At 47.5% G+C, this 72,089-nt stretch overlaps 1 protein-coding gene and 1 pseudogene across 1 annotated transcript; one reads left to right on the forward strand and one right to left on the reverse strand.

Moving 5' to 3' along the window:
* Positions 1-32,544: 32,544 nt before the first annotated feature.
* Positions 32,545-34,284, forward strand: LOC119398662 (putative nuclease HARBI1). Its single transcript, XM_037665494.2, has 4 exons — positions 32,545-33,059; positions 33,129-33,268; positions 33,368-33,536; positions 33,601-34,284. Exons 1-4 carry the CDS (start codon positions 32,625-32,627, stop codon positions 34,282-34,284), a joined length of 1,428 nt encoding a protein of 475 aa, XP_037521422.1. The 5' UTR covers positions 32,545-32,624.
* Positions 34,285-37,174: 2,890 nt separating this feature from the next.
* Positions 37,175-38,290, reverse strand: LOC125759277 (uncharacterized; annotated as a pseudogene).
* Between the last annotated feature and the right edge of the window lie 33,799 nt (positions 38,291-72,089).

Here is a 72,089-nt window from a genome sequence, read left to right on the forward strand (position 1 = left end):
GATGACCCACGTCGATTACGGATGAGCACTTGAAGCCTTTTTTCACAGGTGCAACGAGCTGACGGTGCATCAGGGATGCGTCATGCTGGGCACAAGAGTAGTATTCCCTGCAAAGCTGCAAGGGTTGGTTTTGGACGAACTCCATGACGGCCATCCCGGCATCGTGCGCAGCAAAAAGCAAGCGCGCAGCTACGTGTGGTGGCCAACGCTTGAGGCGGACCTCGAACGTCGCATCAAAAGCTGCGCTAATTGTCAAGAGAAACGTAACGCGCCAATCAGCGCAACTCTTCACCCGTAGTCATGGTCGACTTCACCGTGGCAGCGTGTTCACGTAGACTTTGCAGGACCTTTTCAGAATACCATGCTTTTAGTAGTGGTCGACGTACATTCCAAATGGCCAGAGGTTTTCGATATGCGCTCGACAACTGCAGAAAGCACGACTCGCTGTTTGACCGAGCTCGTCGCACGTTTTGGTTTCCCTGAAACCATTGTTTCCAATAATGGACCTCAATTTGTTTCGCAGGAGTTCAAGCACTTCGTGCAGGCAGTGGGGGCACGGCACGTCCTCACGGCTCCCTACCATCCCAGCTCCAATGGGCTGGCTGAGCGTTTCACTCAGACCTTAAAGAACGCCCTCCGCAAAGACGGCACAGGAGAGACACTGCAGGTAAAGCAGCATAAATTTCTTCTGTCGTATCGCAACACGCCGCATGCGACGACACGTGAATCACCAGCCACATTGCTCCTGGGACGACGCTTACGCAGTCGGCTAGATGGCGTAAAGCCCTCCGTGGGGGAAAGAGTAGCCAACAGACAGTGCATTCAGGCACTAAGTCGTCCGTGTCGCGAAAGTCATTTCTTGGTAAGCGACAATGTGCCAGCACTTAATTATTCCGGAAAACCAAATTGGACTCCCGCTGTGATTGTTGCTCAAACAAGTCCTGTCTCTTTCCAAGTGCGTGCAACCACACAGAGGGGAACCTTCACCTAGCGTCGCGACCAGGATCAGCTGCTGCACAGACCTGCAGAGAACGTTACCTCTATGCATGGAACAGCTGGCGTAGCTACGACCAGTGAGTTGCTGGCTTTTCCTGAGACTGGCGACGCACCAGTTCCTCCCACTCCACAACCGTCAAGGGCAACTCCGGTTACGCCACAGGCAACACCAGCACCCGCCGAGGCAAGACGCTACCCCATGCGAAATCGTCGCCCACCAGGTAGATTCCAAGCTGGACTGTGACTGACTGTGTGTGTTATTAAAAAGAAGGGGAGGTGGTGTTGTGTCGGCTGGCGCTCCATTGATAAGAGTACTCTGCGAAGTGCGCATGCGCCACTAGGTGTTAAAAATAGAGTGCCCCTTGATAGCGAGCCCTTCTTCTTGCCCGAGCCACGAACCCACAAGCATGGGTCAATGAACGTCGTTCACCCGGAACTTGTCCTTTCGGCACGTCTGTTGCAAAGCGTAACGCTGGAGACCATCAACAGAAAGATAGAGCTGGCTGCGATGATCAAGCTAGCCAACGGAGCTGTTACCACCTCGTCCGCGCCCGAAGATTTCTTGTCGCTCAGGCCCCAAACCCTTCTACCGGAGGCACAGGATGAGCTGTCACAACACGCGCTTGTACAAGTTGTCTATCCGCTTCCGCAGATGACCTTCGAGAGATTGAACTAGCTTTTCAACACAGCAGTACCCTCAAGCGCGTCGGTGGAAAGGCTCTTGAACGGTGCCAACGAAGTGATCACGAAAAATCTAGCTCGCCTATCGGACACGAATGTCGAGTTGCAACTCTTGCTGAGTTCGAATAAAATGTTTTTCTAAGTTGTGAATATGTATTCTGGACATTTTCCTGCACCTCCCACTCTTTTTTCTTCTCTTCCCTCCTCTCGTTCTTTCTCTATAGTATATTTCTATTCCTCTTCTCGAATCCCCCATTGATGAAATGTGATGTTTGATGGAAGCCCGTCTGGTCGAGATGATACCTGGTGAAGGTAAAAGACCCCGAGGCATTGCGTCGACCAAAGCCAACCGGGCGCTTTTCTAGTTAACCTCCCTGCCTTCTATCTTTGTTTCTTTCCTTAGTACCTTTCTGCAAATCATACTCTTGATATCGAATCCGTATTCAATAAACGTCAATGCATTTCTTCTTTCATTGCGGTTTCTTGTGCAAGAGATATAATTATATTGATGCACGTCAGTAACTTCCTATTTGTACATCTGAAGCGCTGTATTCTAACTGCACATCTGAAGACCGAAGTTGAAAGGGCTTTGTGTGTTGCACTTGTGATAGACCAGCAGCAATGTTGCAAATAGACATCTCTGGAGTATATACGTCCGGTGCTCTCTGAAAGAAGAAAATGGCTAAAAGCATTTCCTTACGTTATTTTTATCTCCAGACCATGTGCTGCCAGCCACTTTAGAATTCGTGTAATGCACGTAGTTCGATATATCTGTTAAATTGCTCGCTTTATTTCGCCTCAGGATTGTCAGACGCTATATTCTAATTTAAAGAATGCAATGTAACGTTAAGTAACAACACGTTCCAATTTTCGAAAAGTAAGTGGAACGCGTTCCTTTCGCAATGAAGGATCTTGTAATGGAAACTCGTTCAAGATTGGGAAGGAACGTCTACAACACTGCCTACCACCAATGAATGTAATCCCACAACCTGCGTCCGTACTGGATGCGCATCCTTTCTTAGGGAACTTCTGCGAATTTGTCCGTATCTATCTATCTATCTATCTATCTATCTATCTATCTATCTATCTATCTATCTATCTATCTATCTATCTATCTATCTATCTATCTATCTATCTATCTATCTATCTGCCTACGACTTTGTGTTCTGGCCGGGTTGTATACCAAAATTGATATGGCGTAACATGACTGTATGACGAACATAAATGGCAGATCGTAAGTAGAAAATCATGGCAGCTACGATATGTCAGGAACGGTATGATTTACATGCCATGGTCTTGGTGCTCTTTCAGCCCTTTCGTTAACTTGATATAAACCAAAATTAGTATGGTGTGACAAGCGTGTCTGACAAACATAAGTGGCTGGTCCTAACGTACAAATCTGGACACGCGTGTCATGTACAGCATCATTTACATGACATGGTCTCGGGGTGCTCGTAGCCGTTTAGTTGAATGGATATATACCGAAATTAGTATAACGAGACGTTTCTGTATGACGAATATAAATGAGAGGTGGTAACATGAAATCGTCACATGCATGTCATGTACTACATGACTTACATGTGCCACGCTCATGGCGCGCTCGCGACCGTTTCGCTAGCTTGACATGTACCAAATTTGGTACTGCGTGCCGTGACTCTATGACGAACATGAATGACAGGTGGTAACATGAGAATTGTGATATGCATATTATGCACGGCATGGCTGCCATGCAACGCTTATGGTGCCCTCGTAGCCGTTTCGCTGTCTTAATACACACAACAATTTGTATTGCCTGACATGACTGTATTGTGAACCAAAAATGACAAGTGGTAACACGAAAATCATGACACACATGTTATGTACAGCATAATTTACATGACATGGTCTCGGGGCGCTCGCGGCCGTTTAATAAAATGGTTAGACCGGTTTTTTGAAGAAATGTGTCCTAAATGCTCAAAATTAAGGTGAATGCGATATTTGCTGGCTGCCTTCGGAGTTGCTTTTTCTGTAGCGGCAGGCATCTTAAGGTGGTTAACAAGGTTTCACGTTACTCATTCGGCGCGGCTAAAAGAAGCGGAGAACCTTATTGCGGAGAGTAGTGAGGAGAGCCTCATTAATTCGTCGGTGTGTGCGTGTGTGTGTTGGCTGATCCTCATACGCCAGCGAAATTGTGGTACACGGAAATGTTTCTGTTTGCCTGCTGTCACAGCAGTGTATCATAGATCTCTGAGCTCTGTGATGAGAGATCGGCCGGGTTATACTACGCACGCGTGCCAACAGGATAAGGAAATCGAACTCACAACACCTGAAGAGCACGACACAAAGATCATATGTGTCCTTATATAGCAAGCATCGCTTAACCCCAGTGCGCGTACGAGACGTTGGCGCTGCGCAGCAAGCACGTTGACATCAACACTGCGAAGATGTCAATGTTGTCCACCGCTGTGGCACATTCGTTACTGTACTTGGCAGCTTACCAGAGAGACACGGGTTCAACCTAGTTCCGGCGGTCGCATTTCGATAAAGGCGAAATGATAATCCAGCGCCTTCCATTAAGGCGTTTTGCATAGGTTTAGTCGCTTTAGGACTTTCCGAGAACCCCATTTCAATTCAATTCAGCTTTGTTATCCATATGATTCGTTGATGTCGTTCGAAGGGTGCAACTAATCTTCAGCACAGTGACGTATAACTTATTCCTGTAGTGCCGGAAACAAAAAATCATTCTCCGAGTAACATTTCGGGTGCGGAGCTTAGATACTTACGCCGTTCCTCGCCGTTCACTATGAAAACGAAAACCTGTGAAAATATGATACTCCATCTTTCCGCCTCGGCGACGCACATAGCGCAACGAAGAAAAAATCACCGCCATATCCACAGAGTGAATGATGTTAGAGGAGCTTGCTCGGAGATGATCGGGTAACCCGCGAATCCTCCGTACACATTCCTCTACCATCATATATAAAGTGACAACGTTGTTATGTATACATTGATTGATTGATTAGTGGGGTTTTTTGGCGCAAGGGCCATGGGTGGCCAAAGAGCGCCATGTCTTTTATGCGGTGTTAGCGATGACCAGTGATACGATGATAGGGTGTATTGTGGCTGTATAGAGGCCTAAAATCACGCGCTATAAAGAAGCGTAAAAAATGTGTATACAGTCTAAAATTATGGCAGTGACAAGTGGTGTGATCTATGGTTGTGGGATAAATGACGAGTGATCATGGTATTTACAAGTGAAAAACGGGATAAGAGCACGAGTGCCTCCTCAAGGCCTTTGATCCCAAAGGCCGGGAGGCAGGTGCTTCCTTTGATGGAAACCGTAGCAGCAGCCTCAATCATGAGGCCGCGCTACGGAGCGCCTGGAAAAATAACGTTGAAATTATGTACACTTTTTAAAAATTCAAAGAGGGACTGATATTTAAAAAGGGGTTCTCTGCCAATGAACATAGCAGGATGAAGAGGGTACTGCAGGTATACAGATGAAAAATGCTTTTTTCTGAGAGCGTCTAGTTCCCTGCATTGCAGTAAGGTGTGGAGTACAGTGAGGCTGTCTCATCGGAGGACGGTTGTGAAAAAGTTCAGAAGCAGACAACTCATTGATTGTAGTGTGTGAGGGGTGTTCGTTGTTTGCGTTCACCTTCAGGAAATATACAAAAGATAGGTAAGATCTCTGGAGGTGTAGCGACCACTCGTTCGATTCGACGTAGAGGCTTTCCACGGGGCTGGTGCGAAAGGCGCCCGTAGATAGCCGAATGCCTAGATGGTGGACAGGGTCAAGCATTTTTAGGGCGCTTGGTGTTGCGGACTGGTAGATGATTGCCCCGTAGTCTAGGCGAGTGCGTATAAGGCTTTTATACAAATTTATCAGACATTTCTTGTCACTGCCCCACGCAGTGCGTGACAATACTTTTAGAACATTCATTGTTTTTATGCACTTGTGTTTTATGTATTTGATGTGTGTTATAAAGGAGAGTTTCGTGTCTAGGATAAGCCCTAGGAACTTGTGCTCCGTTTTTACCGACAGACGCTGTCCATGTAGGCCAATGTCTGGATCGGGATGGAGGCCTCTCTTTCGGGAGGATAAGACGCAAGTACTTTTTTGTGCATTCAGTGTAAAGCCATTTTCGTCTGCCCATCTAGAGATCTTGTTTAAACCTAGCTGGACCTGCCGCTCACACATCGAGAGGTTGCACGATCTAAAGCCGACCTGTACATCATCGACATATGTGCAATAAAACATATTCCGTGGGATGCAAAGACGCAAGGAATTTATTTTGATTATAAAGAGTGTACAGCTAAGTACACCGCCCTGTGGCACTCCGGTTTCTTGAAGGAATGGTCTTGATAGAACATTTCCTACTCGGACACGGAACGTACGATCCGACAAGTAGCTCTCTATTATATCTAGCATTCTACCACGTACACCAAGGTGGGAGAGGTGTCTTAGTATTCCGAAGCGCCATGTTGTGTCGTAAGCCTTTTCCATATCGAGGAACACAGAAAGAAAGAACTGCTTGTGGGCGAATGCGTCACGGATTTGTGCCTTGATACGTAACAGGTGGTCGGCGGTGGATCTACCCTCGCGAAATCCGCACTGGTACGGGTCAAGTAGATTGTTTGTTTCCAGGAAATGCATAAGTCGGCGGTTTATCATCTTTTCGAAAAGTTTCCACAGGCAGCTTGTAAGTGCGATGGGCCTGTAACTCGCAACGGAGGATGGATCCTTGCCCTGTTTAAGGATTGGAACGACGATCGCCTCTTTCCAAGACGAGGGGATCTCGCCGGAAAACCAGATGGCATTGTACAAGGAAAGTAAGGTTTTTTGCGTTTCGGCAGGTAGGTTTTTTAGCATGTCATATACAACACGGTCGGAGCCTGGGGTGGAACTACGGCAGCAGGTTAGCGATGCCTGCAGCTCAGCTAAGGAGAAAGCTCTGTTGTACGCATCGTGTTTTGTGGATTTGCGCTCTAATTTCTGTTTTTCTATTGTTGTCTTGTAGCGTTGGAAAGCCTCGGAATAGTGCGACGAGCTGGACACTTGTTCGAAATGTGCGCCTAGAAAGTTTGCTTGGTCTTCTAAGCTGTCGCCTTGTATGTTACTAGAGGCAGTGAATGTGTTTGTCGTCCTTCTACCCTACTAATCATGTTCCAGAGTTTGCCTTCTTGTGTGTATGAATTGATGCCTGATAGAAATTTTTGCCAACTCTCTCTTCTAGCCTGTCGGCGCGTTCTCCTGCCTTGAGACTTGATAATCTTAAAATTTGTAAGGTTCTCCGCTGTCGGGGAGTCGCGAAGCAAATTCCATGCTTTGTTTTGTTTCTTACGCGCATTTCTGCAATCACTGTTCCACCATGGAACTCGTCGTTTTCCAGAGTATCCACTTGATTGTGGAATACATTTGCTTGCGGCGTCAATCAGAAATGATGTAAAGTATTCTAGAGCTGCGTCTATGCTTAAGGAAGACATGTCCGTCCAACTTAACAGTGTAACTTTCCGAAACTGTTCCCAATCGGCCTTCTTAATCTGCCATTTTGGAACCTGATGGGGACATTCATTTGTAATTGGTGTGTTCAGAAGTATTGGAAAGTGGTCACTTCCATAAGGTTTATTGATAACTTTCCATTTAATTAGGGGCTGAAGTGATGGAGACGCTATGCTGAGATCTATGGACGAGTATGTTCTGTTTGCAAGGCAATAATATGTTGGTTGTTTTTTATTCAGGAGACATGCGCCAGAAGAGAAAAGGAACTGTTCAATCACACGACCTCGCGCATCGCAGCGAGAGTCACCCCATAGACTGTTGTGTGCATTCAAGTCTCCAAGGACCAGAAATGGTTCTGGAAGTTGGTCTATTAAGGACTCGAATTCATATCCTTGGAGCTGGCACTGCGGGGGTATGTAAAGTGAGCAGATCGTGATCAGTTTGTTGAATAGGACGGCTCGAACAGCCACTGCCTCAAGGGATGTCTGGAGTGGTAAGTGGGTACATGCAATTCCTTGGTTAACTATAACGGCTACGCCACCAGATGACGCCACAGCATCATCCTGGTCCTTGCGGAATATGACATATTGGCGTAGAAAATTCGTGTTTTTGGATTTTAAATGTGTTTCTTGCACACACAGCACTTTTGGTGAGTGTTCATGTAGCAGCTCTTGGATATCGTCGAGGTTTCTTGGTAGACCTCTGACGTTCCATTGTATAATTTGTGTATCCATTTTGACTGTAAGTTAGTGCTGTGTGCACTGAAAGAACTATTACCTTAGGTCACAGAGCCCTTTCCAGGCCCTATGATGCGGGCTTTTTCTTTTTTGGCGCGCTCCAACGAGCCACGCCGCTCCTTCGGCGCCTGAGACGCCGTTGGGCTTGCCGTTGTGTCCATCACCTCGGCAGAGGCGCTGGATGCCCGGTCGCGGCTCACGCGGACGGGTGTCAGTGTTTTGGGGCTTTCTGCCTGAACAGAAGGCCCTGGGCCTGCAGATCCGGAGGCCTGCATGCCCTTTGGTTGCGGAGCAGTACGGGCTGCTTCCGCTGAGGGGGCAGTTGGCGCTACCGCCCGTCCACTGTGCGTGGTACGTGCGGCCGCCGCGAAACTTTGTGACACTGCCCCCTTGCGTGCCACGTCCGCGAATGAAGTTCCCTGTGGAAAAGAAAGGCGTTTTCGCGCCTCCCTAAAGGAGATGTTTTCCGTTACCTTGAGCGTTATTATTTCTTTTTCTTTTTTCCATGCGGGACAACTACGAGAGTAGGCTGCGTGCCCACCTTCGCAGTTTGCACAACGGGGAACTTCTACACAGTCGTCTGGAGGGTGATCGTGCGAACTACATTTGGCACAGGTTTGACGGCCGCGGCAGCTCTGAGAGCCGTAACCGAAACGCTGGCACTTAAAGCAACGCCGCGGGTTTGGGATGTAAGGTGTGACCTTAAGCTTCAGGTAGCCTGTTTCGAGATATTCTGGAAGGGTGCTTGTGGAAAATGTTATAATCAGGTGTTTTGTCGGGATTTCTTTGTCGTCACGTCTGATTTTAATTCGCTGTACGTGCGTTACATGATGTTCATTCCAGCCCTCAAGGAGCTCACTCTCAGTCAAGTCCAACAGGTCTTGGTCAGATACTACACCTCGGGAACTGTTGAGGGATCGGTGTGGTGTAATAGAGACAGGGGTGCTTCCAAAAGAGGCAAGTTTTGAAAGTTTTTCATACTGGGTCTTACTTTGAACTTCTAGCAAAAGGTCCCCACTAGCCATTCTTGTAGCCTTATAGCCTTGACCGATTGTGTCGGTGAGGCATTTCGATACAAGAAAAGGAGAGATCGATCTTGCGTTCTTTTCCAGTGTTTCGCAGTGGATTACGTGGAACCGTGGAAAATTTTCTGTGGGTTTGAACAAGGCATGGAAAGTCTCTTCGGTGCGCCCTCTCTTTGTGAGACGGCGATCATTCAGTGGAGGAAATGAGGTTGAGGCCATAGATTATGTATAGTTTCGGCAGTCATGCCAGCCGCCCACCATGGAGCCCAACATGGGGACGCGACAACACTTATATTGCTATAAAGTATGTCTACGCCAGCTGTACACAGCTACTATAACCAAATATAATGTGCCCAAGAGAGGGCACATACACAAGGTTAACCCTCGCCGCCAAGAAAAACGGAAGTAAATTGAAGAGAGGAGAAGACAGGAAAGATTAAAAAGTAATAGAGAAAGACGAAGATGTGGGGAGAGAAAGAGATAGGAAAAGGCGACTGCCGATTTCCCCTGGGTGGGTCAGCCCAGGGGTGCCGTCTACGTGAAGCCGGGGCCAAAGGGGTGTGTTGTCTCTGCTGGGGGGCCTTAAAGGTCCAATCACCCAGCGTCGGCTCAACCCCCAGGATCCCCTTTTCCGCGGACATGGCAAAGCCACGCACGGCTAGGCGTGGGAGGGGGTCGAAACCCCCCCGTTAGCTCGGGTCCGTGGTGTCGCTACACACCAAACGCCTGCTTGCGCAGACGCCCCTGCGGGGTTGTTATGTATACATTAGCCCTCATCGCTCCGAGCTGCTGCTGCGTTGCGAGCCCGCCGCGCTGCTGCCTCGGCTGGTGGTCATGCTGCGGAGCGGCAACGAAGAGTGTTCACTGAGCGAGCTCCCGGCGAAGAGAAAGGAAGCGCGCCAAACGAGAGGCGCGGCCCTCTAGCTGTCACCTATCTAACCAGCGCATGCGCCGAGAGTGATGTGCGCCGCCTTGAGCGGCGGCGCGCCATCTAGTGAGCATTCTTGAAATCACCAGAGAGTGTACACGCCACCGACGTATAAGGCACGAGCATAAGAAGCAAGCTCCTAAAAACTGCTTCGCAATAAAGTTTTGTTTCTTCGCCGACGACAAATCCATCCGCCAAAACCGCTAACGCTCGCGCAAAAGTGAATATTGTCTGCTACATGGACCGTGATAGCCTCTTTCATGCGCTTTCCGCTAGGTGGCATATAGACCTTATGCAAAATTGCTGCCATCTGTCGGAGCTTTCACGAAGCTACCGATTCGGCGCCACGTTAGAGGCTTGGGTCCGAATCGTATTGCTGTTGCTGCTATACCTTCTTGCTCGTATCTGCTGTGGTAGTCGGCAATCGGGGTTTAAAAACGTCAGACGATCCTGTACACGTTACCGGCATTTCCTAGTTTTACGTTGACATTTATTACGTGTGAAGAACTGCCTGGCAACGAGAAGGTGCAAGTTTGTCACCGAGTTTACATGTAAACCTGCCGTCGTTGAGAGAAAAGCTTTGCGTTTCGTTATAAATTTTGTCTGTTTTCAGTTTATCGAATGAATAGATGTTAGCTATCGGAACATCATGCGTGTAGTGTAGGATAGTTGGGAGGAGGCAATAGCGCGCGACCTGGCTGGACACAGCGGTGACGGTTAGAAAGCGTTGTTGAACCATTTCAAAGCGTATTTCATAAGGTACAGCCTACGTCGACCTAATGTATTGTGCATCTTATTTTAAATAAAACGTCATCTTGATTGTTATTTTTGAAACAAGATATATTTCGCTGCTATAGTACACCGACTATGTGTTGCATAGAATTATCGCGCGGTTAAGATGAAAGAAAGGTCCGTTTTTCACGCACGTGAAAAGTGAACGTAAAAGCGTCAATAAGGGTGGATACATGCAGGGCCGTAGCCAGAAATTTTTTTCGGGGGGGGTTCAACCATACTTTATGTATGTTCGTGCGTGCGTTTGTATGTGCGCGTGTATATATACGCAAGCAAAACTGAAAAAATTCGGGGGGGGTTTGAACCCCCCAACCCCCCCCCTGGCTACGTCCCTGGATACATGGACTTCTTGCTAGTGGGTCAGTTTCTTAAACTTCGTTGTAGCGCGACAAAGGGCACGGACACCAGAAACATTTGCTGCAAGTTAGCGCTGTGTGTGGTCGTACGTTTCTTTCTGGTGTCCGTGTCCTTTGCCGCGCTACAACGTTGTTTAAGAAAATAAAAATAGTTAGTTGCTCTAAGAAGTAGACGCCGATTAGCTGGTATTTATCGAATATCTTTCCGACATGTACTCGTAAATAATACGATCCGCCAAGAATATTCGCGTTCACATCGTCACTTTCGTGGCCTAGTGGCTCCTTATAATTTAAACCCATTGCAGCAAGCAGTTTTGCGTCGCCAAATTACCTCTTGCGATTTAACCACCTCAGGGCGTAGCCAGTGGTAGCGCACCCACGGTCGAATATAACACATTTCCCGCAACAGCATTTTTTTCCAGTTTCATACGAAAAGTTTCATACCACACACAAGCATCGGTTAACATGTCATAGCACGCAGGGGTAGATTCAGGATTTTTCCGAGGAGGGATCAGCGTCAGCTGGGAGAACCTGATATGTGCTCTTCTTGGGGGAGAAATAAAAAAGAAAGTGGGGGCAGGGGAGGGACCAGGCCATTTGGCCCCTCTGAATTTTGCAGCAGTAAGCACATGAAATGCTTGAAAAATACGCATTGGGAAGCAGTAGACGCGCAAATCGTCCCACCAAATGCTACATTGTTAAACTTCACAATCGAAAACAACTACGAACAACACTCCAACACAGTCGGTCCGTTCTCTGACAATCGATGACGCGCACGAACTATCTAACATCTAACTGTTATCGCAATGTGATAAACAAAGTAATGGTGTCAACAACTGAGCAGGCATGCGCGAGTAGCCACGATGCAGCTTTGGAGCTCGTACACGAAGCCGGTGTGTATGTGCGTGCAAGTACACAACATGCCACATCTATTAAGAACGGCGAACGTAAACGCGCCATTCGTCGTAAGCCGTAGCCGAAGCAACGGAATGATCTGCCGCTTCTCGTCGGCCGCAAGGAAATCTAGTAATATGGAGGCTAGTTTCCTGCAAACCTTTTTTTCAGCATCCCAATTTCCCCAATCTCAGCAACACGACACACGAAAATATGTCGGCACTGCTTTTCCTACCAGCCGCCACACGTCGATACGTACGCTCCGTGTGTGCATATGGGGAGCGCGCTTTGCCTTCAACATGGCGGAGATGCGCACGGCGGCCACTAGATGGCAGCAGATTTTGCATAAGGTCTATTGACTCAAATTATTCGCGCATTCCGGCATACGCCTATATGTTCGCGGAGTACCAGGTTACCGGAGGATGGTATCGATATCATGTGACGCTTCACGCGACAACAGTTATAGGCGTGTTTACTTGTTTACCTGCGTTACCGTGGCGAAAATATTTTAAAGGTCAACGCATTCGTAAATACGCCTCTGCCGAGAATTTACGGCAACTTAGAAGTAGAATACATAGCGTTTCTGAACCACCAATTGTGTCCATGCTTGGTTGATCTTAGCGCCACCAAGTAGGCAATAAGTGACATCAAATCGCTAAAAACACTTAGGAAACGTACGGCTGACACACGCGCCGCTCAAGCGAGGGCGCCACCACCCCGCCAAGCACGCGATTGCTCCTGCCACCGCCGCTTCTCCGGCGCCTTCTTCGCTACAATTGAGAGAGGAAACAACGCGACGGACCTTCCTGGAAGTGACACGTATATCGATTGCCGTGACAAGCAGAAAACCGATAAAGCGCAGTAAGAAGTAGCGCGCATGTCGCACACCGAGTTTGCGAATATCCCTAAAAAAATTCTACTCCTGCTCGAGAAACCCAACATGCTTACCTCAGACATACCTCATAGATGGTTTGGTAAACGGAGCAGTGAGAGTTCTCGAACGGGAATCACTGAGTGCCCGTGCTACACACTTCTACAGGTTTCATGGTAGCGGAGCTGCATTTAGCGCAGGATTTATCACTACATGAATCGCTCAACAAGCTTTTCACCGGTGGCTATCATTCGAGAAACATTCGATATTTCTAACACGCTCTTTTAGATTCTGGTACCGAAACACTGTTCGATTCGTTATTCTAAATTTTCCAATATTCGCACCCCCCTAATTGCTAGCTTTGTTTTAGGCGTGCACTTAGCACTTGATTGTGAGAGTGATCACGCCGCATCAGATCCATGGACGACAAGCCGGGACACTAAAGTGCTACGCACTTGAACGGAGTGTGTCCGGCAGGGTCCCACTGCAAGGCGCCACTTGCATGCAAGGTCCCACTGCAAGGCCCCACTGGCATGGGCCATTCATGCAGCAGAACAAATAAAACGTTTTGACAACGTGAAAATTTCCAATACAGCGTGAACAATGAGTAAGCGCCCGCATAATTATGCTTTAGGGTGACAGGCTCAAGACAGTATGCACGTGTAAAAACTAAATTATTCGAGCTCCTAATTCTGTAAGAGTGCTGTTATGGACATGGTAAAGATAACTCAATAAACCACTAGCATGAAGGTTTCTTAATTATAAGCATTTTAAGAGGACGTGACATGACTTCTTGCGAATTCTGAAAGAGGAGCTTGTGTTTTTATTAGCGCGACCAGTGTTTATTTATGTAGTTTATGACAATTCGCTCAGCTTGCGTGCTGCATTGCAGTGCAAATTAAATGTACACGACTTGCAGTAGAGTGTTTTGCCTTGCGAGCTAGAGATAAGCTGCCATTAAAGCAATCATTGTTATATGATACCACTCTTCTAATTTACAGTCGTGAGAAAACGAAGACGACTTAGTGCATGCTGTTCTACGTCGGTGTATCTAAAGGGGGGGGGGGCATGGGGGCGTTAGCCCCCATTAAGATAGGCTAGAGAGAGTAAAGCCTCCCCCCCCCCCGCCACTTTCGACCGAAGTCACTGCCGAGACTGACCGAGACAACAGCATGTTGTCTGGTGTCGTCTTCTTTTTGTCTGCTTTTCCTGCGCTCTGCGAAGTGTTTAAGATGATCAACCAACAGGCCCAGTTCGCCACATATCTGAACGTCACTGCCGGCTTGACGCGGGGAAGCCAACAACTCAGGCGAAGTTTGCTTTCCACACAGCAATCACGTGATTATATAATCCAATTTCCCTACAATTATGTGTGAAAGGTGTCCTCCGTTTCTCAGACAACGCACTGTGGGCTGTCGGTGGTGCAGGCCGCCTGTGCGAGGCTTTTGCGCCTTGCGCTCCAGCATTGCAGAGCAGGCTACCGCTGAGCAGGTGCTCGATAACGTTAGATCACTCTGTCTCTGTCTGTCCTTCTTTAATACAGCTCCACCTGTCCTGAAATTTAATTCATAGGCGACGCAAATACGGGACGAACCAGTAAACGTGTTATGCACCGATCAAATCTCTTCCTTTTTAAGGGAATTCATTTTCTTTAATCGAAAAGGAATAGCATCACCGCTGCTCTATATCCGAACTGCTGTGAGCCGATTAGCTTGCAGAACTTTTGAATGCTTTATTTTTGCCGAAGTGCAAGTGCTAGAAAATGTCTCCGCTTTAGTCTCCAATCGACCCGCTTAGCCTTGCTTGCCATATGGTAGCTTGGAGCGATCGCGGCTGCTTGCAACAAGGCGACGAATTAGGCAGTGGACTCGAGCGCATTGGGATGTCTAGCTTTCAAGCTCGCCCCACGTCTTTATCTACCGGACCAGGTAGATACTGAAGGTCACGGTTTTCTGGACTGAGGAGGCTGAATTAACAGCCGGACAAGTTGGTCTTGATTAATCTCGAATTGACCTTTACAGCGCATAACACAACTCGGACGCCAAAAAACCGCACACGTGCAGCGCTGCTTATTTCTCTCTCTTCATCTGTCTCAGAAAGGATGAGTTCACAAAGTTGTATACGCGCACAAAGAGCTCAACATCGTTATACTACAATGTGAAAAGAAGTGTGTCCAAGTCACTTGCTTCATGAAAGCACCGCTTTACAACGCTGTATCCTTGTGCGTCCACAGATATAATTTTCAACGGAAGCCGAGCGTTTACCACAATACTTTGCGGCTGTGGGCTAACAGCTGGGAAAAAATTACACCATTTCTCGCTAAAGGGGACCATGAGGCGATGCGAAGCCGGGGCGCTTGCACGATCGCGTTCCGTTGGCGTTCTTTGGGCATGCTACCGACCTCGCGTCGTGGAACGCGAAGAGGAACGCTGCGCGCGTCTTGTCTTTCCTCTAGCCCGGCTGTTAAGTCTCACAGGGCGAGCGGGCAACGCGGTCGGCAGGCGTGCGAGAGGGGGGCAGCATAGGAGTAGAGAGAGAGGGGGAGGGAAAGCGCATGCGCTGGTGCTCATCGCGGCGTTGCGCAGGAGAGAATTTCGGCATGTCTAGCCCGCGTTTCAGCGGAAGAGTGGAAAGGGGGAGGGGAGAGGGGAAGTGGAGAGGGAATGTGGAGATGGGTAAAGGGGCGAGGGGAAATGGAGAGGGTGAGTGGAGAGGGTATGCGGATACGCAGTAAGGGTGGTCACGCCGCACACCACCACCACCACTGGATTGAACTCCGTCATAAGATACTTCGCATCTAAAAATACATGTGTGCTGCATTGAAGGTGCTCACTGCGAAATTGCAGGCAGAGTTTTCATGGCATAATATGGCTTTTCTTGGCACTTCACAGCCTTTGACTTTCACAGTGATGCATTCCTTCTCTTGCTAGTCCTCTGAGCGTAGTTTGGCGCGCAAGCGGAGCTCATCCGCAGTCGAAACGGCACTCATCTAATGTGAGCGCCCGCAGCGTCGAGCGGCAGCTGCTGCAGGTTTGTCAAGCGCCTCATCGCGAGACACAGCATGCTGCACTATGACACCTGGCTGCGCAGTTGTTGTTGTGGAGCTGCTGCTTTGTGATAATGCCGCGTACAAATATTTTGAACAACTTATATCCATTTTTCAGCACATAACGAACGCAGCGGTCGCTAGGCTGACTTGGTCACATTTGACGCATTATAACATGTTAGCAACCATAATAACGCAATGTTTTTCTATGTACAATGGCAGATCACGTCCTTCACATCAATCATAAGGATTCAAAAATTACTAATGGTCTTTGGGGAAAACTATTTTCAAACTTCGGCGCTTTCGGTAAATCACTTACGTTTCAGCCCAATTATCGAGTAAGACGGAGCGCGATAAAGCCACAGAAATATTTTTAAAAGAGAGCGAAAGTATCAAAGTTACTATGTACTGATTTTTATTATCCTCACTTAAACTTGTAAGCAGCAATAAATTCCTGAAATACAGGTAATTTGCGCGATTTGCAATGATAGTGACATTTTTCCTTCAAAAGTACTTCAACAAGCAAAGATAATAATAGACTCATAAGACTGTATTTTGCTTGTTCTTTGAGGGGAACAAATATTGTGACCGAGAAGTGCACCGTTTGTTCCCCTAGGTGCGCTCAAAATTCAGAAATCGCGAAATCGGCGGAAAAGTTTTTTTTGCAGCCAAAATATAAATATTTTATTCAGGCGAACAACTTTTTTTCGCAAAAATAACCTTAAAAACATTGTTATAGGCCTAATGCCTAGGCCTACAGTAAATTTCATCAAAATCGGGATGGTGACCGGGACCTCGTGTTCGATCTTCTCTGGACAGACGCCGACATAGTTATTCTGTTAGGCGCCGCGCAGAGGAGATTCCCAGTGGATCGCAGAACACACATCCTAGCGGATAAAAAAAATATTGAGACGCGCCCGGACAAAAATTTTGCATCATCTCCCGCCTAAGGGGACCATGAGGCGATGCGAAGCCGGAGCACGATCGCCTTCCGTTGGCGTTTGTTGGGCATGCTACCGACCTCGCGTCGTGGAACGCGAAGAGGAACACTACGCGCGTCGTGTCTTCCCTCTAGCCTGGCCAACAATTCTCACAGGGCGAGCGGGGAACGCGGTCTACAGGCTTGTGAGAGGGGGGGGGGGACGCGCATGCGCTGGAGCTCATCGCGGCGTTGCGCAGGAGAGAATTTCGGCATGTCGAGCCCGCATTTCAGAGGAGTCAACCGAAGCAAGCGCTGGACAACGCGCGCAGCGCTCTACCAGCGCGAAGGAGAGGGGACTAGAGGAGGAGAGTAGCGCATGCGTCGCGAGAGCAGAAGCGAGAACGCAGGAGAAGCGCAAGCAGGTGATGGGAGACAAGTGGAGAGAGTAACGCGCAGCTGTTGGAGAGAGGCAAGGAGGAAAGTTGTGCACCCGTAGTGTGAGTGTGGACGCCGATGCCTATGCCGCGGGACATACCCCCGAGCAAGAGATGCTTTCGCATCTAAAAAGTACACGACGCGCACGATTCACCCCCCCCCCCCTGCTAGGTTGTACTAGAATAGTACGCTCTAGCAGAGTAGCGGTGGTGGCGCGGTGAGCGCCAGCGCACGTGCAGCCGTGACGTTGGCTTTCCCTCAAAAAGTTGCTTCTTGCGAACGTTAGCGCGCTTGGCGATTGCGGACGCCAGCGGCGAGTTCTACATAACGCGCGACTCTGACCCCCGAGGAGAACATATACAGTTAACTCCCGGATGGATCGGGAGATGCATACGAATTGTTTCTAGCCTAACTTGGTCCCACCTTTGGTTTGTTTCAACGATCTCTGTTATGATCTCCCAACATAGTAGATAGCAGTATTTGGCGCTAATTAGTCGGTTATATTTGCCTAAAAGATGTAAATCATTTACAACTTATCTTAAAAATACTTGTCTGACATTGCTTGAAACTAAAGTCCTTAACACCTATTGACAAGGAAATCGGCACAATACGCAGAGAAATAACGGTGGTCATGAAGGTAACTTAGCTCTCAGCGTGTAAGGTTAATCGGCTCCGTGAGCAGTGGAATGTCGTTGCACGCTTTGCCTGCTATGGCATGGCGACATATCTTGCAATCGGACAAACGATGCCTGCGTGTTAATATATGTATACGTGTCCGAGGTACAGTGTTTGTTATCTCATACGGTAATGGTTGCAGTTATGTGAACCATCGCTATCAGTACCCGATAAAATTTGCTGTGCGCCTGAGCACAGTCGGACTGGAGAGGCGCGACTCGCGCCTCTTTTCAGTCCGGCTGTCGCCTGAGGTACTTCACATTGGGCAAAGTTTACCGCTTTCTCAAAGTAGAGTTCAATATGTGCATCTAGAACACCCGTAAGTTTTTCTGAGATTTCATTTCACGTACAGATCTTACGTAGAGCACGCAGTTCTCTGAGTCGTCTACTTTTTAAGTTTCGATGCACTGATATGCTGGCTAAACTAGAAACTGGCCGTCCGTCTGTCCATCCCTCTGTGACGTAAGACGATTGTCGCCATAAAGAAATAAATGAATTGAAGAAAACAAATATTCCTGGTGAGGCGGGAACCAGGAACACGGGCCGCCACTCTCTGAATGACAGTGTCTTAATTACTGGGCAACACACTCATTCTTGGTGATCGTGAATATGTCTAGCACATATGAATGCGCTGCACCGGCGGGGCAGCACATGTAAACGAATATATATTTCCGAGAAGTCTTCGTTACATTGAGGGCTCTGGAATAAAAAAGGCCCATGGGAGGACAAAATAGGGAAGCCGATGTGAAGAATCGTACACATCAGGAAAATTCCTTCTCTAAGGAAATTTTCATGTCAAAGACATATTTCCGTGCTCGCGGGATGCGCCGACCACGACGCCATTCCAGACGCTCACAAACCCAAGTAAGCAGACGAAAAAGGCCATGCCGATGCCGTCCGCAAAACAACGTTCTGCGGAAGGCTGCAACCATAAATGAAATTAAATGTTTACGCGTCACTTAGACAACCGCAAAAAAAAAACAAAAAAAACCCGCGCAAGTTTGTTTTTCAATGCAGAACAAAGTCACTGGACATAACTCGGCAGATTGAATACGTGCCCGCTGCTCATATACTTAAATGGTTTCGTTATCGAAAGGAAGTCTCCTTAGAGGACGTGGTATGTCGAACATGATAAGACGCATCTGTGTCTTGCCCATTATTCGAAATCCCAGAATGTTAGCAGATTCACTACGAATGTGGGTGGCAAGATATTCATCAGTGTTCTCAACTGGTATCAACAGGACAGCCTCACTAGTGACTCCAACAGCCTTGGTAGCCTTCACTATCCCAAACGGAATCCTGCGCAACTAAAATGCCAATCATAGTATCAACGTGAATTATCGTTTTGTTAGGAAATTGTGCAAATGTTGCTTATTCGAAATGCACCAACCTAACTGTGTGGGCTTTAACTATGACTTAAACGGAACGCTCGGTACAACGCAGGTGGAAGGAGTTTGTCCTATGAGACGAGTAATGGCGGACATTTCGATGTCCTGCATAAAAATCTGGCTAAGCAGCCTCACGAACACTAAATAGTGAGGCCTGCTCAGTCACTGTGACCGAGTTCGCCCTTGAGTCTTCGCGTCTTGTGCCTGCGGAAGTTGACAGGATCCCTGTGCGATGGGTCGTTGAGTGCCTGCTCTCCTGAGGACGGCGTACCTGCCGACATCACCACTGTGTCCTCTTAAGTGGGCACGATCCCAGCCTCGCTGGGCGGTTGGCAGAACCATGGAAGAATTTGCATATTTTAATGACAACAAAATTATCATAGCTAGCAAGTTTTGGTGAAGAAGACGGCGGAGGCATTGACTCGGGCATGATTGCTCTATGGAAAAAGGCCAAAATGTAGCTGACAGAAAAGTACAAGACCAATGGCAAAAGGTACACGACTCTCTGTCGCATTAGAGACCTTTTCAAAATTATTAGAAAACACGCTGAGCAACTCCGTCAAGCGCAGAGGAACTCCACTTGTAGGCGACACGGGAAAAAGTCGCAGCTTCGCCGCAACAGCGAAGCAGTGAGTGCGATAGCAAGAAATTGGAACGCACCGCGAAGAACGGCAAGCAGCTCGAAACTTTCAACGCGCTGCTCAAGTACAAAGGACGCGTGAAAAGAACACAAGCAAGACGAGCGCTAAGAATTGTCACAGCTCGACAAAGCGCGCTGCTCAAACACGAAGAAGGGCGCACGAAACGTACGCACAGGTATAAAAAGGACGAGCGCGAACTAGCAACTGTCACAGTTACTTCCTCCCGTTTGAGCAACGAGCTCCCCTCGCAAACGCGGCCGCTGCAGCGAGCGAAGTAACCTTCGTGCGCTCTGTAACTTCAACATTGCGGTGAAAGCACAAGACGTACAAACCACCCCCATCGCGAGATAAGCCCGCACACGGGGGAACACGCCCTGTACATTGAAGTACAGCTGGAAGATGGTAGCAGGCGCATCGCGACGAGCGGGGCGATGACCTTTAAACGGCGCCCTTCGCGCTATCCCACTGATATTGAAGAGAACACGCTGAAGCGCTTCCGAGCTACACGTACCACCAGCGGTAAATGGTGTATATAAAGAACTTGCGTTTACTATACTGACGAACGTACTCTCCGTGGCCGATTCGCCAAGCGCATAGCACCCTCAGCACTAGAAACGAAGGCTTCGTCAAGCCTTAATGTCTTATGCTTTTGCTCCACAGCATCAGTGCTGTCACTATTGTAATTCCTCCTTTGATGTCGAAACATGGCAGCGGCGAGCGCGAAGCGGAAATCATAAAACCATTCTTTCCTCGTGCCAGCATTGCAGCACCCTCTTCTTTCAAAACACCTACGCTTGAGTTCACAGTCCTAAATTTAGATGCCGCGTTCACGATGGGAGAGCTTCATGCAACCTTGAAACAGGGCCGGTGTGATCCTTCGCCGGGATATGGCAGCATCACTTGATGTATGTTACGCAGTCTGTCCAAGAAGCCGCAGCTGGCCTCTTAGAAAAAGGAAAGAAGCAGTGAGTATCTTCGAAACACCTGCATCTGTCGATATTGAATCCCCTACCAAAACCACGAAAGGATCCTACGAATACCGATAACATTCGTTTCATGTCGCTTACGCTAATCATATGTAAACTCACTAGAGGATGATTCTTAGCAGGATAATCAACAACATCCTACATCGCACCTCAGGTTTCCAATTGTCTCAACCGGGATGCAGGCGCTAGTAGGAACGCACAAGAATCTGTCGTTACTTCAGGGTTGTTCGGAGTTGGATATGATGACGTACACCTCCGCAATATATTTCGAGCAGTCGAGCTGCGGAAAGCTTTTGATAAGGTCAAGCCAGACCACATCATCTGCACTCTGGCGAGCATAACATCGCAGTGAACGAATGCTTGAGTATATCACAAGATTTCTAGAAGCGAGACCCGTACAACACCGCAGCGATAGAGATGCCTTACGCGCCACTAACGATCTTCTTCGAAATGCTCCTCAGGGCTCTATAGCGGTTCTTGTGCTCGTTGATGCCGCCATGATAACTTTAGCCTAAGAAATTGAATCGAGCACTGGCGCCCGCTTTACCATATGTGCGGACGACATATTAGTTTTAACCACAGCACAGGACAATGGCGGAAATAATTAGTATAAGGGCAGCAACCATGAACCTTCTGTAAATGAGAATGGCCTTGAAGCCAGAGCGAATTCAACGTCTTTGCGTCAATGTAAGACGAAGTGCACTTTCAACATAGGAGGGAATAAGATTGACATTAGGACCTCAACAATTCAAGGAACACTCAGACATATCAAGATATGCGAAATTGTCTTCCACAACTGCAACACGGCGCATATTGAGACCACTGAGCTCAAAAAAGCAGCTGCCGAAGCGTATGAACACTATAAAACACAAGTCCAACAAGTTTGCCGGAGCACGAGGATCAACCGGTAGCTGCATACTCAGTCTGTCTCAATAGGGAAAATCACTACGGACGCACCGCCATATTAGCGTCGAACGCAGCCAAATTTCTGCGAGTCTTCCACTGACACAGTCTTCGGACTATCACGGCCTCCGAAAGTTTGCCAAGGTACGAAAACTGCAGTATCTAAAGGCCATTCCGCCCATTGAAAATATCTCCTGAAATACCCAGACTTCACTCTATGAAAGAAGAGGAAGTGGAGCAGGTTTGTGAGTATTGATCACGAAAGAGGGTGGGCGTGCAAATACGGACGCAGAGGAAGAGATTCGCGTTGTCTCGTTCTCTTCGCCGTGTCCGTGTTGAACACTCGCCCTATATCATGATGTTCATTATATAACCCTTTGCACCTCACCATAGCGCGGCACGACAACTTGATTTGGTACACAAGACGTGTCGTATGGAACCTCGGAACACTGCTAGTGCAGTCACCGCTCTTGTGTTTTTCTTATCTATATCTGTGCAAGACACCCGCCTCAGTGCCAACCGGTGCAAATATGGCATACAACCCATGGCATATTTGCACACGCCACTCTCGATGGACAAAGAAAGCATGGCGTTACCATGGTACAAACCCTCGACCGGTGATGCCATGTGCTATTAATACACAACATACCATGCGGCTCCTGCACAGGAATTTCTGGCCAGTGGTACCGCCTTACGAGATCTCAATAGAGAGCATGCCACGGCTTTACACGTCCGGCAGATACTCTTGCGCAAACAGAAGAATGACATTGAGACTAGGATCGCCTGGATGCCAGATCACGTGGGGTCCCAGGGGGAGGTAAGGATGTGGCCTATTTTATCGCCACCGCAAGTGCTATAGTTCTACATTATCATCTCCAACCCGCACTGCATGGATCTTCCGATCGCGGTGGCCACCCTTGTGCTAATTTGCAACGATACTCTAACATTGAAATGGCATGATTGCGACATTTCCTCAAGTGCAATAATGAGAAAAGACTGAGACGCCCCATTTCGTCCGATACGTAAGCACCTAGCTTTCCGCCATTCCCAGGTAATATTTATTAATCAGGTACCGGCAAACACAGGCACTACACCTCAGACTATTCATAAATAGCAGACTTTTCGGCAAGAAGAGGGACATTTGGACCTCAGTCCTTTACCTATGTACCTTTTATCACTCTTGATGAATCGCCGCCACCATGCACCTCATTCTACAATGACCTGCTTTGTATGTTCATCAAACCAACATCCCTATTTTTCACATCCTGGATCGAAAGAATATAAAAGGACATACTTCAACACTCTGATGACCTTGTTAAATTAGTCTACTTCGGAAGTTACTAGAGATTTATCGCATGCGTATGCACTTTTCCTATCTCCTCATCAGCAACCTTCGGTGCTCCGTTTCCTGAATAAAAGTCTCAGTTTCGGGGCAGCGGCGAACCACTTGATGCCGTAGCAACAAGTTGAAATGTCGTACGAACAAAGGTTAGCAGCTCACTTCTTTAGCAAACACGGCCGCTGCCGCCAGCGAAGTCATCTTCGTGCCGGGCTTGGCATCCACGCAAACATTGCGATGAAAAATATAAGCGCGCTGGCACAGGTGACCACACCCCGGTGACCACACAGAGACCACACCCTGAGCACCACGAGCAGAAAGAAGCACAAGACGTGTAAGTCTAGGACGCTTTTTTCTTGTGCTTCTTATTTGTGGCGGTAGCGTTGTGTCCCTATAATTGCTATCGGAAGTCACCGGTACCTTATGCGTTCCCCTAAAACGACTACAAGGCGAAAGGCATTTTCCTCTTCTTTTCTAAGTCAATTATGGTAACCCTTGGAGGCGCTATGTACATAATTGTGTACACCACCCGTTTTTGCTGGTTGTGTAGAATAGCGGTTAAGGAGGAGCAAGATACATTGAGCTTTGGATGAAATGAACCTCCTGCATAATAAATGTATCTTCATTTAATTTCATTTCGCAGTGTACTGCTGCATACGGTCACTTTGCTGAAGGCAATACCATGTTCGACGAATAGTTAGACGTGCAGCTGATGGCGGGCCATGACGAAAGTATAATTTTTCTTTGCTCAAAAAGTACACAATCGAAAACAATTTTGCACTATATATTTCTGGCCTGAGATTTCATTCTCTTTATGCACAAACGGAGCATGAATTTCTTGAGAATAAATGTATATTTAATTAGAATTTAATTGGGCCCAATTGCTATAGCCCACATAAATCAACTTATTAACGGCATTATTTTTGTTGAAATGAAATATCGAGTGCCTTGAAATAATGCTGTGTCTACGCAATTTGCAGACAGTTCCTTATAGGTGGCGTCTGAAAGGGTCAAGCCCGCCAGGAAGCTTTCCGCAACCAACGTGATTTCGCACTGCCTCCGGGTTCGGAGGTATTGGAAGCTTTCTGCAGCTCACATGCTATCGCAGCGCGTCCGTGATCGGCCGACCTTCGAAAAGCCATGATGCCCTATGATGATGTCATCATGTGACGTCACCATTACGTCACACATTTTTACAACCTCTGAGGTAATGCTGACGTCATAGACTGACGTCATCACATGATAAGGATTGTTAGCATCACTTCTGCTGACGCCGCCGATGGCGACGGTCACTTTTCGTCTTCGCTGATGCATCTAAGGCTTTGGCCTTCATAAAGGAATTTATCTATCTACAGATAAGAGAGAGAGAGAAGAATAGAAGAAAGGCACGGAGGTTAAGAAGGGCTGAGCTATGTAGGCTACCCTGCACTGGGGAAGGGGGTAAGGGGAATAAAAGTTGCAGAGGATGAGAGAAAATTGTCACTCTTTCAGCCGACGTAAAAGTTCCGCGTATGACATCCCAAACCGCGAATCAGTCCGGTATCCTTGAGAAAACGCAACAGCGCTTTCGTTGCCTTTCGGAACTGTGATAGGCAGCCGTATGGTCCCAGTATCTTCTCGTCAGTGAAAGCGCTTCCGTCCAGTTGATTTAGAGAAGTGAGGCAGTGAAGCCTCTCGTTTGCGTAAGTCGGGCAGTAACACAAAAGCTGCTCATTAGTTTCATCGACGGCACAGTCGCTGACGTCGGCCATCTCAATCTTAAATAGAGAGTTTGAGAATTGGGCGCCCAAGGAGCTTGGGGACCCTAGAAATATGCGAGCCGCCAGGGCGCATGCGCAAAGCCCAAGCCACTCTTGGGCGCTTGCGCTCGCGTTTACCCAAGACCGAAAAATCGAAAGCTAACGTGGGTCCCCAAGGCGTCTCGGGTCGCCAGCGAAACGGCGCAGACGCAGCGCGTGCCACGACGCACTATCGCCCACGCCTCGATTAATTTTAATTTTGCCACGTGTGGCGCCCCCTGCGTTTGACCCAAAGCAGCCTGCCTTTTACCCAATTCTCAAACTCTGCTAATCCTCCGAATGCAGGAGCAGCCTGCTGTTATGACGGACCGTAGGTGGTGACGCGGTGTCTGTGAGAATGAACAGGCGATGCGTTCTCACACTAGTGGGGCATATGCATCTTTCCCAGAAACGGCCTACCCGCTACGGGAAGCACCCCACAAAGAGAAGAGCATAGACGTCAGACTCTGGAGTGGATGGAAGATGGATGGATGCTATGAGCGTCCCCTTTAAAACGGGGCGGTGACATGTCTGCCACCAGGCTCGGAAAAAAAAAAAAAAAAAAACCCTTCCTTGTTTCATGTTGGCCAAATACCTTATCTACATTGATTAAATCTATGTTATTATACCAAAAAATATAAATTCACGGTCCATCTCTCTGCCTCTTAAGGCAGAATGACCTTATTTTTCCCCCATTATTTATTTTTGTTCTTTATCTCTACTTTTCTGCCACCAATACTCTAACCGTCTCTTACTTATTTCTATCGCGGACGTGTTCAGCTTTCCATTGTTGTCCCTAAAACCCAAGGCTTCATGTAGACTCGTGCCCACACGTATACCTGGGTGAATATCGCCACATTCAATCAGTACAAGTTCCATCGTTTCCTTAGTTCCCCCGCAGCATGTACATTGTTCTTCTTCGTTACTAAATCTCGCTTTATAACTACGCGTTCTAAGGCAGCCCGACCTTGCTTCAAACAGTAAAGCGCTTCCCCTTGAATTATCATAAAACCTTTCCTTCCTTATTTCGTTTTTTTCCTTTTCGGTAGTTACTCAGAGCCGGCTTCTTTTCCATCGCTGTCATCCAATAAGTCCTCTCCGCCTCTCTGACCTTCCGCTTAATGCTCCTTGTTGCCATATCGCCCGCACTGCCAGCCGTATATTTACTGGTGAGCCTCCTAGTTCTTTTTCTCCACTGCGTGTCAACGCTTTTTCTATACAAATACCTGAAAACCTTCTCTGCCCATCTACTCTCCTTCATTTTCCTCAGCCTCTCTTCGAATCTCATTTTGCTCTGCGCTTCCCTCACTTCAAAGCCTGTCCATCCCATATCACCCTTTACCGCCTCATTTGTCGTCTTCCCGTGAGTGCCCAACGCGAGGCGGCCCACCGTCCTTTGATTTACATCCATTCCTGATTGCACCTCTGACTTCATGCACACCACTGAGTTCCCAAATGTAAGCCCCGGAACCATCACACCCTTCCACAGCCCTCGAAGCACCTCGTACCTATTGTATCCCCATAAAGCTCTGTGCTTCATAATTGCAGCATTCCTCTTTCCCTTTGCTACCGATGCTTTCTCTTGTACCTCCATATATCTATCCCCCTCATTTACCCATACTCCGAGGTACTTGTACTCGCTTACCCTCGGTATTTTTTGGCCCTGTATTAATACCGTATGGTCTCCGTGATCATTGAATACCATCAATCCACATTTTGTTGCACTAAATCCTAGTCCTAGAGCCTCACACTCCCTTCCGCATATATCTGCCAGTCGCTGTATATCATCTTGACTGTCCGCAAATAAGACAATATCATCAGCATAAAATAGACCTGGAAGCTTCTGCTCAACCATCGCTCCGACCTGTTTGTGTGACAAATTAAATCCAATGTTGCTACCTTCTAGCGCTTTTTCCATCCTCGCCATGTACAGCATGAATAACAGCGGGGACAAAGGGCATCCCTGTCTCAGCCCCTTGCTAATTTCAACGCTGTCCTTGCTACTTATTCCTTCCCATTCTATACAAACTGTATTTCCTCGGTATATTTCCCTCAAAAGCTGTACACAGTCGTCACCTATGCCCACTTCCTTCAATATATCCCACAAAATTTCCTGATTAACGTTGTCATACGCCCCGGTGATATCTAGATAAGCTACGTATAAGGGCCTGTTTTCTATTTTAGATATTTCTATACACTGGGTAAGAACAAACAGATTATCGTCTAACCGCCTGTCGATTCGAAATCCATTCTGAAGTTCTCCCAAAATATCATTTTGTTCTACCCACGCTTCTATTTTTAATTTTACTGCCTGCATCGCCAACCTGTATAGCACCGATGTAATTGTTAGCGGTCTATACGAGCGAATGTTATCCTTTTCTCCCTTGCCTTTATAGATTAAGTTCATTCTACTTTTTCTCCAACTGTCTGGTATTTCCCTCTCCTGTAAGCACTTTTCTACGGCTTTCAGCAGTGCTTCTTTAGTGTTATGTCCGAGTTCGTTAATGAGGCTGACGGGAACCCCATCTAAGCCCGGAGTAGTGCGCTTAGGAATTTTTCCTTCGGCCTTCTTCCAATTGAAATTCTCTAGTACTACATCTTCTTCGGTTGCACTCCTTTGCGTACTTTTACTCACCGGGGGAATCCCCTGGGGGACCTTTTTAAACGAATCGGCTGTTATCTTTCGGATGTAACCTAGCGCTTCATATCCTTCCAATTTATTTCCTCCTTCATCTACCATATGTTGTTGCATTGTGACAGACTTCCTACCCAGCGCTTTTAGGTGGCTCCAAAAAATCCTAGGCGCGGCCTTCTTCTTTTCGCGAATCTCTGTCATCCAGCGTTCACTTTCACCTTTAATTTTTGCCTCGACTAATTTCTGCACAATGGATTTTTGCTCTAAATATATTTCCCATATTTGGTTGACTTCGTCCTGTGGCCGCTTCTCCTTTTTTGCCTGTCTGTGCTCCCGTGATGCCTGACGTCGCATCTCGATCGCTTCCCGGATTTCTTTGTTCCACCAACTTTTTGGCTTTTTCTTTCCTTTCCAACAAATGGTTTTCTTCTCTATTTCCATTTCTTTCGTGATTACATGTAGCAGCTCACTATACTTCCAGTCTTTGCCTGGTAGTTCGTCTACTTTTTCCTCGACTCTTGCGGCTATATTTGTTATTTGTTTGTCATTTAGATACGAGCTGCCAAACTTTGATTCTATGTTCTTATTTTCAGTTTTATATCCCATTTGTAATATTATGCGTTTATGATCACTACCCAAGCTGTTAATGCCTTCTTCGTCTATTCTCATCTCTCTAAGTTTGTCATATATTCCTTCTGTCATGAGACAGTAATCAATGCTCGATTGCCTGTTTCTGACTTCCCACGTGATCTGCCCCTCACACTTAGGCCCCACGTTAACTATCTCAAGACTATGTTGCTCGCAGAGATCTAGCAATAACTTGCCATTGGTGTCTGAATATCCGTCAAGGTCATGAATGTGAGCGTTCATGTCCCCTAGAAGGATTATCTCGGCATCATGACCAAATTCTTTAATATCGGTGCTTATGCATTTCACTATCTCCAGATTCTTTTCTCTGCAGTTATTGCCTGTCCACAAGTAAGCTACACCTAGCCACGTTTTCTTTCCACCTACTGTGCCCGAAACCCACATGTGCTCTGAACACGTTTGTTTCACTCTCTCCCATTTTGTTCTGCTATGAATTAGCATTCCAACCCCCCCACCTCTCCTTTCTGATGTGATCCTGTTACATCCTTCCCAAACATAATTTTCAATATGTGGTGGCTCTTCCAAGTCTCTAAGGTGTGTTTCTGTAACCGCATAAACACCTATCTGTTTCCAAGACGTGTATCTGTTTCCAAGACGTGTGGCGCCACCTGTCGGAGAAGTATTGAGTAGTGCATAGACCGACTCCCTCGCACAGTTTGCTATGGGACCAGGTGCAACTAGCGAGTGCGAAACAACGATTGAGCTTAATATCGCGTGTGTTTGCGCATTTAACACTCAGAACGAAAGCTGTGAATTGCTCTCCGCTAGTCGGACGCGCCACCGTACCGTCGTGAAGTGCTTGCTGCATCACTCGCCAGAACGACGGCGAAAACAGCAGCAGACGAGACCCCTCCGCACGCGACGAAGAAACGCCGCAAAAGACGCACTGTTGCGTTGTGAATTGCCACGGACGTAAAAGACTGAATAACAACGTTCAGTTTTACCGATTTCCATAGTTGTCGTACGAAGAAGAAAGGCGAGAGCGCTGGATACGGGATGTTGCGAGCGTGTTGGGTAAGCGAAGTACCCGCATTCTCCACAGCCGGTTGCATGAGAAAGTGTGATAATGTTGCTCTGCTGTTGTTTTGCGTAGCCCTGATGGAGAACCGTAGTAACCTTGACTATGAAGCTCAGAAGAGGCTCTGACCGGGGTGCTTGTCGTGTCACACGAAGTGAGCAGCTAGAGGCAGACTGGAGACACGTGATACGCACACCGCGACGAGTTGGTCGTCACAACACAGCATCGCGGACGTACGTTTTGAACGATCAGAGTTCTGGTTCTAACTAGCTAACACGTGCGCCATACAAGTAAATCGCAGAATGTTGGTCGTGACCACCTTCAGGTTTGTTTCGCCCGTGTCCTCCGCGGTTGCCGTAGTTATCTCGGAGGCCACGGTTTTGCCTTTGGTTGTACCCCGCGAAAGTGGACACGCACGTATCCCAATTTGCAGTACGCACAAACGGAAGACGACCATCAAGAGACCATTTGAGGATGCGTAATAAAACAGTCCAATGCACAGGAAGCGATGATGAATTAATGAAGAATGAATGATGAATTAACGGAGAATGCAACTGCAAAGGCGAAAATCGCCGGGGCTATTCGTCCCTGATGAACGGAGTTTTATACCACTGATCGGAAGATGCATAGTTAAGTAAATTGATCGTGTATGTACTTCATCGCTGTGGCATTACGTATATACCCGATTTTAACGCATTTAGGCGCTAGAGAACGGATGTCGGAGGGTTTGCCTCGAACTCGATGTCGTACGATGCTCGCTTGTACTTGCGAGTTGCAGCGCGCCGGAATAACTAAAACTTATTTTGCACTGTACTCGTAGATCGCTTTGATCAGCCTCCTTTTTTCTGAAGCGTGGATTGGCGGAAGAAGCTTTCCAGGTCCTTGGTTTTCAGGAAACGGCGCCTCGACACCAACGACACCAACGAAAGAGGAGGGATATATTGTGGCCTATGCACATTCGCTTGCGGACGGCTCTCTTTGCACTACCCAGTTAGTGCCAGGGCTGCGATGAGGGCGCTGGTGGCGGTGTTTTTCGCAGCGCCGCCTGGGCAGAGTCTGACGTCTATCGTGCGAGCTCCGATGGGCAGCAGAGATAGAGTGAACTAGCAGAGAGACGTCAAACATTGCGCCGTCTGCACAATTGGCGACTTTGACTTGGTTTAGTATGCTGCGGTGCTGACCCGTCCTGTATATTTTAACAGGAGCCATTAGGTCACCGTAAACCCTTCGGTGCCATTCTGGGGAGAAGCGGATGAACTTGCCCGAGTACCCTGTTCTCCCGGCGGACCCCACAAGTGCGCCATTGGCCACAGGAAGTTTGCTGCATGAACGAGTGCAACGACCCTTCGGCGACAGTGTTATTGGCTGGTCCCATGGTGGGTGGTGTCGTGTGTGTGATTGGTTACAGTCAGAAAGGAGGAGCCAGTCTGCGAGGTTATGACGACAGTGCTGAGTGAGGCAAGACGCTTGAGCCTTGGGTTAAAGGCTCATCCAGTTGGCTCGTTGCTGAACTCTTTTTTTTTACTATGTAAACGAGTGTACGAAAAGTGCCAGTAAACTGGGTTCTTTTCGTTTTCCCAACTTGCGAGCATCAGTTCCTGAACCCGGAGACTAAGTCACGCTGCCAGATGGAGTCCGGGTACGACGCAACCCTAACGTCCCAACAACTGGTTGCAGCGGAGGGTTGGAGCAAAACTAAGGCGCAACACTACTCGACGCTGCTTGGGGCCCCAGTGCCTTGGGTCCTCAATTCTCAAACTCTCTAATGAGTAGCCGTTGGTCAACGGTACATCCAGACGCAGGCGGCACAGCACTGTATCGTGCTCTCGTGAAATGCCAGGTAGTAGCCGCAGCCGTAGAGATGGGTATAGAGAATACATTCGATGGTGTGGGAACTGTGATGTTTGCAACTTTTGCAGTGTCATGTGCCGCGGCAGCTTTACTAAGTATCAAACCGCGTAAATCGTGGATGAAGCTATAGCACCAAGGTTTGTTTCTACGTGTGCTTTTCTGGCAGCTTCATTGGCGAGGTCGATGCCTTATCTACAACCGCACCTTATCTACAGATAAGGAGGGGTTGTAGCTACTAAAGCCTCTGAATAAACTAAATGTAAGGGCAACTCCTCTCTCCTCCTCAAGGAGGAGAGACCATGGCTGCCACTGCGCGGGGCCGATCGACCGGACGCGCTCCGCATTAATCACTGATCCGGCAAATTGCTTGCAGAGGCGTAGGCAGAAATTTTTTTCAGGGGGGGGGGCACCTCCTTGATCTGAATGGGGGCCGGGCAGGGAAGTGTGGTCTAGTGTCATTTTGTGCTCTGTATCCCATGGAAGAAAAAAATTTCGGGGGAGGAGGGGCACGGGCCCGGTGTGCCCCCCCTCCCCCGGCTACGCCACTGATTGCTTGCGATCGTGAGCTGCTGGTGTTTCTACCAGATTTTTTCTTGTCATGCTATTGCTGGCTGCCGAAACATTACGAGAGGACATCGAAACGATGTCGCGCTATTAGGGCTTTGTTATTGGAGCCGAGAGACTAAAATAGGCCGCGTGCGATCTCGTCATTGGATGATTGACCGAAATTCGGCCCTTCACTTCTTTGTGGGCCAACGGGCGCAGCGATTATTTACATTTATAGCTTTAGGCAAGGGCTAATAACTGGCCTGTAGGTTTATATGAAGTGTAACAGGTTTCGCTGATTGATGTGCTACCGATCGATCGGTGGAAGCATTTCGCCGACAAGGAGGCTACCACGGCATTGCTCGCAGACACCTTGCGCGACTCCGTACACTGTATTTGCGTGAACTTCATAAGTGGAGCAAGTCTTCTCGCAGGTCTACTCAAGGCTGCTACTGCCCTTGATATTACCGCTTCCATGTATTGGCCGTGGGTGCGCGCGAAATTGTTTGAAAGCAGAGTTAAAAGGAGGAGTTTATTGTTGAAGGGTTACAGGTGGCGAAATCACGAAAGGATTATAAAGCACACCGTAGCGGTAGGCTTGGAGTTTTTTAGAGCACGCCTGTTGTACACGGGCCTCAATCATTCTGCCTCCATCGAAATGAGGTCGCCGCGACCAGGATCGAGCGCGCGCCTTTCTGGTCAGCAGTTTAGCACCATGAGGTTTTTCGAAACGCCGGCAACTACGTTGGAAACGCATGCCGCCTTTGTCGCGAGCGAAAAACACGGCAACCGGCGGACGCCTGCGTTTCCGCCGATCACGTGCAGAACGCACGTTCTGCCGATAGATATCCGCGTTCGCCATGGAACCAACGGACGCGTGGAGTTTTATCTGGTCGAACGCGCCTCGCATGGAAGCCGAGAAGCCTCCACACCTAAATAGAGCATAACTTATGGTGAATTCCATTGGCAGATTCGGAGCACTTCCGGTAGCAGTTTTTCTGCTCCATTCGGAGCAAGCCTGTTCCATTGGCAGATTGAGAGTGCTCCCTGTATGTTTCATTGGCAGATCCGGAGCGGCCCCGCCGCGAAATCCACTCCACGGAGCAACTCTCTCTACTCCGTGAAAAGCGGCGGATTCAACCGGAAGTCGCAAGCGCCCCGCGCGTGCGCAGTGCGTGGCGTACCACGTGATCAACCAACGCGCTGTCCAAGCGCGCCCGTTCACTCCGCGCGCCGAGAAGGCAAGTCGCGTCTCGGAAGAAAAATGAGTGGTGCGTCGCAGCGTCAACTTGCGCTTTTGCTGCTCGCCGAGAGCGATGATTCGAGCTCTAGTTCCGGATCGACCAGTGAGGACTCAAGCGATGAAGAAGCTTTGGAAGCTGGCGTATACGAACACGTTTTTGACGTCATGTTTCGGCCGCCGGACAAGAAACCGAAAGTTGAGCATTTCGTCGACGACGTCGTCCGCCAGTACTCGGATGAAGAGGTAAGAATTAACGCATCCCTTTCGGAAGTTCGCATTTTAACACTCTTTACTTTTGCTGGCAAAATGCAGTTCCGAAGGCACTTCAGGTTGTCTCGGCGTGTTGCCACCGAACTGATAGCAGGCTTCGCGTCTTCTCCGATGTGCCCGACAGACAATAACGGTGGCAAGGCTGCGAAGTCTGCGGAGACGCACCTTTTGTCCTTCATTTGGTAAGTAATTTGGTGAGTAATTGTTATTGCTGCCTCTTCTTAAATTCGTCCCGCGAAATTGGGCACTAAAGTGTGCCGCCTGATCTCCTTACTGCGCAGGTATGCAGCCAACAAAACATGCATGCGGGATGTGGCCGACAGATTCAACCTAGCTGAAAGTACTGTACACAGGGTACTGCAAAGAGTGGCAGACTACCTGTGTACGCGAGGTCCAACTGTCCTCACATTTCCCCGTCACCTGGAGAAGCTGTCCAGAGATTTCGAGAAAGTATGTTCACCTAACTCTTAACGCTTGATAATAGACTGACGAACTGTTGGTTTTTTTTCTGCAGGTCTCGGGTGTGCCTGGTGTCGTTGGGTGCATAGACGGTTGCTACATTCGCATCCAGTGCCCCGAAAACAAGATAGCTTCGACCTACGTCAACAGACACCACTTCCTCTCAATGACATTGCAGGCTGTGTGCGACAACAAGAGGCGATTCAGTGACGTGCTCGTTGGAAGCTCGAGCAAGATACACGACTCCCGTGTCTTTCGCCTGTCCTCGCTTGCCAAAAAAATCCCAGGGATATGCCAAGGTGGCAGGTATCACATCCTAGGTGACGCAGCATACCCTGTAAGGTCGTTCTTGCTTACCCCTTACAGGGATTATGGAGCACTAACAAAACAGAAGAAAAAATTCAATGCAAAATTTTCGGCAACCCGCGTGCTGATTGAAAACTCGTTTGGGATCCTGAAGAAACGCTTCCGCCAGCTTATGTATCTGGAGCTGCGGACTGTCAAGTGGCTAAATGCGTTTATGCTTGCTTGTTGCATCTTGCATAATCTGTGCATCGACACAGGCGACGAACTGCTCGATGACAGTGATGAAGAGGAGGCTAACGATGATGTACCATGGTCCAAGTGCACAGACAGCGATGAATGTGAAGAAGAGGATACTAAAGAAGACGCAGCACTACGTAAGCTCGGCGAGTTGAAGCGAGAGAAAGTGTTCCAAAAAATGTTTGGGGGAAAATGAAAAATCTGCAAATGACTTCCTGCTTCGATATCGTGAAAGTCCACCATTAGTAGCTGCTCCGTTGATATAGCTACTTGTTCTATGGGAGAAAATAAACAAAAGCTTTACAGATATAATTCGCTTGTACATTCTGGTCGCTTCTTTTGTTCTTGTTTTTCATTCCACCGTCATTATATTCATTTTTTTGCATAATAATATGCCTGTGCAAATACTGTGTGTGAATGTACACAGCGTGATGTTAATATATATATGTAAATGAAAAAGATCCTCTTGGAAAGCAGCAACAAGGTGCGCGTTAAGGACCACCAGGTGGTCAAAATTTTCGGAGCCCACCTCTATACGGCGTCTCATTACAAAATCGTGGTTTCGGGACAATAACCACCCCCTCCCCAAAAAAAAAAAACGGCAAGAAGAGAAGCTTTTATTTTCGACGTTTCAGCAGGTCGTTAAAAGTGCCCCAAAAGCTTAAGGCTGTAAATGGTCGTCTAAAAGCGCCTCGCTTACGGCTTGTGTGCAGGTGCCCTGTCACTCGCACGTGTGCGTAGAAATTACACACCTGTTTGTACGTGCACGTGCGAACTGCAAGTGAGACCTACAGGCCATGTGTTCTTAGAACTTGCACACCTATTTCTACGTACACGTGCGAACTGCACATGCGACCCGCAGGCCATGTGTTCTTAGAACTTGCACATCTATTTCTTCGCACACGTGAGGCCCGCAGGCCATGTGTACTCAGAAATTGCACACCCTTCACATATATATTTTCTTACAATTCCTATCGTTGTCTCTGGCGCTTCCCGTTATAATCGTTCAGCGGATCGCTATATGTGTAAATGAATAAATAAATGCAACATACGTATTTTTCGAATATCTACCACCACTAAACCAAGCTCGTAAAGAGACTGTTATCTGTCCGTAGCAAACTTTTTTGTTGCGGGTCCCCACCCCAGGCTCTGAAACAATTGTTTAATAAAATCAGTTCTTCTCTTATGCATAAAATCAGTTTATTTACTTTCACTCATCCTTGTAATCCGCACTTATGCCAAGGGCACGGCTCAGTAATGCCATTTTCTCATTGTGCTGCCTCGCCCTCTCTTGCCGGCTTTCTTCTTTCTGTTTTTTTCTTTCTTCGTGTCGTGCTACTCTCTGCGCTTCCTTCTGCGCTTGCAGCTGCTTCATTTCGTCAAGGAAAAAGTTCATGTCTTGCAGTCTAGATGTGGAAGGACGCGGTGGCCTTGTTTTTTGTTTTTCAGCAGTGTTTGATTGCCCACTCGATGAGGTACTCTGACAGCTCTGCGAGCTTTGCGTTTCTTCATCAGGCGTCTCCACCTCTCCTGACGAACGTCCTTTTCTGCTGGACATTCTCCCGGTATCTTTTCTCGAAACGACGCCGTGGCCATCTCGCAACTCCTCTGGTTCGAGGCTGTCGTCCTGAGCGGCTATCTTGGCCAGCTCCTCGTCGTATGGCACGTCGCTGGGTGAATTTCCAGACTTCTTGTTATGAGTAGTTGCCGATGTCTTGCGCCTAATTACAGTCTTAAATCGGCTGCAGCATTGCTCACCGGTCCTCGTTATCCCCATCGTTTTGTTAAGATTTTCAGCGATGCGGGCAAACATTTCTTTTTTATTTCTAAATTTTTTCATAGGTCCCACCTGTGCGAAATATTGCTCTTAATAGTCGAGCATCAACTTCGTTTCGCCCGCCGTCCATTCGCAGGCTGCACCTGAAAATTTTGAAACGACAATTAGGTATGCCATATCAAAAATAGCGGCAAATGGGCTTACTGCGGCGGCTGGTCCTCTGGCTTGCTCCACTGGCTTCATGCTGCTGTGGAACATTCACACTGCTTCCAGGATCTGAGACTCAAAACAGAGATCAAATTTTATTCCTCAACAACGAAAGATTACGACAAGGACAGGTAAAAGCTGTAAAAACAGATTCCCTGGTACACAAGGTCGCATAAAGCGAGAACAGTGTGAGTTACAGAACGTCACCACGAAAAATTATAACGTCACTACGAAAGGATTATAAAGCAGGTATAAAGAGAGAAAAGCGGATATAAGGAGACTACGCAGCACGTGCGGTTAGACCCATCTTATTTTTACTGCTAATAATTAAACAGTTCATTAGTAACCCGAAAAACCGCACCTGTGTTTATTTCAACGAACGTGAAAGACAAATAATGCAACATCTTTTTTGACGAACTATGTGTATTTTTCACTGGGATATCAAACGAAGTAACTGACTCATGAATAATCATTAATGGCTCGTTTTTTTTTTTTTGCAGGCACTTGCAAATCACAAAAGAACAAATCAGCTTCAGTAAATATAATGTTACCATTGAATTATGGAGTAAACATGTCAGGAAGGAAAATCAAGCTTAGATTATGGGGTTCAGTTATGTTGCTAGCGGTTAATCAACAAACGACGTAAAAGAGGCTTCGAATTAGGACAATATGCATCCATGCTACTGTTCCATGAACTTCACACACGGCGGCACCATGCAATGCGAAATACTGCGTGAGCACGCACAGAGCAGGACACATGCGAGAAAGGTTTTTTGTTTTTTTACGATGATTAAATCCACTCACCTGCCGTGTTGGCACATGTCGGGTTCGTGATCGATGAGAGGAGGACGCTTACACCCGCTGTCACTTCCATCTGAGCACAGGAGGCAAATATTTAGAACCAAACTTCCAAGTACAGCTGACGCGCGAGTTCAAACCGAACAGGTTGAGAATCGAAAACGGCGCTTCCGCGAAGAATGCTGGGTGCTTCCGGAATGGATGGATGGATGGATGTATACGGCTGTGCCCTTTAGATCGGGCGGCGGCTCACGCCACCTAGCCATAAAGTTAAGTACTATCACTATGTATTGAAGGATTGCAATTCACTCGTGCCTTGATTGTAGCCACCAATCGGTTAGCCTCCTCCTGGTTATTTCTACTCGTTTAAAGTCTATTTTGCCCTCCCTGTCCCTAAACCCCAGTGCTTTGAAAAACTCTGCGCCATCATCCTGAACTATAGGGTGAAGCCCTTTACAGAACATTATCAAGTGTTCGGCAGTTTCTTCTTCCTCTCCACACGCACTGCATAACGTGTCTGTCCCTTCGTATTTGGCCCGATATGTCTTGGTCCGCAATACTCCCGTCCTGGCCTCAAACAGTAGAGAACTACCCCGAGTATTATCATAGATCCTTTCCTTGGCAATTTCCTGCTTAAAAGTTCGGTAGGTCTCCAGTGATGATTTCGTAAGCATCCCCATTTTCCACATGTCCCTCTCTGTTTCCTTCACCTTCTTCTTAACCGATGTTTCCTTTTGGCTTGGTATTCTGCTGTTGTGTAAATACTTGCTTGACAATTTTCGAGTTCGCTTCCTCCATTTAGTATCAACATTCTTCATGTACAAGTAGCTGAAAACTTTCCTAGCCCAACGCTCCTCTCCCATTTTTCTCAATCGCTCCTCAAATTCTGCCTTGCTGCTAGCCTCCCTGCCCTCGAACGATGTCCATCCCATGTCACCCTGTACCCCCTGATTTGGGGTATTCCCGCGTGCTCCCAAAGCAAGCCTACCTATGCCACGTTGTTTAATTTCCAATCTTGCTTGAACCTCTGATCTCATGCACAAGACCGCATTGCCGAACGTCAAACCTGGGACCATTACCCCTTTCCAAATCCCTCTCACAACGTCATACCTATTGTAGTTCCACAGTGCCCTATTTTTCATCACAGCTGCATTCCTGTTGCCCTTAGTCATTACGTATCTTTGTGCTCCCTTAGGTACTCATCCCCGTTGTTTATCCATACGCCCAGATATTTGTATTTATCCACTATCTCCAGCGTGACTTCCTGTATCTTATGCTCACTGCCTTCATTATCATTAAGAACCATGATTGCCGATTTTTCCCTACTGAACTTCAAATTTAACCTATCTCCTTCATTACCGCAGATGTCTATCAATCCCTGCAGATCTTCCTTGTTGTCGGCCATTAATACTATATCATCTGCATACATCAATGCCGGTAATGACTGTTCAACGTGTTTTCCTTGCTTGGCAAAAGAGAGGCTGAAGCCGAGTCCACTCCCCTCTAATTTAGCTTCTAATCCTTGTAGATACAGCATAAATAACAGAGGTGACAAGGGACACCCCTGTCGAAGCCCGCGTTGTATCTCTATAGGTTCGGATACCTGTTGTTCCCATTTTATAACTACCCTGTTACTTTTATAGATGTCCTTTAAAAGATTAATTATTCCATCTTCCACATCAAGTGTGTCCAGTATTCTCCACAAGTCTTCCCGAATCACACTATCGTAAGCTCCCTTGATATCTAGAAATGCCAGCCACAGGGGCCTGTGTTCTTTTTCCGCTATTTCAATACACTACGTCAATGAGAACAGATTATCCTCCAACCTCCTTCGTTTACGGAACCCATTTTGTAGTTCCCCCAGCACCCCCTCATTCTCCACCCATGTCTGTAGTCTTTCCTTTACGATCTGCATCACCAGCCTGTAAACTACTGATGTCACTGTTATAGGACGGTAGTTGTTTATATCAGCCTTGTCTCCCTTTCCTTTATAGATCATGCTCATCCGGCTTAGTTTCCACCCATGGGGGGCTTCACCATCCATTATTGCTTTGCTCGTTGCTTCTCTTAATGTTTGCTTAGAGTTTGGACCTAATTTCTTTATTAGCATAATTGGGATGCCGTCAGGGCCTGTTGATGTGCTATTAGGAACCCTCTTCTCTGCCCTTTCCCACTCTCGTTGTCCCAGTGGAGCCACTTAGCTAATTGGTCTATCCTCATCCGTTAGGGTGCATGCATCGCTTCCTTGTTTAAATTTTTCTGTCATCATTGTTCTTATAAATTCCATTGCCTCATCCCCTTCTAGCCTAACCCCTTGAACTGTAGTTATAAACCTTTGTTCCATGCTTGTCTTATTACTCAGAGAATTGAGATGGTTCCAAAACTTTGCAGCTGCCTTTCTATCCTTTTTGTTTACTTCCGCCATCCATTGGGCCCCCTTTCTTCTAATCTTTTCATTGATCAGATTGGAAGCTTCCCTTCTGCAGCTCAAAAAGTTGCCCCATTTTCTTTCGACATCATCTTCCGGTTCACCCCTCTGTTTAGCATGCCTGTGTTCTCTGGAGGCTTCCTGACGTCTTACTATGGTTCTCTTAACTTCCTCATCCCACCAGCTCTTGGGTTTGTGTCTCCTTTTCCCGGTTGATTTGGCTCGTACCTTAGCAAGCTCCAACTCAAACAGTCTAGTTAGATTTGTGTACGTCCACACTGTTTTAGTATCCTCGGTGATTACTTTCTCAATCTCTTTAGTTGCTATTTCTATTTGCCTTTCTGAATAAATATTACCCTGTGGTTGCTCATATTGCCTCCTTCCTATTTTCATTTCTCTTCCAAAACTCAGCTTGATACGTTTGTGATCACTACCCAAGCTTCTGGAACCATATTCATCTATGTTCATCACCCTTAGCCTATCATACATCCTATGTGACACAGTGCGTAATCTATCGTCGACTGCAGCCTTCCCACCTCCCATGTTATCTGCCCTTCGCACTTCTTGGTACTGTTGCAAATGATTAAATCATGCCTTTCACACATATCCAGCAGCATTCTGCCGGTTGGGTCAGTATATCCATCCATATCTTCTATGTGCGCATTCATATCTCCTAATATAATTATCTCGCACTCTTCTCCTAGTTCATCAATGTCCTTTTCTATGCACTGCACCATTTCTTGGTTTTCCTCTCTGGCTTTTGCTCCTGTCCACAAGTATACAAAACCCAGGAGTGTCATCTGCCCTGCCACTTTCCCTTTTAGCCATAAATGTTCCCTGCACTCCTGCTTGACCCTTTGCCAGTCTGTACTTTTATGAATAAATGCCCCGATACCACCCCCCTTCCTGCTGCCTTCTGTTCTATTGCAATATTCCCATGCGTAGTCCGGATTGCTAGGTGGTTGTTCCATGTCCCTAAGATGTGTTTCTACAAACCCATATACCATCAGCTTCTCCTCCCTTAGTTGCTCTTCTATCTCTCCCCACTTCAACCTATTCCTGCCACCCTGCATGTTAATATAACCTACATCTGAATTTGCTCGGCCCCGCCTACGTCGATTTCTTCTCCCCCGGACTCTACGTGTCTTGGATATTGGTGCCACTTTGAAATCGTATCTGTCTACACTGGTGGCCTCAGGGCACTGGGTCCCCCTAAAAAAGCTGTGGCTTGGCGACCCATCCTATTACCTACCCTCCTGCCCGTGGCACCACTGTAATGAATGCAAGCGGATGTGCGCTAGCGCCCCCTGCCATTTGCTCCAGCGAGAGCGCCTGTGTTCCATTGGTAGATTCCCGCCGGAGTGGATTGCGCTACTCCGCCGGAGTGGCGTGCTCCGGCGCACTCCACTCCGGCCACTCCGAATCCGCCAATGGAATTCACCATTACACTGTGGTCGACAGAAAATAAACGCGTATTGAGACGACTTGACGGAAGTCGGGGACGAACGTTACAAATGAACGGAAATCAAATATGCGCTCCTTAGAAGAACGAAAAGCCAGCGAAGTTAGCTATGTGCGTAGAATCACTCGCTTCCTTCAGAGAGTCGAGACCATTGCGCAAGTCAGCCCGGCTGATTCTATGAAGCCATAAATTCATCAGTTTCGCATCTCGCTTCGCAGACATAATCTCAAAAAGTCGCTTGACATCAGTTTCACGCGTGCTGCACATGAAAGCCGCGCATCGCTAGTACAAAACAACTAAAACCACTCCGTGAAAGTGCGAAAGAGAAGCGCGACACGTGGTGCCAACGTGTGCAGCTCACCCTGTTTGACACCGCAGTGTTACTCGAGAAAACAAGAGAAAATGCGCGCGAGGGGCACGTGACAGCGTTCGGCCAATGGGAGCACCGAGTATAGGAAAAGCAACACAGAATAGCACAGGGACAGTTCACAATAAAAAAAATCACACCATCTCCCGCTAAAGGGGACCATGAGGCGATGCGAAGCAGTGTTGCGACATGTAGAGCCCGCGTTTCAGAGGTGGATTGGTGAGGGGGGAAAAGGAGAGGGGAGGGGAAAGGGGAAGCGAATGGGTAGGGGGAAGGGGAGAGGTGATGTGGAGAGGGGAGGGGAAAGGGGAAGTGGAGAGGGGGACAGGAGAGTGGGAAAGGGAAGGGGGAAACGGAAGGTGAGAGGTGATGTGGAGGGGGAGGGGGAAAGGTGGAGGGGGAGAGGGGAAGTGTAGAAGGTTTGCGCATGCGCAGTAAGGGTGGTCACGCCGCACACCACCACCACCACCGGATTTAACTCCGCTATAAGATGCTTCACATCTAAAAAGCACAGGGAGAGTTAATAGACAGGTTCAGTTGGGCGTCCGCAACAACGTACAGACGCAGCCTGCCAGCAATTTGCTATGGCAGGCTGCGTCCGTACGTTGTTGCGGACGCCCAACTAAATCTGTCTAGTAAATGGCGTCACGTTTACTTCATTCAGGGCCTTTATTGGGCACGCTGTTAACATACCGCGCCTTGGTGCCACCTTCGTTGCATCTCTACAAATGACCTCTCTGAAAGCTGCAGGCGTCGGCATTTCCTAGTCACTGTTTCGTTTTAATCGCCTAAAGGAGGTGAAGCACGTGCGACATGTCCTAAAACTGTTTTTTTTTTTTTTTTGGGGGGGGGGGGATAGCGTGCAACCACAATCCTCAATAACTGTTTCGAAGAATATGTGCAGGATACCCTGAGAAATAACGATGGCTGCATGGGTAGCTTCTGTTGGTAGCACGTACATTTTATCGGCTCCATGCGCACACGTGCCTGAGTATCGGACGTCTCACAGTGCAGAACCAAATCGCCGCTGTGTATTTCTACACACAAATGCACGCAGTGCATATGAGCATTGAATTTCCCTAATTCCGTTCGTCATGACACCTCTCGCGTAGTGCTCTAAATCGTGCACGTCTCTTTTATGGCGCTAGCACAAAGCGGCACTCAGTTTCTTGCGGAGCACCACAGATTCACCACCATGTATCGCGTTGCCCATAAAATCTGAAATATCTTCTACAAGTACAAACGAGCTTTAAAAAATGGCGAACGTTTCCCTAAGCAGCGCAAGCCTTGAAGCAGCAAAACTAGACTGTTCTGAAGTCTAATCTGGTTGCACCATGTTGTTGCTTGGCTTTATCGAGGTTGTGTTTTCGTTGCTTCTTAGCTCAGAGGTTTGAGTTAAATCACACACAGCCACAGACAAAACAAGGATGTCAAACCTCCAAAAACAGAAACTGAAACCGAGCGTTGGCACCACTCATGAAACTACGGGCACGTCGTCGTTGGCGCAGGGCTTCCATCGCATCGGGGTGTCCTCGTTGCCGCCGTTGCCTTTCTCCTTCCCTAGTATTCTCTCGTTGTACGTGCTCGGGGCCTCCGGCTCGCCGCGGTCGCTTCGCAGTCATTTCGTGGGCCTTCTTCATCTTTAGTGGACCAGTGGGAAGTAGTGGGTTTGCCCAATTTCTGTGGCACATGCCCGTTCACGATGACGACAGTTTCCTGGTGACCAAGGACATTTTACGGCTTACTATAAAACTTCGCTGTTAATGAAAACTTCAGGCTTGTGTGGCACACTAAGCGCAGTCCCAGCGAAAGCTGGAAGAGCGGCCTTTGTCGAGCCCGTTGTAAACTCTCTTGGGCAACTACGACAAATACACATGCAAGGTACCCACTACGCCATAAATCATAATTTTTGCGTAGTTAGGAAGCGGCAGCTACGCCATTATTTGTCATATTGCAGGGATGCGTGGTATCTACTACACATGTGTTAAACGTCACGTGCGCTTTGTTGATGACGTGGCTGATTATGTTGACGGATTAAGGATGAACCCTTTGTAATGGGTGGGAATCTTTAAACCACCCATTCATTACAAAATTCGCATTGTGTGACGCCTGACTGTTACGCTTGAGGGGCCCGGCTTGTCGTATACACTGTAAAAATATTAAATGCGAAGCATTTCTTAGCGAACCTCTGGCAATTTGAGCGTTTCTATCCACGTATCTATCTATCTATCTATCTATCTAGCCGCCTACGTCTGGGTGCTCTCATGATCGCCTCCTTACATAGTGTAGACCAAAATTTGCATGGGAGGGTAAGGGGATTTGACGAATATGATTGGCAGGTCACTACATGAATAACGTTAAACTCCTGTCGCGTACGTCGTCAAACCCTTTCCACTAGACACGTGTGGCACATCCCGTTTACTACGGGCCGCGGTGTACGAGTATGCGCCACAGGTGATTGACAGTTTATATCTACCTAGAAACGGCGAGGACAGACATTGGTAATTTAAATGCTCGAGCATTAAGGAAAACCAACATCGGCAGCGTTGACTCAACGAATGGAAAGAATGAAAATTAGGATCTCGGCAGGAATCGAACCCAGGCATTCTGCGTGGCAGTCACGTATTATACCACTGAGCCACGCCAGGTCTATAAACTGGTTCGGAAAAACAGCCTACGCAGGCGTAATATCGGTGCAACGTCCATTGTGGTTGTGGTGCTGGCTATCTAATTTTACAAGAAAGCAATAAACACTACACAATAGTCCTACGTTGTGTACTTCTACAATACAGGCGTCATATCAGATTAACGTCTGTAGTTCCAGTGTTGGCTCCGCTTTTATAGCAGTCTAATAAACACGTTTGTATTCCTATGATTCGGCAAGCTATATTGAAGCATTGCTCGATCCCGGATGAATACATTAACGAAAGTTACATATAATATCCACATCACCGCACCGTAAAGTGCACTTCGTCCACCGGAACGACGCAGTGTCCTCTTCATTTCTTACGAGGCTGGGCGATGGCCTCATGCTGACCGAGGATGATGCCAGATTGATTGACAGCCGCTTTGTAGACTAGGCTACGTAGGCCACATACGCCCAGGTAGTCTACGAATACGACAAACACCATCCACTGATGTTGGTCTACGTAGCACTATCCAGGCCTTCCAGCCTCGACGGCCTATACCTCACCAACGCGAAGGGTGGCTACAGGTTCCGACATGTCGCCGGCTCTGTCGACAGAGAATTTGTCGACGAAATGACTGAGGTATCCACGAATTCCAACAGCTCTAGTATACCGCATACTTCACTACACATGGGCCCCTCGTCACCACGATCACGACCGGATCCTATAACAAGTCATGACCAGCTGCTGGTGCTCACTGATCACGGTGATGATGCCCTTGTTCAAGAACTGTCAAGAACTTTTTGCACACATGCACACGGGTTCGTGAAACGTGCGTTCGTTCTCGGGGCACGTATAAGCACTACATATCAGCTTACCGCTTCTGGTGTTGGTAATACACACGTTGCCATTGGCAGCGTTACCCAACCGTAAACAACTGGTTGTATAACACATATGCGGCTCTTCAACATATACGTATATGTGTGCGTATGAAGTTTATACAAATCTTTAGCGTCATTTTGTAACGTGTCGCTCAGTAAAAAGTTACGCCACAGTCACGTACCCCCCGCATGCTTCGCATAACATCGACTCCCACGGTACGTGGGATCTGCCGAATTTTTTGCTGTAAGAAACAGAAATTCTCTGGCAGCTCTCTTGCTACAATTTCTGTGAAGCTGTGTTTCTTGTTTTAAAGTTTTTTGTGTTTTAACGTAGTTTTTTCGTTTTACTTTTACAGAACATTTACAGAAATGTTCTGCATGAACACAAGGGGGGGGGGACCGTAGGAGAGGAGAAACATCTGGCGTCTTTTCATTTTGCTTTTAGAAAACATCTGGCGTCTTTCGTTGGTTTATTTCATCAATCAACGGCGTTTTGAACAAAATTTTTATTGTTTAATCACGCACAGGAGAAATCTCACCAGGCACTACCTTGGAGGTAAACAATGGCTGCTAATGGGAATGAGAGACAGAAGAAGTCGGCTTTTAGCTAACGCTTACACTTCTACTTCTACTAACGTTTCCTACTGGAACATGCCAATGGCTGCTAATGAGGAATGAGAGACAGAAGAATTCGGCTTTTAGTTAACGCGCACGCTGCGAATTTTTTATTGTTCAACAACGCACAGGAGAAATCTCCCACCGGCACCACCTTGGAGGTCAAGCTCTGGTACTAGCGTTAAGACTGGTTACGCACTACGACGGGGACGAACGGGTGAGCTTCGCCCCGAGAGAGAGAGAGAGAAGAAATGTAGGAAATGCAGGGAGGTTAACTAGACTATGCGTCCAGTTTGCTACCCTACACATTGGGAGGGGGAAAAGAGGAGTAAAAGAGAGAGAGAGAGGAGGAGGAGGATAGACATATGTCACATCACATACACACAGTGCCGAGTTTCACAGGCGGTCGCTCAATAGGGTTCTTTTCAAGTACCGCAGGAGGGCTCGTGTGGCTTTCTGTGCTGATATGCTACGCGACCAGGCTCCTAAAATCTTTGCTTCATTAAAGGGCCGGTCATCCAGTCTATTCAAGGCACACTGGAGAGTCCGGCGATCTTCATCAAATTGGGCACAGTGGAGCAAGAGATGTTCGATAGTCCCTGTACAATTGCAGCTTTCGCACATGGATGAATCTGCCATGCCAATGCGATAGTTCAATGAGTTAGTAAACGCTACACCGATCCACAACCGGCACAGCATTGTAGCGTCACGTCGAGAAATCTTGGATGGCAGTTGTAGCTGGAGTAATGACTCAAGGTTCTTAGGGCGAGGATTGGAGTTAAGCGGAGAATTCCAGTGCGCAAGCGTGGCATTATGCGCGATGCGACGAAGTTCTCTAGCTGCATCTACTCTTGTCAAGGGTATGAACAGTGTGGGCGCTCCATCGTGGGCACATCGGGCAGCGTCGTCAGCGAGGTGGTTACCACTGATGCCACAGTGACCCGGCAGCCATTGTAAAACAATGTCGTGTCCTTGATCAGCGGCGCGATGACAAATTGCATTGATATCAGACACCAACTGGTGGTAGTTTCCACGTCGTAGACTTCGCACGCCCCGAAAACGCCGCTATGGCTTTGTGGTACAATACTCGGCTGCCGCGCGCACAGGGCCTTGGTTAAGATAACGCTCGATCATGGATCTTTTTGTGCTAGTTTCGCGTGATAGCGGTTACAGACACTGGCGGCGGACAACTACGGCACCAAAATGCGCTGTTATGAGCTCGTAACACCTTTCGGGGTGATTTTCTGGACATTGTCAAATTAGGCCATGTTGCCAAATTCCGCAGTTGATCACCGCTGATTGGCCAAGATGGCTGCTACGGCCTCTCTGAGCGACTTACAATGCCACCATTATGAAATTTGACAACCCGGCGGAACTTAACGATACCCAGAAACACATGCTAAATCCAAAAATATCTGGATCCATTCGCCTACCAGGAAATGGGGGGAAGGAATGTTTGGCACGTACGTGCCGGACATAAAACTTCTCTTTCTAATTTCTTTCTTGCTTCCTTTTTTCTTATTTCTTTCCTTCTCCTTTCTTACTTCCTTTCGTTCTCATTTCGCTCCCTATTTTTTCTTTCTTTCTCTCTTTCTTCCTTTCTTTCTTTCTTTCCTATTTCTTTCATTGACCCTTTCCTCCTTTCTTATTTCTTTCTTTCCTATTTCTATCATTCATTCTTTCTTCATTTATGGTTTCTTTCCTTCTTTCTTCTTTCTTTCTTTCCTTCCTATTTCTTTCATTTATTCTTTCTTCATTTATGGTTTCTTTTTCTCTTTCTCTCTTATTTCTTTCTTTTGTTTGCCTATTTCTTTCAGACTTCTTTCTTTCATATTTGTTAGTTTCTTTGTTCCTTATTTCTTTGTTTCTGTCTTCTTTCTGTGTTTATTTTTTCCTTTCTTTCTTATTTCTTTCTTTCATCCTATCTTTCTATTCTTCCTTTCTTTCTTCCTCTCTTTCTTTCTTTCTTTCCATCGCATTGCGCAATGCTGAATTAGAACTTTTTCCTTCCACCAAGCTGGAAAACGGACGCTTATTCGCGTGCTTGGCAGTGCTACTCATAGGTTGCTATATGAAGAACAATGAGGCTCACGCCTTCATATTGAGGCCGGATTGAAATGTGGTAACGAGAAATCACGAGTCACCTCGGTAAAACATCAGATTGCCATGGGACAACAGGCGGATCATCGGCAAATCCGCGGTCAAGACAGTGTCACCTGGTCCTGACGTTGAAGAACGCAGCAGTAGGCAGATGGAACACGAAGCGTTTTATTCGAGCGAACTTGGGCGCGGGAGAAGAAAGTCAAACTACAAGCAATACACAATGTACAGTGAGTGATAGCGGCGAAAAGAGCATCGGCCGTCGATAATCTGATCATCGGCGGAGCGCGTCGTCTTCTATAAAGCAGTCATCGACCTATCTAGCCTTATCGCATGTGCTCGCGTAAACTATCGAATAAACTTGACTTTTCACGTCTTGCGCGTAATCTTAAACGAATGATCACGAACAATCGCGAAGCTTCTGAAGCATTGCGGCGCGGTCTGTGCCAAGCGTTCCTATCATTTTTTGTGGCTGAAACCCATGTACGTACATCAAAAAGAATTTATAAATGAACGGGGAAATATTGGAAACGGCACCTACAGATACGTATGTGACTGGCGCAGCTTCGATGGTCGCATTTCTAGACTCTCGACGGCGCCGGGTTCACGCTTACAACGCCGGTTGTTTCGAGTACTATAGAGCCACGAAAAGCTGTGAGTTATCAAGACTACCCTAAAAAACTCAGTGCCATTACAATCCAAGAAGGTGTGTGACCAGTGGAGCTAACGGGCGCAAAATCTCCCTCAGGGTTCTCTCAGGGATGCGTAAACGTAAGAGCAGATCCACTGTACAAAAAATGAAAATGACATTCTGTCATTGACAGTGTCCACAGCAATGACTACACTTCACTATATAGAACAATAGAAAATGGAGCTGGTTGGTAAGTATTCATGACGGAAGAAGGTGGGCGTCCAAACGCAGAGTGGAAGAGATTTTTGTTGTCTCGTTCTCTTCGCGACAGTGGCAAACTACCATTCATTATCTGCGAATACTTTCTCAATGTTCTCAACCCCATCCTTATTCTTCTACTTACTTCAGTCTCTTCATGCGCGGTAACTACCTGTCCTAAGTAGACGTATTTCGTAACCCATTCGTTACCAGTAGCAAGGCCTACTTATCGTAGGCCTTGCTACTTATGCAGAGCCCTGTTCTCTTCCGAGACTGCAGTACATTGCTTTAGTTATTTGCATAACAATTTTCACACCTACCGTTCTCCTTTCATCGTCCCATTCAGTAATCATGAGCTGCAATTCGTCTCCTGAGTAACTCATCAAGTCAATGTCATCTGCGCGTCGCAGGTTACTAAGGCACTCTCCTTTACCTCGTATCCCTAACTCATCCCAACGTAGGGCTCCGAAAACCTCCCGTAAGTACGCCGTGAATAGAATTGAGGAGATCGTGTCTCCCTGCCTTACACCGTTCTTTATTCGGATTTTGTAGCTTTCTTTATTGAGGACTATGGTGGCTGTGGAACCTGTGTAAGTTTCTTCCAGTATTTTTAAAACTGGTTCGTCGACGCCCCGATTCCGCTGTGCCCGCATGAAGGCTGATACCTTTACCTAATAGTGCATTTTCGTAATCTATGAAGGCTATATGTTGGGGTTGGTTATACTCCGCGCATTTCTCTATCACCGGATTGATAGCGTGAATATGCTCTATAGTGTGTACGTAGAGTTGATAGTGTGAATATGATATAAATATGGTTCGCCACTGTAGCTCACGAGGAAAGTATACAACAGCTTCATCTTATCAATACTTACATTCGGAGCACAAACCTGGAGCTTACAAAGAGTGTTCAACCTAATTTAAGGACAAGATAGCACGCAAAAGAAAGGAAGATGATAGGTGTAACCTTAAGGGAGCAGAAGAGAGCAGAGCTGGTCAAGGAACAAACTGGTCTTAGGGACATCTTAGTCGAAATGAAGAAGAAATGAGCGCGGGCAACGAATGTAGCACGTAGGCAAGTTAATACTGCTGGTCATCAAGAGTTACAAATTGATTAATAGAGAAGGCAAACACGCAAAGGGGTAACAAAAAGATAGGTGGGCAACACGTTCTTCTGAGATTAAAATGTTCGCGGGCGTAACGTGGCGTCAGCAAGCAGAGGACGGGGTTGATCGGGGTAACATGGAAAAACAATTTGCCCTACAGTGGGCGTAGTCAGGCTGATGATGATTATGTTCTCTTCCCTGGGCACGTGTTTGAATGCCCACCCTCTTTCGTGATGTTCACTTTATAACCGTTTGCCCCTCAACATACCCAATTTGGGATACCCCAGGTGTCTGTATGGAACCTCAGGACACTGGTGGTGCTGTCACCATCCTTTTTTTTTGTTACCTCGACCAGTGCAAGAGATGCGCACTTGTAGCGAACGGGGCATCCGCAGCCAGACAGGGGCTCTAAGCGACACAGTCTACATGCCACCTATGATATTTTTCCACACGCCGCTCTCGATAGACAAGACCTGGTCATAGCATGGTACAAGCACTTCAACCGTTGAGGTCAAGCGCTGTGAATGCGCAATGGACCAGGAGGCAAAATTGTGGCCATCAGCAGCGCCTTTCAAGATGCCGGTACAAAAATGCCATGGATTAAGGATCCTCGAGATTCTCTTGCAGAAATGGAAGCATGGCATTGACACCAGGCTCGCCGGGACGCAGTGTCATGTGGGGTCCCAGAGGGGAGGTAACGAGGCGGAAAACAGCCTTGCCACCTCAAGTGCCTGAGTCTTACATTAACATCTCCAGCCTTTCATAAGTGCATCTCCTGGTCTCGGTAGCCGCCTATATGCATATTGACCACCGAACTCTAAGTTTTAAATCGCACGACTGCGATGGTTCTTCGAGTAGAATAACTGGCAGAGACGCAAAGATGCCACCCGTCCTCGCGTGCTTAAGAGCGTCGCGTTCATCCGATCCGAGGAAGTATTTATTTCAAATGTAAAGCCATTTCATCTGTTTATGAAGAGGGAACACCAGCCAAGCTGGGAAGCTCTTCCGAAGGCGAGGCGTGACGTGTGCGTTTGGCTTGACCTGCCCGGTCGTCGTCAGTAGTACTTGCTTGACGGCGACGCGCACAGTCGCACTTCTGGGCGCGCCGAGGTTCCTTGTATTGCCACTGTTCCTGTTTGGAATGTCGACAACACTGGCGTCGGATCCGTGACGAACCAAACATCAGCTGACACGTCACTAGCGCGATCTTTTACGTCTTGATAGAACGAACGGTTGACGAGGCGTATTGGAGGAAACTATGGCGTCTCAATAAAGACGGCTATGCGAATCGAAGCGCGTGTACTAGCGAGTACATGCTCTCGTGGCTGTTAGCGTGAGCTAGGTCGTGTAATAGAAACGCAGAATCTAAGGTCATGCGAAAAGCGTGGTGTAATGCCCGCATTCTACAATCCTAAGTTTCAAAACGCCGCCAATGCCGAGTTTCCAACGACGCCACGATACGGTGCTACGTGTCTATCTGAATGAGGGTGCCTCGAGTCAGTGCCTTCTCCCCGGGAGCATAGTGGAGAGAGTTTTTGTCCACGTGAGCAACACATTGGCCGAAGCCCCTGACGTGGACGCCTCGTTTTCTTAAGGTGGCATGCAAGTATGATGATAAAGATGTGCATGAACATACAGGCATAAAACGATCTGAAACATTATATTCAAGGCACCTGAATTTTCGCTCGCAGTGAAATTGCAGGCGGAACATGGCGGTTATGTCGGAATTGTTGGTGCTCCTAATATTGGCTATATTTACTCGTTGATCCTTGTACTGTGACAGCGTCGTTGTTATAATCAACAATAAATATCTCCTGAGCGCCAATTCTAATACGCACCATACATCAGGTAATAACCCTATTGAAAATCGGGGGTTGGTGGATGCTGGAAATCTTGGTGGACATGGTGGAAACAATAATGGACAAGGTGGAAAGAAAGGTGGATTTGGTGGAAGCTGTGGTGGTCATAATGGCTGATGATGGCGAGAGTGGAAAAAATGGTGGCAGATGGTGGTGGTGGTGGCGAGCTTCTTTTGGTGTTAAGTGGAAAATGCTGGCTGATGGTGGCGAGCAAAACATGTTTTGGTGGATGTCTTGGTGAACAAGCTGGATGACGGTGGCAGGATGGAAGCATGGTGGATGACGGTGGCATGATGGAAGTGAACGTGACATTATGAGAAGTCGCTGTCAGTTCTAATGTTTTCCTCTTGAATGTGCAGAAATATATGCAGTTCAAAGAAGCCAACACCGATCATTAAGCTTTCCAGCACTATTTTTTTTTTATTCATGCGGCGCCAATAACCGCCACAGGTTTTCTGGAGCACAGCAGCCGTGAATGTTTACGTTTTACGCACGTACTTATCAGGTTTACATCCGCGATGTGCTGCTGCATTTTGATGTTTACAAGTCTAGAAGTATCGGTGTGAACGGCGACAGTAACTGTGTTACATCGCCGCGCATTTGCCGAGAAGTAAATGAGTCCTTCCAGCGGGGAGACCAGAAAACAGCCTCCGCTTGATACCGTCACGCTTGAAACGTAACTCTGGCAATTCTTGCACACTCACTTACCTCAGCGGCACTTTAAGGTAATAGTGAAAATGAACGCAAAGCTAAAACGCACAAACTTTTACCTTCGGCCTGCGTCGAGATAAGCCCCACCAAGTATGACTACCACCATCATATTCTACCACCATGATTGCCACCAAAGATTAGGCATAGCGTAGCGACCGAGTCCGTCTATCGGCGCTTCTGGTTTCAGTATACACGATTCCGGTGAGTACGAATGACTTTACAGCACATCTGTGACATCGGCTAACCTAAATGAAGCATTTTTTTCTTGTGTACGGTGTCCGCACAAGAAGCGATGAGCATAGATGCGACGCGCTTCCAGCAAACGCCTGCGGTCACCAGCCGCCGCCGGTCGCACTCGCCGGCGCTTCTCTGACACGTATGCGAGAACATAGAGTTGTCAATTCGTACGCCTTACTGAACCAATATGATAGCATCTTTTTCCCGCGCACTGCACTTGTTTTGGCCCAGCTGTTATGCAGTTGTAGCTAATGCGTCAGATCAGTGCGCTGGCACGGCTGCGCTGTACGTTGCGCGAAAAAAAAAAACATCACAATACTCAATCAATTGTACGCGCGTATTTATCGAATGAGATTAGAGTCGACAGAAAGCCTCTGCACATGTCGCACTTTGGAAAAAGCGAGAAACGGCTATTAAAACTTCGCAGTAACACCCGGTTGACTATACATCGCGCTCCTCGCTCCACTTTTTTCATATTTCTTTGGAGTTACGTTGTGAATTCTAAAGGAAAGTTAGCGCTGTTGCCATTATCGACGTGTCATTCGTTACCGGCAGCAGTTTGTTTGCGTTTAATAACTACGCAAATTTTAGTAGGATGTGAAGATCGCGTCTGTCTCCAGTATGAGACATACAAAGCTGAAGCCAAACGGTGTATTAGTATGTTCACTAGTCATTTTGCAAGTCGCCGAGCAAGTGTCAGCGTGGCGTAGTGGTAAAATACTCGGCTCGGGATCCGCAGGTCGGACTTTCGATTCCCGGTGGTGGAAGTTTTTTTTTTTTTTTTGCATACGGTTTCTTTTTTTCTTTTTTTTTTCTACTAGTGCTTTCTACATCACCTTCTATACAATTAATTATGTGTGACGGCTAGGCACAATGGTGCCGACGCTGTAGAGCCGTTTTACACTCCGTCGTTTTCCAGCATCCATCATACGCCAGCATCCAGCATACACCACGTGCCACCATCTTCCAGCACCATAATCCACCATAATGGTGGATGGTGGAATCCACCATTCCTCATGGTGGAGGAATTTTCAATGGGGAAGGCATCAAAAGTTATTATTCTGTCCACTTAATCAGGGACAGCCACTTACGATGTCAACGTCAGACCTTGCAACGTACAAGTGGCGCCTGGTTAAATAACATCGAGAAACCATTTTTGCTTGTAGCAGTAGCGCTCACTGGCTTTAATGACCTCTGTGTTGTAAATATAGTGCGGGAAGATAATAAAATGGTAGGGAATATACCAAACGTATGCATACACTGCGCGTCTCGCATGCCTTGTTTTAGGAGTGCAGGATTAAGTGCAAGAATGTGAATGAACACTATTTAGAAGGCGAATTATTGCCTCCTAAATGAACTATTTTTATTCATAAGTGAACAGATATCACCTGACGTATCAAACCAAACGCATACAACAAACAAATCGGACCTGCGAATGATAACGCAGGCGCGCATTTGGGGCGTGTTTGTATAAAGAGCAAAGCAAATGCTTTGACACGATGAAGATTTACCAAAGAGAGTGGAGAAATAATGAGCGCTGGCATAATAGCCGTTTAGCTCGTGAGGCTCAAGACAACATGCACGGGTAGAAATTAAGTTATTACAGCTCTTATTTAAGGGAGGGGGAGGGTGTGGATGTAACCGAACTAAAGCAACTAAAAAAACAACTAAATGAAAGATTTCTTGATGCTTGGCATTTTAAAAGGACGTTACATGTCTTCTTGTGGATTCCCAAACAAAGAACTTTTGTTTTTATTAGCGCGACGATCCTTCATTTGCTTAGTACGGGATGATTCGTTCAGCTTGTATGCTGCGTTTCAATGTTCAGTAATCGGAGACAACTTACAGTGTACTGCGCTCCGAGGTAGCGTATGCTGTCATTGAACCAATTATTGCAATTTGATACCACGCTATTCTTATTTGCAGTAGTGGGAAAACGTAGAAGACTTGTTACATGCCCCTTGCTATACATACTATACTACAAGTGGCTAGGCTATGCCGAACCCTCTCCCCATCTCCTTCCTCACTACCTCTTCCCACCAACTGGTTATACTATACTGTCCAAGTCAATGCTAAGCTTTCTTTCCCTCCCTTTCTGTTCTTTCTTTCTCTGTTTCTCTTGCCTATATTTTTCCATTTCTCTCGCCCATAGCAACGCAGTCATATGGTTCCCCTCAACGCTTGTTCTGGTAGCTTGCTTGGATAGCCGAGCGGTTACGAGAGAGGGAGAGAGAGAGAGAGAGAGAAAGAGAAAACGTTTTATTGGAATAATTGAAAAAAATGTCGTGTGGGGCACTTAGCCTAGAGCTTAAACAGCCGCTGCCGCGTCCCGTGCCCGACGGAACAGCGCCGGCTGGCCTCTCGCGCTTTCGTCACGCAACGTGGCCTCCCAGTCTTGCAAGGTTAGAAAAAATTACACCATCTCCCACTCAAGGGAACCATGAGGGGATGCGAAGAAGCGTTTGGGGCGTACACCAAGTTTCCATTACGTTCACTCGGAGTTTCCGTTAGTGTGTGAGGTTTGTATTTAGTTTTTGTGTTATCATTACGTTGTGATTGAGCGTTGCATTCCGTTAGCGCCAAGTGAACAAGTGGCGCCGACGATGACGTTACACCTCATATGAACGGGAGCAAAGCGAGAATGACGGAAGCCGACCGAGCGCACGCGCTTATATACACATGAAATGGGGGAGGGAGAAGAGAGAGTGGGTTACAGGCTGTATTTGGCTGCGGCGCGGCTGCATCACGTGGGAGGAGAGGCTGCGCCGCGGCTGCAGCGCGGGGGAGGAGAGGAGAGAAGGCGACCGAACACCTGCGTAAAGGAGGAGAATGGCAGAGAGAGTAGGCGCATGCGCAGTGGAGCGCGGACGCCACCACCAATGACGGACACAGCCCGAGCAAAAGGTGCTTCGCATCTAAAATAGGAGATGAGAAAGCGCTGGGACGCGGACGCTCACATCCCAGCGTTACGTGAAATAACGTCGGCACTGCTGCGCAGCCAGGGCACTTGTCAGAGTGGAGAATTGGATGTACGATGTAGAGTAAATAGATGTGGGGGAATGTGTTAGCCAGTGGTTGACGCACCGGCGTTGCATGCTCTCGGGTCAACGTGTGGTGTGGTAGAGGGCACCAGATGTGCTGTCGTCTATAGTAATCGTGAGTGTCTCGATATGTTAGAAGTTCCGTGTTTGGGTACTCCTCATCCTGGGTTCAACAGCTCTTCCTCCTGTTCCCTGTGAGTGAGTGCTCGGATAGCTGCATGTGCGCAGTCGTGATCAGGGAGAGAGGCGCACCCAGGGGTCCAGACAAGCCGGAACTTACGTGGTGTGTGAAATGCGGTGTTGAAAATATGGTGTGTGTATTGTGAGACCATACCGCGTGAGAAGACTCGAGAGGCGTCCTTTGAATCTTTTAAAAGTAGAAGAACATCTTTGCGAGGAAGGTTTACGGAAGGCGTGGACAATCGCCAGAGCGACGGTGCACTCTTCACCCTGAGATATATTGTTGGTTTGGACCGTGGTAGGCGGGTTCGAATACCTCCAGGAAATGTTATCTTGCTTCATTTATTTCTTCTCGTACTCTCCACTTTTATTCATACTTACCTACTTTCAACGCGTTGCTAGACGACGTGAGATGCCGTATAAGATAGATGCCGCTCACGATGAAAATAGTTCTCTGTTGACGTCACACGAGGTTTTGGCGAGTCTGAAGAAAAGCGCTATTACTTGTAGTGCATTTCGGGCACCATGTAACCTACAAGAATTTCCTGCAAAGCGTCAAGGGAAACATCAGGCGGGTCATGACGTCGCGCACTGTCCATGGAGCTGATGAGTGTACCCGCTACCAGCATAAGCAAACTCTAGTGCCTCCGTTACTCGTCTGGATATTCTCGCAATTTTCCTCTAAACAGTTGTTACAGATTAGGTTTTCGCATAGAGCCCGAAAAATATTTTTATGCAGGGCACACCAGCTTTACAACCTTTAGGTGAATATAACAAAATGAGGCGAAGCCAGCAGTGGCCATATAAAAGATGGGACCGAGGAGCGGCTCTAGTTAATCTGTTAGCGTAGCTACAGCGCACATTATTTGCAGTGACTTCCTTCTGCGCTCGCGATGATAACATTCGGATATATCACTCAGTGCGGATACGATTCAAGTAAAGTTTATTGGGCGAAAATACGGCATGACCACGTCCATGAGACGCGTTGCATATGCAGTTTTGAGTGCGTCATTCAACTCAATGGTTAACATTTCCTGCACAAAGGAAGCTCTAGATGAAAAGACAAAGTTATGATCACAAAATGACGCTCTCGTGTCCCAAATATGAACTTTTATATGCATCAAGCTGGTTCTGTTCTTACCCCTTTGTGGTCATTGCGTAGTAAGGACGAATCATCGAGCATTATGTTTTTATCATGCAGTCGCTTCCGATTACTCAGGGAAAATTAGCATCGCGAATAAGCATTTCATCGAATTCGATTGGATCTCACTACTTCAACAACGTTGGCCTTGGTAACCTCTTCCTTAGGACAGTGTCATGGCGATGTTTTCTCCGTCGATCAAAAATGTTTAATTGAATCAGGGGAGTTTTCATTTGAAATTCGTAAACTACCATTAATAATATATATAGCTTATTCCAAAACTTTTCGACAGCTATACGATTCATGTGTGTCTCATTTTTTAGAAATCGTTCGTTTTGTGGGTAATTCCCCAGTGTGGCTGTGAGCCAGCGGCGTGGTCATCATCGTAATCATAATCATCATCGTGGAAAATGCGGAAGCAATTTCAGAACTACATTCATTAACAGTAGCACTCACAAAAACTGCCAGCATACTCAGGCTGAGTCCGTGTTATACTTGACAAGTTACCTTGCTCTCGTGATTTTCTTCCATCGCGTTACATGTAAAATGGGCATGATGAAGATGGAGAGCTTAGGATCTATTTAAAGAAGGAAACATTCACGGTGTGTTGCCGAGCAACAAAAATGATCAACCTCGAGGTGGCTTTAAGAAAAGTTTGATGCCGACGTCCGTAGGCTATATTTTCGGACGAAAGATGATGAGTTTTATGTGAAACTCGCCGCAACACAGCCGTCGTTCAGCGAAGATTAGTGCCTGACGGCGCGTTAACGGGAGATACCGGTACACTTATTTTGTCGCACGGGACATCGCTTAAGCTCCAAGAGGCATAGTGTATTTGTCGTGGCCATACTACACATGGAAATTTCTTGTGAAGTGCATGGAGCGACCCATGTACGAAGCACATTTATCGTCATGGGCGCGCTGGAGTGCTCATTTTGAAGAAGCGGTCCAGAGCGGCCGTGGTTAAGCAACACTGAATACATTCGCCCAATAATAACATAACATGTTTGCGCGCATGAATGTGAGAAAAAGAAAGAAGGAGAAATAACATTTATTTGCTCAAAAGGAACCAAGGCCCAGTACGATTCTCCCGGGTGCTCAAGCCTCCGGACATGGAAGTTATTAGCATGGTGCAACAGAAGCAGCTACAGTCGTTTTTGAAGTTTTTGCCGGTGGTGTGGTGGCCAACCTTTCCCAGCGGCCGGGACTTTTCTTTTCAGAAGAGGGGGAAGGGGAGTCTAAATAAGATTCTCTTCCTAGAAGTTTTCTTGACAGCACACTCCGATAGGGTGCGTTTATTTGATAATTGGGCTAGAGTTACTTTATACGCTTCGTACGGGGGCAGAGTTGCGCGTAGGTCAGCCATCACGCGCGCCGACGCATCCACGTTAATCGGGAAAGCCACTCTTCTGGAATGTGGCAGACGACGCAGCTCAGCGGCCCCGTGTGGTTTGTCGCTTGCTCGTTCCGCGTCGCTGGCGTAAGAACTTCGCTTTGAAGAAAAAAAAAACTCGAGGAATCGCCGAAATTAGATGAAACTAGTGCAATAAATTGTTCAATGGCAGTTACTATCGGCGGTCATGTCTTTATTTTAAATATGAAAGAAGAAAACTACAATAGACCCGATTCTGGACATAATAAGGTGCAGTCATCGCTTATTCCACTTTTTTTTTTTGACAGAGAGCTTTAAAATATAGAACATATAACTCAAGAAAAACACGAGTGCCACTAAAACAAGTGCTCGAAATGTATGCCCTTTGTGCTCTTTAACGAACATTTTACGCAGAATTATGTATATGTGGCATACTACGCGATGGATAAGGCTTCAAACATTTATACTTCACTGTGACAGGACTGCGTCATGCAGTTCTGCTAGATCTGTAAGTTAAAATTCGCACTTTCACAAGCGCGCATTTTAATCTTTTCTTCCCGTCCGATTTTGGTCAGTGGCAAGTCGGCTATATATTGGGCGAAATACCATACATATCCTTAATGCTATCGCCTACTGGAGTCTCTAAAATATTGCTAATGAGATTTATCATCACTTTACCAAATCTGATTTTTATGTGTGACGTGAATTTGCTTTCTGGAGCGTAATGTTGCACTGATATGAATTAGTGATATGAATAGCCGCCTAATTGGGCCGGCAGTGCCGATTTCGATGGCAGATGAATGTGCATACTTTCCAGCATCGTTAAAGTATTTTACCGCTACGAGCTAAACAGTTCGTTTCGCAGGAATTCCGGCGTCGGCGTCGATATCAACGTCGTTGGTTCTGAGCGAGAAATCAGCGTTGTCCTTGAGTAAAAAATCCAGAAATGCGGAAATCAATTAATAATGAAAATCTTCGGTTCCACAGAGTAACGCCATTCCTTGAAATTTCTTCAGAAAGAACAAACTATATGAATGTCGTGTAGTAGGAGGAATCTCCATAACACATGTAATACTACTTTGAAGAAGAGTACAGTCGCGCCAGGCGTCAAAACATTTTAATTGTACAAGGAGTGGGTGTTTTAAACGCCCATCTATCACAAAACGCTCAGACACACTTAGTTATCACCATTATCAAAAACATCAACAAAGTGAGCAGCTGCGTAGGTTCGCTTGTTGCCTTACGGACGCGAAGTGGGCCTATTCTGATTCGCAAAAGCAAGAACTCTGGCTTATTGGGTGCTTCAAAACTGTGCTTGCAGTAGGCATTCTAGGATAGTTTGAAACAGCCAATATTACGCGTATAGCTGTTCGTTTCCTTGTGGCACTTTTGTTGCATCAACCAAGTACCGATGCCAGGCTAGCAATTGAGCAGGCCACGCGCACGGGGCCGATTACATTATCGTGTTCTATATATATACTCTTGAAGGCGAACTTCAAGCGTCCTCCAAGTTATTGCTTCGAGTGTCGCTGTTTTTCTTCTTGCAAGTTTTTCAGGTGACATAACGTTCAACTTTGGTTTTCAAATTACAGGCGGGTGAGAGGAAAGTTGATCATTGACAACACTGATAAATATCCACATTAGAAATTTGCAGATTTGCCACTGCCTTCACTGTCACTACGAAACGGCGCATGTAGTGACACGAAGCGCGCAGACACGAAATTTACCTTCTTCAAGCCAAGCTACTGTAACAGTAATCTTCTGTGTCTCACGTCTCCACAACTTGCTAAAAAATCACAGCATATCCACGGGGTGAATGATGATGAGTGGGGCGAAGCTACGGAGGGAATCATCTGTAAACCGTGAAACTCTTCCGTGAAATGCGCCCAGTACATAATATAAAGAGTGTGAAACATCGTGTATATATTAAACATCAAACTTTTATTGTACTGTTGGTTTACGTGGTCCCTTCATTATCACTTGTGATCGGTGAAATGCAAGGAAGAAGTCCGCTCCCGAGCGAAAGAGCGCCAAGAGCGACCGCATTCCCCGCTCGCCCTGTGCGAATTAAAGGCAAGGCTAGAGGGAAGACAGGACGCGCGTTCCACGACGCGAGGTCGGTAGCATACCCAACGAAAGCCAACGGAACGCGATCGTGCAAGTGCTCCGGCTTCGCATCACCTCATGTTTCCATTTAGCGTCCCAAAACCAAACATATTGCTCAAGGTGTGCCTTGCGTTTTTCGTAGAAATAATTTCTTTATCATGTACATTAAGACGAAAAGTTGAAAGCTCACTAGAGTGTATCGCCCGCAAAGTATGTCTTTTAGTGTGATTTAACTCTCGTACGGCAGGGTCCTCGCGCCGTTGCCGGTCCACCTCGCCCGTTGACGATCGGGCGAGGTGGCTACATATAACTACTACTACTACACTTTAAGAAAAATATCTGGCGTTCTTTCGTTCTGCTTTTACAAAACATCTGGCGTCTTTCGTTGGTTTATTTCATCAATCAACGGCGTTTTGAACAAAATTTTTATTGTTTAATCACGCACAGGAGAAATCTCACCAGGCACTACCTTGGAGGTAAACAATGGCTGCTAATGGCAATGAGAGACAGAAGAAGTCGGCTTTTAGCTAACACTTACACTTCTACTTCTACTAACGTTTCCTACTGGAACATGCCAATGGCTGCTAATGGGGAATGAGAGACAGAAGAATTCGGCTTTTAGTTAACGCGCACGCTGCGAATTTTTTATTGTTCGACAACGCACAGGAGAAATCTCCCACCGGCACCACCTTGGAGGTCAAAGCGTAAGACTTGTTACTCACTACTACGACCACGACGACTACGAGGGACGAACGGGTGCCGCCTTAAGGAGCTTCGCCCCTAAAAATTACGCCATCTCCCGCTAAAGGGAACCATGTGTGAATGCGAAGCAGCGGGGAGATGGTTAGCTTGAGCGGAGAGATGGTGTAATTTTTTTTTTCTTGCGCTCTCGAGCCTGTGCCTTTCTCTGGCGTAGAATCAGCACTGGCTTCCAGTCTCCATCCAGCTGCCGCTGCGTGGAACTGCCGGTGTCCGAGGTATTCGACTCCGGCAATGTCGCAAGATCATGTGCGTCTGCCTCTCTGCAGTCCATGCCATTGGTGTCGTCGTGGGATGCTTCAGCGAGGGAAGGAGAGCACGAGCGCCCCGCGTCTAGAGCCACAAAAGCAGAGGCGGCCATCGGCCGCTCGTGCCACTTCAAGACGCCGGAGGCGTCTCTGCTGCCTACTCGTCGCAGGAGAGAATGAGGCGCGCGAGAAGGGGAGTGGAGAGCGGGATAGGGGAGTAGAGATGAGGTGTGTGGAGAGGGTTTGCGCATGCGCAGAAAGGGTAGTGACGCCGCGCACCGGCTTGAACTCCGCCATAAGATGCTTCGCATCTAAAATACTTCGCATCAGCGACAACGCAACACTCCACAACAGCACTGACGAAACATTGAGCACTGCCGGACCGCCGGACTGCTCGGGACAGCGGTGGCGCCGCATTAGAGTAGTGGTGGTCGTCATGGTGGCGCCAGCGCACGCGGTGTCGTGAAGTTGCTTTCCCTCAAATCGATGTGCTTTGCGCACGTGTGTGCGCTTGGCAAATGGGGGCGCGAGCGTCGAGTTATATCGAGGGCGCAACCGGCGCAACTCTGTTGGCCGAGAGGAACACAAGCAGTAACTGTAGAACTGATCGGGATATTAATAAGATTTTTGTTCGTTGTCAAGTTTGGTCCAAACTTTGATTTACCTCAACGTTATCTGTTATGAACTCCTAACATATCAGTATTTGTCATTCAGTATTCGGTTATATTTATCTAAAGGATATAAATCATGTGCAATCGATGTTAAAAATACTTTGATCAATTTACGTGGAACTACAATCTTGAACAACTATTGTGAAGATAATTGGCGCGATACGAGGAAAAATAACGTGGCTATATAGATTGCTTGTGCTGGGAGCGCGAAACGTTAAGCGGCTGCATGCGCACTACTCATCTTCTTCTTTCGCTACCACTCCCAGTGGCGCGAAGCGTGCCGCTTTAGGAAGGTACAGTTCAATATGTGTGTTTTCAGCACTCTTAAACTTATTTGACATGTCATATTACCTACAGACCTGACATAGAGCACGTAGATCTCTAAATCGTTAACATTTTAGGTGAATAAGTATTGCTATGCCGACTAAACTACAAACCGTCGGTGTCCGCCCACCACTCGGTGTCTGAAGACGATTACCGCCATCGCAAATAAGTGAATCCAGAAAAATTCTCCTGGTGCCACGCGTTTTGAACACAGGTCGCCACATTCTGAATGATAGTGTAAACTGGTGGGCTACCCCGCGGCATTTTCGATGGAGGCGAAAATGCCGAAAATGGGCCCGTGTACTTAGATTTATCTGCACGTTAAAGAACACCAGGTGGCCCAAATTTCCGTAGCCCTCCACTAAGGCGTCTCTCATAATCATACTGTGGTTTCGGGACGTTAAACCTCACATATTATTATTATTATTATTATTATTATTATTATTATTATTATTATTATTATTATTATTATTATTACTGCTACACGCGCAAACCGGACAACTTGGTGTAGCACCACATGTGCGTATGCTACGCCCCCGTAGCTTTCTCTTCATTGCCAGGAAATGTTGCCTGCGAGTATCAATCAACCGTCTACATATTAAATGCTTAAGTATTGCTATGCCGAGTCAACGAGAAACTGTCAATTTGTCAGTCATTCTTCTGTGACGTGAGACCATCACCGCCATGAGGAGGTAAATGATTAGGAAAAGCAAAATTTCTTGGTGCGGTGGGGTTTCAACACGGGCCGGCACTCTCTGAATGAGAGTGTCCTAAAGGAGTACTGCAGAATTATTTTGAAGGCGAGATGACTTGTGGCATAGATTTGTGTGGACACAGACGCATCGTCCGCGAAATATCAACGGATAATATAGCCTACAACATATTTAAAATCATTTTTAAGTTGCGCGTCGCGCCACTGCACGCGAAACGCGTCCTCGGTTTTCGTCTAAATAAAAAACCGCACCCTGCATCACGAGTTGGGGTTGGCTGCCACGATCCTTGCGAGCGTTTTCTCCTAGCAGACCTTTTTGACGGAAAGAGGGGGCAGACTTGCACGTGAGTACAAAGGCTGATGTCCTTGCCTCGACAGTGCACCTTCTTTTTTGGACAGGCGGGGGAGGGGGACGTGTCACGGATGCTTACAATGCCTCAGAGGTGATTATAGCAGCATCAAGGTAGCCTTCGTTGAAAAGAGTTGTTAACGCGGTGCTCACGTGCACGCGGTTTTGTGGGCTCACGTAGCCAGCTATGTTTACACGAAAACAACTCTGGGTACCACCTCAGCCGGCACTGTCTGAAACCGAAACTGCGGCTGGGCGCTATAGAACCGTCTTCAAATTATTAGCCGTCGCGCACTCGAGCAAATCAGCTTTTTCGCCGTGCGATATGGGTTTTTAGCTACCTAGTCCAACTTAAAAACAAGATGCAAAAGTGTGGTGTTGTGCCCCTTTTACTACTGGGCTTCACACTCATGCTAGCTGAACATAAACACACGTGACTAGTATGAATGCTTTGTACCAGCGATGCAGGACCAATGTAAACGGGAAAAAACTCTATGAAGGTTTTTGTTAAACTGAAGGCTTAATAATTGAAGCCCACGATACAAAATGAGAAGCCGACATGAAGGATGGCACACATGAGAGAAAAGTTCCTACTCTGCGAAAATTTGTGCCAAACACATATTTTAGTGCTCCTGGGATGCGCTTACCATGGCGCTATTCTAGTCGCTGACGACCGCAAGAAAGAAGACGAAAGACGGCATGCCGCTGCCTGTTGAAAAGTACTTTCTCGGCCAGGATGCAACCAAGAATGAAATTTAACGCTTACGCATCACTTAGACGACTGTCAAAGAAAATTCCACGAAGATATTTTTTTTAACGCAGGACGAAGTCACTCGAGATAGATTGAAAGATCGAATATGTGTGCGCTGTTTGGGAATTTTCTTAATTGATAGTGAAACTAATGGGTAGTGATCTCTGCTCGATATGGTAGAGTTAGGGTTCCAACGCTTAACATCTTTAACGTCGTTAGGAGTGGCGTTGGTTAAGTGCGGCGAGGTATTGCTCTGCCTCGAATGCAGCCCAGCCCATCTAGGAACTCCGATGTTGTTTCAAAACTGAAGTAGTACTGACTGACTGGTCAGCTAGGAAACGCCCTCTCGAGTAGGCCGTGGCATAATGCAGGAGATCACATTCAGCATTAAAGGGAAGCTGAAGCACTTATAAAAAAAATGACTTTGGAATGTGTAACCATAGTTTGATCTTTGCTGAATTCGAAAACCAATGTAAGAGTTCACAGAAGTGAACGCAAATGGCGTTTCTTGGCAAAGAACAGCGGCTGCAGCCGCAGGGCTTCTTGAACTGCTGAGCGAAGGCGGTGACGTCAACTTCGTTGTGCCTCGTCATCGGCGCCATCAGCTCTGTAAAAGCATGGCCTTCGCGATCAGTTCCACCAACGCGCGCAGCCAGAAGTAGTCACGGAGGCCACGGCTCCGCCAAAACCACGGTGGTAGAATAAAACAGGTGGCCCATCTAGCGCCGCGAGCGCGTCGCCGTACTGCTCGAGTTGCTCGCGGCCGCCGCTAGGTTCGCGACGAGTTTTTGGGCAGAAAGACGCGCATTGCAAGTTCTTGCTGTGCTGTAAAAACCGGTTTCTCTAGCTAATTTTGTGGCTTTAACGGTTGTTTGTGTTTTTACTAGCTTGTAGTGGCTGTCCGCCAGCTTCGACCGCAAAAGTAAGAGCGCCAGGCTTTATGAAGCTTAAATTTTTTAATCGGAGCGGGTAGTCCCGATATGACTATGGTTGACTATGATTGCAAGAGACGCACGCGTATTTTTTTTTTCGAAAGCGTGAAATTTCCTACCGGCGAGTGTACAGAGTAAAAAAAAAAACATTAGGCTTTCACGTTATCGTATGTATGTCGGAGGACTGTAGCTGGCGGTCTTTCCGTGGAATTGCATTTCTCCTCAACTGCAGTCGCGTTTCGTCTTTCGGCGTGGAGAAAAGACACAGCTCTTCTTTGCACGTTTTGTAGCCAGATTTGCAATTTGGAGCGAAGCATTTTCATCCCATGGTGGCCGCCGCATCAGCGGCACAGATCGAGCCACCGTGGTTTCAGCCGTGGCTCCAGCTTACGAAGTGAGAAACACCGATGCGGTCGCGCGCGTTGGTTTAACAGAGCGCAACAAACGCGACGCATCAAAGCGGATCTCAAGCCGTGGGATCAGCTAATCACGATCACCGTGATCTGGCCGTGATCATGACTCGAAGACCGATTGCGACTTTGCGACGCTGGTTGCGTCGCATAGAGACGCTCTTGCTCTTCGGACGCTTGCACCCACGGACGCCTCTGCATTTATCGAAGATGACCAAGCGGAAAGGAAAAGACGCCACTGCAACGCTGGTTGCGTTGCATGCTTTCATTAGTGGCGCGTCCGTTCTAAGCGACGGCAACTCTTCAGTGTTGCTCAAGGCCTCTCTGGTGTAATAAGTACACCGCGGATGTCTTTCTCAAAAGTTAAAGATGTAAATTGCAGTTTAAATGCTCGCGACGCACGCTGGCCACATGCTTTCATATGCGCCGGAGTCACGGTGTAAGATATATACTGTTTAGGTGTGGACACTTCTCGGCTTGCATGCAGAGCGCGATCGACCAGATAAAGTAACAACGGCGCGCGTCTGTTGGTCCGGTGACCGCAGCGGGTATCTAGCTGCGGGAAGACGCAACCTAAAGAGAGAAAATGCTTTCTGCACCATTCCTATAGCAACCGACGCAGTCGGCGGCAACGCCGGCGTCCGCTGCATGTCTTTTTTTTTTTTCGCTCGTGAAAAACGCGGTATGCGTTTCTAACTTGAGTAGCTGGCGTGCCGTAGCCGCGCTCGCTGACTAGAAAATTCAGATTTCCCGCGAAGCGCCAGTTGCTACGGGAACGCGTTTTTGTGTTGAAGTTGCATCATCCCGCCGGTAGGTATCCGCTGCCGTCAGCGGTCCGACGGGCTCTCGGCGTCGTTACTTTATCTGGTCGATCGCGTCTCGCGAGTGTCCTCACCTAAAGAGTATATATCTTACACCGTGGCCGGAGTGGAGATATTGGCCCAGAGTACACCTGCTGCCACCTTGCGGAAAAGCGGCTGCAACTCGAGCACCTCCGTGACACGCGCGGCGCACTGGCGGAACGGCACGTCGGGCCACCTGTTATTCTACCGCCGTGGCCAAAACTAGCGACTATGACGTAGTTCCGGTTAGTTCATTTCCACGCCCACACTTTTGGCGCGCTTGCTTGGGGGGAGCAAAACGAACTTTTCTTTCGCGTATTTTAAAGCTCCTGCTGTCACAACAGCGAAAACAATTACGCCATCGTCGACAATAATGTTGGTCCTTGATAACAACAAAGTTTTACCGAATTGTAAAACCACTTCAGCATCCCTTTAACGTGTCCGCAAAGGTGATCTCAGTACGCTTGTCTCCGTGCAGCGTTTGCTGTGTCCATATTTATTCGTCCGGCCGAAGTGCAGCCGCCGCCGAGGGGAACACGCGTGAATCCCTGTCCGGCGCCGGACTAGCTTCATGGACTTTCATTTTCCTCATCTAAACACAGCGCACACACACGAACACAGAAGAACAAGGAAGGAACACATGACACGAGATGAAGATTTACCAACTTGCCCAAATAACCACCTTACTCATTTCGTTTTCCATTTATGCCAAAGCAGTATTCTCAGGTACTTGGGGCTATAATAGCCTCCCCTATTTCAAAGGAAACGGTTTGGGGCAAGTAGCTGATTTCGCAGGTTTTTTCAATATACGCCAGTGATCGTACGCCAGAAATAGCCTCGTGCTGTCATTCATTCATGGGGTGCCTTCGACAACTTCAAAGAATTATAGGAAGTCAGTACTGCAGCTGCCTTAGCAGTCAGCTGCTAAGGAAGCTGCAATTCTTACCTGTAGTGAGTGGACAGGGCAAAGAACACGAAGGCGAGATGGTGGGTAGCGAGAACATTATCTAGACGCAGCTAATTTTGCAGTCCTCCAATTCCACAAGACCGCGCGCGCGGTCGGCCTTTATGTCGTATGCTGGGACTTACTTGATCGCCATTTCGTCCACTAGAAGTGACCCCTCCTTATGAAAAAAAAAAGAAACAGCTGGTACGGCAAACATCGTAGGTAATGAAAAAATCCGTAAACAGGGGGTGGCTGCTCAAGCCAACGTTTCGACAAGTGGACTTGTCTTCTTCAAGGCTGGAACTGATTTCCTTAGCTATCGTGTGTATATGCTTCGTGCCCTCTCCACCAGAAGATAGAAGGGGTGGGAGAGGCCACCATGAGTCCATGACGACTGGGTGAGTCAGAATGAACGCGAAAAAAAAGAAAAGAACAAAAAGCGGGGGGCGGGAGACGGGAGGGTGTACGTTTCCCTGAATGATTGTCAACGGAAGCACGTGGCATTTTAACAATAGTAGGTTCGAAATGTCTAGAAGAAGGGATTCCCTCTCATTCGTTTTCGTTGTGTATGTACCATACCGAATGGATTCAAGAGCCCCCTAAAAAAGGTTAATACCTGCTGGCTGGAGTATATTGAACTTGTGATTAAGGTATGACTCTGTATATTTTCTGTCTCTTGGGGACCGGATGTTTGACTGAAGTTTGTAAAGTTTGAGATCTTCGAAGCTGTGAACTGCTGCATTCAAATGCTGTGCCACTGCTTTAGGTAACTTCTTCGCTGTGTACGCTCAGTCACACTTGCTGGTACTGAAGCATACATTTCAGCCATTTTCAAAATAATTTCTTCCGTGATGAATTTATAGTCGCAGTCCGTACCTAACCCTAATAAATGACAGAAGCAATTCGTCAGATATCCCAGAAGGATTAATCGGTGGCGAGTTGGTACGACATTCTGAGGAGAGCACTAATAAAATCACAGCATATCCACGGGGTGAATGATGATGAGTGGGGCGAAGCTACGGAGGGAATCATCTGTAAACCGTGAAACTCTTCCGTGAAATGCGCCCAGTACATAATATAAAGAGTGTGAAACATCGTGTGTATATTAAACATCAAACTTTTATTGTACTGTTGGTTTACGTGGTCCCTTCATTATCCCTTGTGATCGGTGAAATGCAAGGAAGAAGTCCGCTCCCGAGCGAAAGAGCGCCAAGAGCGACCGCATTCCCCGCTCGCCCTGTGCGAATTAAAGGCAAGGCTAGAGGGAAGACAGGACGCGCGTTCCACGACGCGGGGTCGGTAGCATGCCCAACGAAAGCCAAAGGAACGCGATCGTGCAAGTGCTCCGGCTTCGCATCGCCTCATGGTTCCATTTAGCGTCCCAAAACCAAACATATTGCTCAAGGTGTGCCTTGCGTTTTTCGTAGAAATAATTTCTTTATCATGTACATTAAGACGAAAAGTTGAAAGCTCACTAGAGTGTATCGCCCGCAAAGTATGTCTTTTAGTGTGATTTAACTCTCGTACGGCAGGGTCCTCGCGCCGCTGCCGGTCCACCTCGCCCGTTGACGATCGGGCGAGGTGGCTACATATAACTACTACTACTACACTTTAAGAAAAACATCTGGCGTTCTTTCGTTCTGCTTTTACAAAACATCTGGCGTCTTTCGTTGGTTTATTTCATCAATCAACGGCGTTTTGAACAAATTTTTTATTGTTTAATCACGCACAGGAGAAATCTCACCAGGCACTACCTTGGAGGTAAACAATGGCTGCTAATGGCAATGAGAGACAGAAGAAGTCGGCTTTTAGCTAACACTTACACTTCTACTTCTACTAACGTTTCCTACTGGAACATACCAATGGCTGCTAATGGGGAATGAGAGACAGAAGAATTCGGCTTTTAGTTAACGCGCGCGCTGCGAATTTTTTATTGTTCAACAACGCACAGGAGAAATCTCCCACCGGCACCACCTTGGAGGTCAAAGCCGTAAGACTTGTTTTGTTACTCACTACTACGATCACGACGACTACGAGGGACGAACGGGTGCCGCCTTAAGGAGCTTCGCCCCTAAAAATCAGGACACAAGAGGCAAAGGCGGCAACAAAAGCGCTAGACACAATCTTATGCAGAGTGCAGTGATACACTCTACGCTACCAAGCACCTGTACAACAAGAAACATCTTTACAAAAGCTTCATACGGCTCAAGGAGATGAAGAAAAAGAAATGCCGAAGCTTGTGCTAAACCTGGTTGACTTATCTGGTTGCTTATATGTTGTTTCTAGGCCTTTGCTAGGTGAATGTTTTTTCTAGGTTGCTTTTAGGTCTTTGCTAGGCTTTGGCTAGGTGATGCTAGGTTGCTTCTTAGTTGATTCTGAGCGCAGAGAGGTTCGAGTTAAACCACAGACGCGACACGGATGTCCAAAGTGCAGAGAAAGAACCACGTGCGTAAGCCAGGCGTTCCCACCTCATAGATTTACGGGCACGCCGTCGTTGGCGTAGGCCTTCCATCCCTCTGGCGTCTTCTCGCAGCCGCCGTTGCCTTTCCCGTTCCCTAGTATTCCATCATTGTACGTATTCGGGGTCTTCGGCTCTTCGCCGTCACTTCGCAGCCATTTGTTCGGCTGTTGCCTTCTTCATTTATAGTGGACCAGTGTTGAGTAGTGGGATTTACCCAATTCAATTTCTGGGGCACATATCCGTTTATGATAATGAAGCGGTGAGTAGTGGCAGTTACCCAATTTGTGTGGCAAATACCCGTTTATGATCATGATAGTGTTTTGCTTAGCCGGGCAAGGAACGATTTGCTAAGTGACGCGAAGTGACGGCGCTTTCGTATGAAGCTTTCGCTGTTCAGAGGGGAGGGGGGGATGGGGAGTGTAGCACTCGGTGTCGGGTAACTTGTTTCTTTTTCTGAACTCAGTATGACGCTGCTGGAAATGACAGCGCCTTAAGAAGGCATCAACACCGCTCACTTCCAGCTCGTCAACAAGGAATCCGAAATAATTTGATAAATGCGATGCCAGGCGGGGAACGCTGCGCGCTGTGGTTATCGACAAGCGTCTGCCTGGCACCGACGTTTCCAGATCACGTACATTGAGACCAAGAGTATCAATTGGGCAAACATGCCGTTATTCCTTTGCCACAGCGATGTAGCTATCACTCCAAATGCCCGCAATACAAGGCGCCGTACACCTCTAGTAGGAAGGCATCGAATAAGCCATGCTTAGAGCTCTCGGATTGCTCATAGTTCGCTCATCTACGATAATGTGCCACGTGTAACCTGGAGAGGCGTTGGCGCATCGGAAACACAGTCCATCTTCTCAGCCAGTGAAACTGGCGAACCACTTCGGGAGTTTTGTTTTTCTGACGAGGACCGTGCGTGTCAGTGCTCTTCTAGTGGAGCCGCTATATATACCTGCTGAGAACATAAGCTATTTTTATAGCCACCAATATTTGCCTGGGCATTCTCCCCGTTTTCTTCTGAACGGTTGTTAAGGATAATGGTTTTACGTTGTGACAGAAAAGTACATCTAAGCGCGCTGCACTAGCTTTACACCCTTAGGAGAATATAACCAAATAAGGAGAAACAAACAGTGAAACCCATAGCGCTGAAAATGTCATTTCAAAGATGGGTCCGAGGTGTGGCTGTAGTTTTACTGCTGGTATAGCTACAACCGCATCTTCTATTGCTACGACTTCGCACTGTACTCAAGATAAACTTTGGAGATCTCACGGCCTGTGGAAACGAGACTAGTGAAACTAGTCTCGTTCCCACAGTCTCGAGATCGTGCCCTGGAACGGTGCCAGCTGTGGCCTCTCCCCCTCACACTCTGTCAGCAATCACGTGATGGTACAGCGGCGCATAGCCACAAATGCGCGTTGCTCCTTCCAATGCACGTTGCGCAATGTTGCGCGACGCGAAGGCGGCACCTAGCGGCGGCCTCCATCCGTCAACGCGCAACAGTAGCGTTGCTCCGTCCAACGAACATTGCGGAACTGTTGCGCAACGCGGCCTCGTCCGCTCGTGCTCTCTCAGACTCTCTCAGCAATCACGTGATGGCACAGCGGCGCGCGCGGCAACGCTCCTTCTTCAGACTTCCCGTAGCAGCAGTCGAGTTAGTTGTATGGCTCCCAAGCCGCCCGGTGATTGCATGGCAAGCGGTTCGGAGAGGCAGCCCAGAATGTGGATTCCTCCGATACCATGACATAGTCTGTCGAATGGGCACAGGCTTTCGCCGAACACGCTTTGGAATTTACAAAATGCCCCTCAATTTGCGTCCTTCAACTGGATTGAAACCACTAATAACTAGTAACTGGTGTTTCACGGTACAAGATCAAATGGCGTATTGTGGGGCCCCCATAGGCTTCCCAAGCAACGCTTAGCGGCGCTGCTGCTCTTGACAGGCAGCGCCATCTCTGGCAGAAAAAGAGAAACTGGGGCGTGATCAGCGAGCGCTTTCCCTTCTCGCCACCGCGTTGCCGCTCGCTTCCGTGCACGTGCAGACCTCTCGCGGTGCACTTGCGGCGTCTCACAATGTACCGCGTGCAGTGCGGCTTCAAAAGGATCTTCAAGCTTGACTGGCACTTCCGCAAAGCGAACTTGATAAAATGAGGAAAGCTCGTCAATCACGTTAACGGTGAAGAGCAGACGATCGACGACAACCACGCCCGACTCAAAGCGAAATGCATTTCCCAAGTCGCGATTACACCGTGTAGGACGTATACCTCGAGGTAAGTCTCATTCTGTCACGTTAAAGATGAATAATGGTCCACATGCACTCCGAAATGAAGCCGTACACGCTATCGATGTTCTGCGGCGTGGACTACGAATCATATGATTGTTGTTTTGATATGGCATGCTTACAGTAGCAGCCGTGTACTTTCGTGAACAAACGTTTGCGGCGTGCGAAAAAAAGATTATACGGCCATGGCACTTCCTGAGAAGGTTAGAGTCAAGTCCTCCGTGCCGCTGGAGAATCACCCGCCGATTAAGACGCGAGGCAGCTAGCTGAGCTTCAACCACTGTGAAGCAAGATGAACTGCTCGCCTCGTTTTTTTCGGCTCTCGCGTCATGCTTGCAGTCTCTTTTTATGATACCGACTTGACAGGCGTATAAAACCTGTTGCGTGAACGCGGCTAGAAAATCGCACAA

This window comes from Rhipicephalus sanguineus, chromosome 7, assembly GCF_013339695.2.
Source record: "Rhipicephalus sanguineus isolate Rsan-2018 chromosome 7, BIME_Rsan_1.4, whole genome shotgun sequence".
NCBI classification, from domain to species: domain Eukaryota; kingdom Metazoa; phylum Arthropoda; class Arachnida; order Ixodida; family Ixodidae; genus Rhipicephalus; species Rhipicephalus sanguineus.

Coding starts and splice junctions, on each gene's coding strand:
- LOC119398662 (XM_037665494.2), top strand. CDS start 32,625: ATGTTTCATTGGCAGATCCGGAGCGGCCCCGCCGCGAAATCCACTCCA. Junction 33,060..33,128: donor GCCAGTACTCGGATGAAGAG/GTAAGAATTAAC, acceptor GGCAAAATGCAG/TTCCGAAGGCACTTCAGGTT. Junction 33,537..33,600: donor TGTCCAGAGATTTCGAGAAA/GTATGTTCACCT, acceptor TTTTTTCTGCAG/GTCTCGGGTGTGCCTGGTGT.